This window comes from Scyliorhinus torazame, chromosome 6, assembly GCF_047496885.1.
Source record: "Scyliorhinus torazame isolate Kashiwa2021f chromosome 6, sScyTor2.1, whole genome shotgun sequence".
In the NCBI taxonomy this organism is placed as follows: domain Eukaryota; kingdom Metazoa; phylum Chordata; class Chondrichthyes; order Carcharhiniformes; family Scyliorhinidae; genus Scyliorhinus; species Scyliorhinus torazame.
Window position 1 is genome coordinate 278042333 of NC_092712.1, and position 72089 is coordinate 278114421.

The 72089-nt window shown below is 50.1% G+C and overlaps 1 non-coding gene across 1 annotated transcript; it reads left to right on the forward strand.

Annotated features, from left to right (window-relative positions):
• The first annotated feature begins 34973 nt into the window (after nucleotides 1–34973).
• trnae-cuc (transfer RNA glutamic acid (anticodon CUC)) lies at nucleotides 34974–35045 on the forward strand. Its single transcript has one exon. It is a non-coding gene; the product is annotated as a tRNA-Glu (tRNA).
• Nucleotides 35046–72089: the final 37044 nt, after the last annotated feature.

Sequence of the window (72089 nt, forward strand, 5' to 3'; positions counted from 1 at the left end):
ATACCACATGCCACCGACGCCATCGGGGACTCGGCCGGTCGGGGGTGCAGCATCGGGGGTGGGCTTGAGGCAACACCCTAAGGCCGCTGATAAGCCGCTTTGGAGAGGGCGCTGCATCACGAATGCGGCGCCGCCCCAGATTTGGTCGTAAACATGTATTCTCTGGCAGATTGCCAAACGCGATTTTAGTGTCGGCGATAGGAGAATCCCGTCCAGGGTGTCAGGCCCGCTAATGATATGCCTACTGTTCTTATCCGCTGCGCGGCGTGTAACACATTCACTCCATTTTCGGGGTGCTGGAACTTCCCGATTTGGCGTAGAACCGATGCCTACAACAATTTTGGCGTCAGAGGCTGTTCTCCACCCAATCGCGTTTTACGATTTTGGCACTGGCAAGCAGAGAATGCCACCCTAAGTGTTGATGCCAACGCTTTGTAGAATTTGTGGACTTTCAAAGCAGAAAAATTAGCCCCACACTTGGACTGATTCTGCTACTGCTAAAGGGCTAGAACCGGCGCCATGTGGAGCACAATCGATTCCAACGAGAAATGGTGCCAACGAGAAATCGCTGGTTTCGCGATTCACTCAAAGGCTGCCAAGCTGCAGCTGCATATACATACTTCACTCCCCACACACACCATCCCAGCCAACAAGATGGCAGTTAGGAGAGCAGCCCCAAGATTTCTCTCTTGGACGTTGTGGAGGAGCGGCGGATTACCTTTTACCCCGGCCCGGGCAGAAGACTGCCAGCTGTCACCGTTCGCTGTGCCTGGGCGCAGGTGGCAGGGGCTGTGAGCGCCCATGGGCAACATCGTCTGGGCGGGCCAGCAGTGGCGGAAAACAATTTGCAACCTCCTCAGGGTGGCCAGGGTGAATCGGCAGCACTGTGCCCGACAGTCCCACACCCCCGTAACCCTTCCCCATCAGGAGGACGGCCAAGCCTCCGCCCTGCACCACATGCCAGTACCCATACCAGCCGCCATGGCTGGGTAACCTGTCTACTGAGGCCACCACCCCCTGGGCTGCATGCGTTGGACTGTCTATCACTGTCGTTTTCTGTCCGTCCGTTCCCCCGCCCCTCCCCCCCCCCACACCAGGAGAAGGCCGCGCACAACTACTGGAAGCAGGAGAAGACAAGAGGGGGACTGCCAGATCTGTGGCCTCTCACCGTGGCCGAGCAGAGGGTCCTGGACATGGTCGGCAGCCCGGAGGAAAGGGAGGACGCAGATGTGGAGCTTTGCCGTGGGCGAGGAAGTGAGACCCTGCTTTGTTGTGGTTCCAAGTTATATGTGTACCATTTCCCCTCCCAACTCCTCCAACACTCGCACCCCCACACCAATACCACCAGGCCCCACCTCCATTCTCACGCCCACCCGCCCCAGCCGGCGGTCTAATCACGCCTTGTCGTGTCTTGCAGGAGGTGATAGGGCGGGTCCATCTGGCATCCCCCCCCACCTCCAGCAAGTGCCACAGCTGGGGATCCCCGTGAGCTGAGCAGCGATGGGAACAGCTCGGATGCCAACCCTCTACCCGAGACTCAGGTGACCCCGGAGCCCGGGTTGGAGAATGACACGGATTTCCCATCACAGCTGTCTCCAACATCCCAGAGACACTCACCTCATTGGGCATTTCAGTGCAGAGGCTCCTGGGACACTATCTGGTGCGCACCACACAGTTGACCCGGTACAGCAGTTGGATGTAGGGGCACCCGAAAGGGAGAACAGTCGGAGGGCAGGCCGATCCCAGGGACTAGCTGTTGTCCAGATGGGCCTCGAGCTTCTGAAACTAACAGTCCCATCCATAATGGAGATGTAGTTACAGAACCAGGGACTGCACGATGGCGAGCATCCAGCACCTGCAGTTGGAGGAGTCCAACCACTTGCAGGAGGTGGTGCTGACAATGCATGCCACCCAGGCCAAATCTACACGGGTGCGGTCCACCGTGGAGCATTGGGGGCAATGGTTTTGGCTGTAGATTAGCATGTCCAACGCCTGGGACATTCTGTGCAGGCGCCGGCCGAGGCCCAGGACAGAGTTACCGCCACACAGGCAACCATGACACAGAGCCACATGGACATCGCAGCAGCGTTGGGCGTGGCCCAGTCACACCTGGCCATGGCTGGGAACGTCGGTAGCATTACCTAGGCATTGGGCAATGTGCCGCAGACACAGAGGGAGGTGGCCAAATCCCAAAGGGAGATGGCGCATTCACTGGTTGATGTGACAGAAACCCAGAAAGTGGTGGCACAGTCACAGCCCATGCTGGTGACTCCCGCAGGGTAGGTGCCGGATCATCGCAGCATCACAGACTCCCCTCCCCCCATCCCTAGGCGCATCTGGCGGGCAGCGGGCAGAATGCACTGGCACCACACCACTGTGGCCACCACCCGAGCAGCAGCCGGGCCCATCCAGGCCCGGTCGCCTGCAGAATACCCCCGCCAAACTGGGCCCCAGGTTGCAGGGCGGGAATCACAGAGGGCAGCCTCCACTCCTGCTGTACCGTCTGGGGATCCACCTAGATGTAGCGTTAAGGGCCGTAAGGCCAGGACGTTAGAAACTAGTTCAGTTGGCACGGGTGCAGGGTACTGTTTAGTTATACGGGCTAGGCACAAATCTGTATTTATTTGTTCACATTAAACACCTGTTGCCACCGTTATAACCTGCTTTGGTGCCCTGTCTGATGGGTGTGAGGGATGGGCTGGTCTGGGCTGGCTTGGTGGTGGGGGAGAACAGACAAGACGGGGAAGGGGGGGAAATGGGCTACCCTTTGGGTGGCCCGGGCTCCCCAGTTCCCACTCCCAACCATCCCACCACCGCAACCCCAAGGATCCGATGGGACCATGTGATGGAATGGCCAGCTCGCATGCAGAGATCACCCAGGTGGACGGTGGAAAGTGCGACCATGGCAGGGGTCAGACGTCATCATACGATGCAGAGCAACAGAGCTCATTGGAAAGCGGGTTGTCATCATCCTCCATCCCATGGACCAGACCTGGTGATACTGTCAACCCAGGGCCCCCACCCATAGTGCGACAGGTATGTATCATGGAGGGGTGTGGGGATCATAGCATTTACAGTGCAGAAGGGGGTCATTCGGCCCATAGAGTCTGCACTACCCCTTGCAAAGAGCACCCTACTTAAGCCCACGCATCCACCCTAACCTCATAACCCAGTCACCCCATCTCACCACTAAGGGCGATTTATCATGGCCAATCCACCTAACCTGCACATCTTTGGACTGTGGGAGGAAACCGAGCACCCGGAGGAAACCCACATAGACATGGGGAGAACCTGGGACCCTGGCGCTGTGAAGCAACTGTGCTAACCACTGTCCATGCCGCTGGCCCCTCCAACACCCCTGTAGTCGGAGAACCTGGAGGCGATCAGAGCATCCCGTGTGCATTGGACCTAGTGCACGCGTCATGCTGCATGGGCTTCGGTGTAGCGGGTCTCCGTGTCGGTCTGTGGCCTCCGGAAACGCAGTGGATAACCGCTGCCACCAACAAACCAACCCCCCTGCTGGGGGATGGCATCTCGAACATGTCAGGAATCGTCGAGTGTGCAAGGATGAAGGCATCGTGCACACTGCCCTGATACTGGGCACAGATGTGCATGATGCGCATCTGATGGTCACATATTAGCTGCACGTTCATCGAGTGAAACCCCTTTTGGATTGTGTAGAGCGGCCTGCTATCTGCAGGTGTCCGTAGGGGGACATGCATCTCGTTGATCACCCCCTGGATCCGAGGCATCCAGTCGATGGTGGCGAACCCTGCTGTCCGGGCATCCTGATGGGCTCAGTCCACATTGAAGTGGTGTACAGAGGCGCCTGGGCATATAGGGTCTCCGTGATGGCACTGATGCCTGTGAGGACCCCGACAGGTCCCCACTCGGCGCCTGGGAGAACACTGTTGCATAAAGGTTCAGGGCGACCGTCACCTTGACAGACACTGGGAGCAGGTGTCCTCCCACATACCCCCGCGATGCCAGGTGTGCCATCATCTGCCAGATATGTTGCACTGTCCCCTGCTCAGCCGGAGCCTTCAAAGGCATGCCCAGTCCGGCAGGTCCTCGAATGACAGGCAGTGCCGGTACACACGAGGCCTCATGCGGCGCCTCCTCCTCCTCAGCTGTTTGTTGGATCGATCTCCATCCTGAGTGGCTGCCACCTGTTCCTCTGAGGCACGCTACAGGAACAGCTGCATACTCCTCCTCGAACAGATGCAGCTCGTATTGCCACAGGGCAAGCTCCAGGGCTGCGGCAACGAGCAGGAAGGCTACCTTTGCTGATTGAATTCCAATATCCATTGTCTGCAAGGGGTAAAAGGCCTTCATGTTAGCATGGTGCATACCCCCCCCCCCTGTATCCAACCAGGTCTGCCAAGCTGCATGGCGGGCCAGGTTCGCACTGCGGCCTCTGCACGCCCCCCCCCCCCCCCCACAGTGGCCGGCACCGTGGGAGCCTCTGGTCCTGCTGCCCATCCTTGATGCCAGGAGTATCACAGAATCATAGAATTTACAGAGCAGAAGGAGGCCATTCAGTCCATTGTCTCTGCACCGGCCCTTGGAAAGAGCACCCTACTTAAACCCATGCCTCCACCGTATCCCCCTTAACCCCACCTATCCTTTTTGGACACTAAGGGCAATTTCTCATGGCCAATCCACCTAACCTGCACATCTTTGGACTGTGGGAGGAAACCAGAGAACACAAGTGCAGCCACAGGGAGAATGTGCAGACTCCACACAGTGACCCAAGTCGGGAATCGAACCTGGGACCTAGGAGCCGTGAAGCAACTGTGCTAACCACTGTGCTACTGTTGGCTGGCATTGCCCCTGCCAGCGGTAGGCACTGCAACCCTTTAAGAGGCTACTGTGGGTGTTGCCCTGGATGGGCCACCGGCAGGTGGGGGGGCAGGCCCATTCAGTCGGTGTTGCTGTGCAGAACCAGGGTGGGTGGTTAGTGGGGTGGGCAGCAAGATGGCTTCCTTGCAGGCCACAGTAATGGTAGTCCAGCCCGGACACCGCCCCAATCCTGTGGAGAGTCACTCCGGCCACTCGGCCTGTTCACCCCCCACCCCTGGCATGGGGCCCCCCACCCCAGCCAGTGTCCAGCTTGGCAGCCCACAGTCACTCTTCTCCATGTTCTGCCTCCTCCCTCTCTCCCTCAGCTGCCACCACGCTGGTTTCACGATTTCCAAAAGCACAAGTGAACCGTTCCGTCAGGAGCTCGGCCCATCGAAGGCGGAGAATCGCGGAGGTACTGGAGAATACCGGGTCGGGCACCCTTAATGATATGCAAAAGGTGTTTACTGTACATGCGTTCTATAACGCATTGATGCCGCTGTCATGGTGATGGAGAACTGCAATTTTGGCGTCGGAACCGACTCTCTGCCCCACCGTGTTTCCCAATTCCATGTCGGCTAACGGAGAATCCCATCTCCAATCTTTTGTATTTAATTCCCCTCACAATAAACAATAACATTCTCATCGCTTTCCTAATTATTTGCAATATCTGCATGCACGCTAGCCTCTTGTGATTCATGCACTCGGGTCACCCAGATCCCTTTGCACCTCAGAGACTGCAATATTTCACCTTAAAAATAAGCTTCTTTTATAATCTTGCTGCCAAAATGGACAAGTTCACATTTGCCCACATACTTCATTTGCCAGTTTTGTTCCCACTCAACCTACCTACACCCCTTTCCTCAATCTGTCCCCACTCCCTCTATCCACTCCCTTCCTTTACCTTTCCTTCCTCCCTCTCCCACCCTTGGTCGAGATCTCCACCTTTCACTGATTCACTTGCCTTCTCTTTCCTTTCCTCACCTCCTTTCATCTCCATGTTATCCTCCTCCGCCCTCTTTCCTCACACACCCTCTCTCCTACGTTCCTTTACTTCCTCCTCTTTCGCATTCCCACTCTCACCATGACTGATCCAGGACAGACCGAAGAACATTTCTAGCCACATGCTCCTCTCTTCAAGCCTTCCAGTCTTCAACATAACGCCGCGAGCTCCCACGGCTTCCCGCCCAAACTGTCGCGCTCGCGCCGCAGAGAGAACACGGTGCATGGTTCTACTGACGTGAAGGTGCGCGGTCTCGTGCAGAGGCGAGGTAACGTGTTCAGCGTCGCATTGGGATTGGTCCAATTGATCAGGGTGGGCGGGGGATATGGGCGCCGGGCGGGGTCTCCGATATGGGCGGGGCCGGTGTGTCCTCGCGGAGCGGGGTCTTGCCCCGCCCAGCGAGAGCGCGATGTTGTCCCCATGGCGACCAGAGTGAGGGGCGGGGCTGGAATTTAAAACTCGGCAGTTGGCAACAAAAAGGATCAATGCCGAAGATGAATGTGTTAAAAGCTGTTTCCAGCTGGGTCTTGACTGGTAATTGGAGAATTGATTTGGAATTGTTAATTCGAAAATGCTAGGATGCTGCATGAATTCGTGCTCCCAGGACTGAGACTGTTAGAAAAACAGAAATTGATGGTAAATGTCAGCATCTGTGGAGAGAGAAAAACAATTAATGTTTCAATTCCATATGACTCTTCAGGCGAGAGAGGCAGAAATGTGATGCCGTTTGTATTGGTGTCGAAGGAAGGAGCAACATCGGGCAGGGACAGGTGGGGAGCTCAGGAGAGATTTGACAGAAATGTCATGGGCAAAAGACAAAATTAAATGTGAATGGTGGTAATTGTGGGAATGAGGGTTTCCTTTTCATTGGACACTGGCATCAGTTTTGGGACGGGGGGACCTATACCGTTGGGATGGTCTCCACCTGAACCGAGCTGGGACCAGTGTTCTGGCGAAAAGAGTAAATAGGGTGGTCAGTAGGACTTTAAACTAAAGATTGGGGGGGGAAGGGAAAGTCAGGGAACCAAGAGGTGAAGTAATCAGTGGGAAGCGTAGCTGCTTAGGAATACAAAAAAGCACGAAAAGACAGAACTCAGGAGAGGTTACAATAGTCCCCATCCCACAAAATATGACACAGTGTATGGAAAGGCTCAGTAAACCAAGGTCCATCACACTAAGAAAACAAAAAGGGACGGTCAATAGAGAATTAAAGGTGCTATATTTAAATGCGCGCAGTGTACGGAACAAGGTGGATGAGCTTGTGGCCCAGATTGTGACTGGCAGGTATGATGTGGTAGGCATCACAGAGACATGGTTGCAGGGGGTTCAGGACTGGCATTTAAACATCCAGGGATTCACAACCTATCGAAAAGACAGAGGTGGGCAGAGGGGGCGGGGTTGCCTTGTTAATTAGGAATGAAATTAAATCAATAGCACTAAACGACATGGGGTCGGATGATGTGGAGTCTGTGTGGGTAGAGTTGAGGAACCACAAAGGCAAAAAAACCATAATGGGAGTTATGTACAGGCCTCCTAACAGTGGTCAGGACCAGGGGCACAAGATGCACCACAAAATAGAAAGTGCATGTCAGAAAGGCAAGGTCGCAGTGATCATGGGGGACTTTAATATGCAGGTGGACTGGGTAAATAATACTGCCAGTGGGCCCAAGGAAAGGGAATTCATTGAATGTTTACAGGAGGGCTTTTTGGAACAGCTTGTGATGGAGCCCACGAGGGAACAGGCCATTCTGGACTTAGTGTTATGTAATGAGCCAGACTTGATTAAAGATCTTAAAGTAAGGGCGCACTTAGGAGGCAGTGATCATAATATGGTTGAATTCAATCTCCAATTTGAAAGAAAGAAGGTAGAATCAGATGTAAAGGTGTTACAGTTAAATAAAGGTAACTACAGGGGCATGAGGGAGGAACTGACGAAAATCGACTGGGAGCAGACCCTAGTGGGAAAGACAGTAGAACAGCAATGGCAGGAGTTTCTGGGAGTAATTGAGGACACAGTACAGAGGTTCATCCCAAAGAAAAGAAAGGTTATCAGAGGGGGGATTAGGCAGCCATGGCTGACAAAGAAAGTTAGGGAATGCATCAAAGCAAAAGAGAAAGCCTATAATGTGGCAAAGAGTAGTGGGAAGTCAGAAGATTGGGAAGGCTACAAAAACAAACAGAGGATAACAAAGAGAGAGATAAGGAAAGAGAGGATCAAATTTGAAGGTAGGCTAGCTAGTAACATTAGGAATGATAGTAGAAGTTTATTTAAATACATTAAAAACAAACGGGAGGCAAAAGTTGACATTGGGCCGCTCCAAAATGACGCTAGTAATTTTGTGATGGGAGACAAGGAAATAGCCAAGGAACTGAATAAGTACTTTGCGTCAGTCTTCACAGTAGAAGACATGAGTAATATCCCAACAATTCCGGAGAGTCAGGGGACAGAGTTGAATATGGTAGCCATCACAAAGAAGAAAGTGCTAGAGAAACTAAGAGGTCTAAAAATTGACAAATCTCCAGGCCCAGATGGGCTACATCCTAGAGTTCTAAAGGAGATAGCTGAAGAAATAGTGGAGGCGTTGGTGATGATGTTTCAACAGTCACTGGAGTCAGGGAAAGTACCAGAGGATTGGAAAATCGCTGTTGTAGCCCACCTGTTCAAGAAGGGAACAAGGAAAAAGATGGAAAATTATAGGCCAATTAGCCTAACCTCGGTTGTTGGCAAGATTCTAGAATCCATTGTTAAGGATGAGATTTCTGAATTCTTGGAAGTGCAGGGTCGGATTAGGACAAGTCAGCATGGATTTAGTAAGGGGAGGTCGTGCCTGACAAACCTGTTAGAGTTCTTTGAAGAGATAACAAATAGGTTAGACCAAGGAGAGCCAATGGGTGTTATCTATCTTGACTTCCAAAAGGCCTTTGATAAGGTGCCTCATGGGGGACTGCTGAGTAAAATAAGGGCCCATGGTATTCGAGGCAATGTACTAACATGGATTGACGATTGGCTGTCAGGCAGAAGGCAGAGAGTTGGGATAAAAGGTTATTTTTCGGAATGGCAACCGGTGACGAGTGGTGTCCCGCAGGGTTCAGTGTTGGGGCCACAGCTGTTCTCTTTATATATTAACGATCTAGATGACGGGACTGAGGGCATTCTGGCTAAGTTTGCCGATGATACGAAGATAGGTGGAGGGGCTGGTGGTATGGAGGAGGTGGGGAGGCTTCAGAAAGATTTAGGAGAGTTGTCCAAGAAATGGCTGATGAAATTCAATATGGGCAAGTGCGAGGTCTTGCACTTTGGAAAAAAGAATAGAGGCGTGGACTATTTTCTAAACGGTGACAAAATTCATAATGCTGAAGTGCAAAGGGACTTGGGAGTCCTAGTCCAGGATTCTCTAAAGGTAAACTTGCAGGTTGAGTCCGTAATTAAGAAAGCAAATGCAATGTTGTCATTCATCTCAAGAGGCTTGGAATATAAAAGCAGGGATGTACTTCTGAAGCTTTATAAAGCATTAGTTAGGCCCCATTTAGAATACTGTGAGCAATTTTGGGCCCCACACCTCAGGAAGGATATACTGGCACTGGAGCGGGTCCAGCGGAGATTTACACGGATGATCCCAGGAATGGTAGGCCTAACATACGATGAACGTCTGAGGATCCTGGGATTATATTCATTGGAGTTTAGGAGGTTGAGGGGAGATCTAATAGAAACTTACAAGATAATGAATGGCTTAGATAGGGTGGATGTAGGGAAGTTGTTTCCATTAGCAGGGGAGACTAGGACCCGGGGGCACAGCCTTAGAATAAAAGGGAGTCACTTTAGAACAGAGATGAGGAGAAATTTCTTCAGCCAGAGAGTGGTGGGTCTGTGGAATTCATTGCCACAGAGGGCGGTGGAGGCCGGGACGTTGAGTGTCTTTAAGACAGAGGTTGATAAATTCTTGATTTCTCGAGGAATTAAGGGCTATGGAGAGAGAGCGGGTAAATGGAGTTGAAATCAGCCATGATTGAATGGTGGAGTGGACTTGATGGGCCGAATGGCCTTACTTCCACTCCTATGTCTTATGGTAAAGACTAAAGAATAATGATAATAATCACTTATTGTCACAAGTAGGCTTCAATTAAGTTACTGTGCAAAGCCCCTAGTCGCCACATTCCGGTGCCTGTTCAGGGAGGCCGGTATGCTCATAGTGACATAAAAGAAAGATAGCAGAATGCGCTAATAGGAGAACCAGGATCAAGCAGTCTGTGAAAAGATAACTTAAGAACAAGTGACAGATGACCCTGTGAGGGAGGGTGGGTGGAGTGTGTTACGTTCCTTGTTTTGTTCTTCAAGATAGCTAAAGATGTAGCATTGACAAAGAACATAAAACGATATGTTTAAATCAAAACTAATTTATTTTACACTACTTAACTTGATTTGGTTCGCACACTCTACTGAGTAAAAGTTAACAAAATAATAGTACTGAATGTACACTCTAACTCAACCTCACACTATCCTTCTACATTGAGTTCTCCATCAGCTTCTCCCAGCATGTCTAGAGATGCAGCCTTTTATAAGACTACTCAGTGATGCCATCTGGTGTTGATATAAATGAACATCATTTTGTTAACCCTTTACTATACTTGGACCATACATATCATTACAGGGTGTGAATGGGAAAACTTGCACTGACAAAAAAGGGTCAAGATGGAGGATAGAGTTCATGATCTCAAGTTTTTGATCTCAATGTTAAACCCAGAGGGCTGTAGAGTGCTTAATGGGAGGATGAGGTTCTGTTACTGCCGTTGTGTTGGGCTTTTCTGGAACATTGCAGCAGGTCAAGGATGAACAAGTGGACATGAGAGCAAGATGGTGAGTTGAAATAGCAAGTGACAGGAAGGTAGAGGTCATGCTTCCAGACTGAACAAAGTGTTCCGCAAAGCGATCACCCAATCTTCATTTAGTCTTCCCAATGTAGAGGACACCGCATTGAGAGCAGCAAATAACAGTAGATCAAATTGAAGGAGGTGCAAGTGGAACACTGATTCACCTGAAAGGTGTGCTTGGGGCTTTGGACGATGAGGAGGTAAAATGGCAGATGCTGCACCTTCTGCAATTGCTGGGAAAAAGGGATGAGGAGTTGTGAGCTATGGAGTGGACTACGAGGTCACAGAGGAAACAGTCTGTATTTGACATGGGGGTGAGAGGATCACCAAATCTCTAACTAACAAGCATTTCATGTCACTTGAAGAAAGTTTTACAGTTTTTTATGAGTGACAGAGACAAACCGGAATTGTTACAGAATGCGTCTGCTTTAACTCACTTGACTGATTTCATTCGTCTCACCATTTATAAACAGTGTGAACATATGTTGCTAAATATTCAGTGATCTGAAAGATTCAGTCAAAACAGGAAAGGAAACTGTTCTAATGTACTATGCTCATTGATTCTTGCAATTTGACAAAGAGGCCTTATACATAGCGCCGATACTCAGAAAGCTGGTCGGCAAAAAGGGCTTTGCCAAGGCCCTGGAGGTGGACCGTACCCACAGGTCACTTCAGCAGTGGCCCAGAGCTGGGAATCCTCAACAGGTGATAATTGTGAAGTTCCATAAATACCAAGATAAAGAGCGGACCCTGAGGTAGGCGAAAGGTGCGAGAGGGTGCAAGTGTGAAGGACATTGCATCCGCTTGTTCTGAGACATTGGGGCAGACCTGGCCAAGTGCCGGGCTGAATTTAACAGTGCCAACTCCACCCTATACAAAAGTAAGGTGTGGTTTGGCATGCTTTACACTGTCATGTTATGGGTCACACACCAGGGAAAGGGTATTATATCAACACCCCGGAGGAGGCCAATAAATTCAGCCAGAATAATGGTCTGGGCAAGCAGTGTAGCACACAAGGATTATAACGGAGTTATGAGAGCCGAGAGGGGCAGTAACAAACGTGGACAGAGATGCAAAGTGGTGAGGGCAGGGGTGGAGAGACACAGACAGGGGTTAAATAGGAGAACCTGACCAGGAGGAGAGCAGACACACTAGCAAGTAAGCTGGTGTACAGTAGTAGTGAAGGAGGGGCTGCAGAGCCTGGGGATGGGAAAGACAGAAATTCAGGGGTAACTGCAAACAAAAGGAGGGCCGGGGTTGGGGGAGCGATAAGGCCAAAGGGGAACTAGGAGGGGGAAGCAAAAGGGTAAGGGGGTACAGGAGGAGAAACATGGGGGGGGGGGGGGGTAGAGCACGCTGGCTGCAACAGACAACATGTGATGATATTGAAAAAGAGGATAAGTCAGTGGCCATTTTGAATGGACCGTGAGCAAGGGCCACCCCAATCAGACAGGGCCGAGCCCACAAGGTGAGTGTGGTTAACCCCATGGGGGGGAGGAACCCCAACCCCAACCCCCTCTCCTCTCTCCCCTCATCCAGATAGTTACATGGAACATGAGGGGCCTCAACATGCCGCTGAAGAGAAGAGATTCAGAGTCCTTGCCCATCTCGAACTTTCCTACAGGAAACACACCTGAGAGAGAGGGAACGACAGCGACTGAGGAAGGGGTAAGTGGGACAAACGTTTTGCTCATGTTTTGACATTAGGACAAAGGGGTGGCCATATTAGTTTGCACAATGATGGACCCGGGCGATGGTATGTGATGGTCAGCAGGACTCTGGAAGGGGCCCAGTCGCTATGGTAAATATATACACCCCAAAATTGGGACGATGCAGAGTTCGAGAAAACAATGGCCAAAATCCCGGACTTGGATACCCACTGACTCATCATTGGGGGCCACTTTAACTTATGCAGGACCCAACACAGGACAGATCCAACCCCAGGACAGGAAACATGTCAGACATGGCACGCCAATTGAACGCCTTTATGGAGCAGATGGAGCCATGCAGGTTTCACCACCCAAGAGAAAAATTATTCTCCTTCTCTCCCGTGCATAAGGCCTACTCACAGATAGACATTTTTAAGGAAGGGAAGAGGGTGTTTCCAGGGGTAACAAAGGTGGAATACTCCGTGATTGTAATCTCTGACCACGCACCACAATACATTGATGGGTGGTTGGAAAAGAGATGGGCCCAACGCCCCTCCTCCCCCCTGCCTCCCCGCCCTAAGCTTTGTCTCTACTTCATGTAAACTTTTTTAAAACAATATTTTTTATTCTTCTCCTTTTTCACATGTTCTCCCAAATTTACACCCACCAACAATTAACATTAATCAGTAACAAATATGTCAATCCCCATATCAATAACAACAATCCCATCCTCCCACCAAACCCCAAACATTAGCCTGCATGTTCACATAAACAAATGGCAAAAATGAATCAGGAATCACCCATAGTCACCATTAACACACACCGCGCCCCTCCCCCCAACCCTCCCACCCACCTCCCCCAATGTTATCCAGTTCTTGAAAGTGCATAATGAATAATGCCCCTGAATTGTAGAACCCCTTCATCCTTCCCCTCAGTTCAAACTTAACCTTCTCAAGAGTCAAGAATTCCAACAGGTCCCCCGCCTCGCCAGGGCACCATCACGATCCACCTTCAGGCGATCAACGAGGCAAAGGCTACAACATCTGCCTCCGCACCCGTTTCCAACCCTGGCTGGTCCGACACCCCGAATATGGCCACCCGGGAGCCCGGGTCCAGTTTCACGTGCACCACTTTAGAAATTACCCTAAAAACCTCCTTCCAGTAATCCTCTAGTTTTGGACAGGACCAAAACATATGAACGTGATTAGCGGGGGCCCCCTTGCAACGTTCACACACATCTTCTACCCCCTCAAAGAATCGGCTCATCCTCGCCCTCGTGAGGTGTGCTCTGTATACCACCTTCAACTGTATCAGCCCCATCCTCGAGCCCGAGGTGGAGGCATTCACTCTCTGGGGCACCTCACACCAGAAACCCTCCTCCATATCCTGTCCCAACTCTTCCTCCCACTTTGCTTTGATCCCTTCAAGTGGTGCCTTCTCCTCTTCCAAAATAGCCCCGTAAACCGCTGACACTACCCCCTTCTCCAGTCCCCTTGTCGTCAGCACCTCCTCCAGCAATGTGAAGGCCGACTCCCCCGGGAAGCTCTGTATCTCCTTTCTGACAAAATCTCGAACCTGCATGTATCTAAACATTTCCCCCTGCTCCAGCCCATACTTTGCTTCCAGCTCCTTCAGTCCTGCAAATCGACCCCTAAGAAACAAATCTTTTTGTGCCTTAATCCCCTTCTCCTCCCATTTCCGAAAATTTCCATCCCACCTCCCTGGCTCAAATGAAAATGAAATGAAAATCGCTTATTGTCACGAGTAAGCTTCAATGAAGTTACTGTGAAAAGCCCCTAGTCGCCACATTCCAGCGCCTGTTCGGGAAACTGTGGTTCCCCCAAATCGGCATGTCCCTTGACCCTGCCCCCAACCCAAAGTCTTGGCGAAACTGCCTCCAAATTCTCAATGAAGCTATTATTACCGGACTCCCTGAGTATTTCCCCGGGGCTATCGGGAGCGGCGCTGTTGGTAGTGCTTTACTTCACGTAAACTTTGAGTGAGGATTGAAACTTGGTAATTTGGAGCAGTGTGGTAATTAAAGAGGTAAGTGGTGAATTTAATTTTCCTGTTTTTCAGTTAAACATTTAGCAGTTTAGTTAGCTGGAGCTGTCCCCACCCTAATTGCTGAGTGGCAGTAATCTGTCAATCACCTAAAGCTGATTAGAGGCAAAGGTGTAAATTACATTCTTCTGTTTGAAGCTTAACCAATGTGAGTCATCTCAGTTTAGTTGGGCTCTATATAAGAGAGAGGTATAAAGCGCACTCGGAAGCTTTGCGCACGTGTAGTTAGAGACAGCCTGAGTGAGGATTGAAACTTGATAATTTGGAGCAATGTGGTAATTAAAGACGTAAGTGGTGAATTTAATTTTCCTGTTTTTCATTTAAAAGTTTAGTGGTCTGGTTAGCTGGAGCTGCCCCTACCCTAATTGCTGAGTGGCAGTTATCTATCAGTCACCTGAAGCCTTAGAGGCAAAGGTGTCAATTGCATTCTTCTGTTTGAAGCTTAATTAGTGTAAGTCATTTCAGTTTAGCTGGGCTCTATATAAGAGAGAAGCATAAAGCACACACAGTAAGCTTTGCGCATGTGAAATTAGAGAAAACCTGAGTGAGAGAGCCCAGCTCTTGGTCATTTGGAACAGTGTGTGGTAATTTGGTGCAGAGTGGGAGGAGGTGCTTTATCTCTTTCATTTTGGTTTCTTCTGGCTTTGGAACTGTTAATCTGCAGGGAGAGATCCAGAGAGCATTCCTCTGGCTGCATCACAGCCTGGTTTGGCAACTGCTCGGCCCAAGACTGCAAGAAAATTCAGAGAGTCGCGAACACAGCCCAGTCCATCACACAAACCTGCCTCCCATCCATTGACTCCATGTACACCTCCCGCTGCCTGGGGAAAGCGGGCAGCATAATCAAAGACCCCTCCCATCCACCTTACTCACTCTTCCAACTTCTCCCATCGGGCTGGAGATACAAAAGCCTGAGAGCACGCACAAACTGACTCAAAAACAGCTTCTTCCCCACTGTTACGAGACTCCTAGACTGACCTCAATAACACTACACCCCTGTATGCTTCATCCGATGCCGGTGTTATATAGTTACATTTTGTACCTTGTGTTGCCCTATTATGTATTTTCTTTTATTTCCTTTTCATTTCATGTACTTAATGATCTGTTGAGCTGCTCACAGAAAAATACTTTTTACTGTACCTAGGTACACGTGACAATAAACAACAAAATCCAATGATAGAACATAGAACGATACAGTGCAGTACAGGCCCTTCGGCCCACGATGTTGCACCGAAACAAAAGCCATCTAACCTACACTATGCCATTATCAATGTTTATTTATGAAACTAGTTAACACTTTATAAACCCACAGTAAACATCTCAACAACTATCAACACCAACAATCCCCTCAGATACAATATTCTATAAGTAACCCTTCATCTTTCCTTGGAACATCCATAAGACAAAAGACCCTTTTGTCAGAAAGACATCAGGTTTAACTTCTCTATAGAAACAAGTATTATTTTTAAATCACCAAAGGATTTGGAGACAGTCTTTAGGTTGCAGAGAGAGACTAATACACCTGGCTGTGACTGCAGCTATCCAGCTCTCAAAACAAAACTAAACACACCCTGTAGCAGACAGCCCAAAGCGAAAGTAAAAGCAGACAGACAGCCCAGCTCTACCCCCACTCTGACATCACTGATAAACATCCATTTCTTAAAGGTACATCCACTAGTTATTTTATAAACACCCATTTCTTAATGGTACTCTCACCTCCCCCCCCCCCCACAAAAAAAACCCATCAACTTCAAGATGGTTTCATTTTTCACCTTTTCACTTTTCTTTAAGAAATACTAACAGTGAATATACGTTTTATTTTAACAAAACAAAACACGCAAACATTTATAATAACATAGGCAATTTTAGTTCTTATTCCTCCACCGAACCTTCTTGATTGACAGTCTCTTTGGACAAGAAGGTCTCTGCACGATCCATCCATTTCTCGACGGCTCAGCATTCCTCTTTAAAGTCAGATACTTCAGTTCAATCTGATCACAGAGCCCCTTGTAATTCTCCAACACAGGAGCATTGGCTAACATCGCCTTTAGTCCTTCAAATGCCTGTTGAAACTCTGCTGTCTACTTAAATTTGCTATGTTTCTTTCGCAAGTCTGTCAGTGGAGTAACCACACTGCTAAACTTTGGCACAGATTTCCGGTAGAATCTACTCATGCCAAGAAATCACATTTTTTCCTTTGTGTCGAGGGTATAGGTAACTCCCCAATAACTTTTGTTTTCACATCCCGTGGGACCATTCGACCTTGTCTGATTGTATGGCCAAAGAAAGTGACTTGGGATTTTCCAAATTCAATTTTGGCTAGGTTTACCACCAAACCCGCCTTCTGAAGTCGATCGAAGAACTCCATCAGATGTTTTAAATGTTCTTTCCATGTCTGGCTGAAAATTACCAGATCGTTGATGTATACCACACAATTGGATAATCCTGAAATGACTTTGTTAGTTAACCATTGAAATGCGGCTGGGGCGTTTTTCATGCCAAATGGCATAACTTTGAATTGGTATATACCATCTGGAGTCACAAAAGATGAAATCTCCTTCACCCTTTCGGATAAAGGTACATGCCAGTAACCTTTAAGTAAATCCAGTTTAGAAATAAAAGCTGATTGTCCCACCTTCAAATGTGGGCTAGGATAAGAGTCCATTCTTGTAACTGCATTCACCTTTCTATAGTCCACACACAACCGTTAGGTACCATCCGGTTTAGGTACCATCACTATGGGTGAGCTCCATTGGCTCCAACCCACTTCAATTATGCCATTTTTAAGCATGCTTCCAATCTCTTTGTTAACCTGTGCCAATTTTAAAGGGTTAAGTCTATATGGATGTTGTTTGATTGGAACAGCATTTCCCACATCTACATCATGTATAGCCATTTTAGTACTTCCCAATTTATTTCCACAAACTTGCCCAAGTGATATCAATAACTCTTTCAGGTCAGTCTGTTTTTCTTCTGAAAGGTAACTCAACAATTTATCCCAATTTTTAAGAACATCCTCATTTTCCAATTTAATTTGAGGTGTGTCAAATTCAAAGTTATCTGGATTTGGTTCTTCACTTTGAGTTAGAATCATTAAAATCTCCTCCTTTTCCTCTCCTTCCCTTTCAAAGTACCTTTTAAGCATATTCACATGACACACTTGTTGAGTTTTCCTTCTATCTGGCGTTCTTACCACATAATTCACCTGACTTGATTTTCTTTCGATCTGATAAGTCCACAAAACCTTGCTTTTAAAGGTTCATTTACCACTGGTAACAATACTAAAACTTTATCTCCACTGGCAAAACTACGAACTTTGGATTTCTTGTCAGCTCCCCATTTCATTACATGTTGTGCAATTTTTTAATGTTGTCTAGCCAATTCCCCTGCTCTATTTAATCGTTCCCTAAAATTTGACGCGTAATCCAATAATGTAAGTTCCGATTTCTCACTCGCCTATTTTTCCTTAATCAATTTAAGTGGTCCTCTTACCTCATGACCAAAAATTAAGTTCAAAAGGACTGAATTTGGTGACTCATTAGGGGCATCCCTAATTGCAAACAGTACAAATGGAATTCCTTTATCTCAATCCTCTGGATAATCTTGACAATAAGCCCTCAACATTGACTTTAATGTCTGATGCCACCTTTCTAATGCTCCCTGCGATTCTGGATGGTACGCATTTGATTTAAATTGTTTTATTCCTAAGCTATCCATAACTTCTTTGAATAACTTTGAGGTAAAATTTGATCCTTGATTCGATTGTATTTCTGTGAGTAGTCCATATCTAGTAAAGAATTTAAGTAACTCCTCCACAATCTTTTTAGCTGTAACAATGCGTACTGGAATGGCCTCTGGAAAACTAGTAGACACATCCATTATAGTCAAAAGATATTGATTCCCACTTTTTGTTTTAGGAAGCGGTCCTAAGCAATCAATTAAGACCCTTGTAAAAGGTTCCTCAAATGCTGGAATGGGTATTAAGGGTGCTGGTTTTATCACTCCTTGAGGTTTCCCTATCACTTGACATATGTGACATGATCGACAAAATTTAACTACATCTTTATGTAGTCCAGGCAATACAAATGTTTTGGGATTTTTGCTTGAGGTTTCCTTACTCCCAAATGACCTCCCACTGGTACCTCATGTGCGACTCGCAACACCTCCTTTCTATACCCTACCGGCAGTACCACTTGATGAACTTCTGCCCACTTTTCATCTGCCTGCATATGTAAGGTCTCCATTTTCACATTTTTACGGTAATAACACTCCGGTGGACAAGGCATGCCGTCGAAGACTCCGGATGAGGGAGACAGTACAACATATCTGCCAGATCATGGTGTACCTGGCACTGCAAGGGTATGGAGGAGGACATCCGCTCCAGGTGGCTGTCAAGGTGACGGTTGCCCTAAACGTTTATGCCATGGGCTCCTTCAAGGTGCTGAGTGGGACAGCACGGTAGCATAGTGGATAGCACAATTGCTTCACAGCTCCAGGGTCCCAGGTTTGATTCCCGGCTTGGGTCACTGTCTGTGCGGAGTCTGCACGTTCTTCCCGTGTCTGCGTGGGGTTCCTCCGGGTGCTCTGGTCTCCTCCCACAGTCCAAAGATGTTCAGGTTAGGTGGATTGGCCATGCTAAATTGCCCTTAGTGTCCAAAATTGCTCTTAGTGTTGGTTGGGGTTACTGGGTTATGGGGATAGGGTGGAGGTGTGGGCTTGGGTAGGGTGCTCTTTCCAAGAGCCGGTGCAGACTTGATGGGCCGAATGGCCTCCGTCTGCACTGTAAATTCTATGATTCTATGACCTGTCTGGGATCTCACAGACCTCGGTGCACACGTGCATCTATGCCATCACGGAGGCCCTATATGCCCAGGCGGCTTAATTCACGAGGATAATCCCAGAGTTGAGGGGTTGGATTACGAGGAGAGGTTGAGTAATCTGGGCCTGTACTCCTTGGAATTTAGAAGGCTGCGGGGGGATCTTATAGAAACATGTAAAATTATGAAGGAATAGATATGATAGATGCGGGGTGGTTGTTTCCACTGGCGGCTGAAAGCAGAACTAGGAGGCCTGGGTTCCCCCCTACCCTGGTGATGGAATGGCCAGCTCGCATGCAGGGCTCACCCACGTGGATGATGTGGAGCACCAGAACTCGTCACAGAGAGGGTTGCCATCATCCTCCAGCCCATGGACCGCACCCGTGGTGTTACTGCCAACCCAGGGCCTACACCCCGTAGTGAGGCAGGTATGTATCACAGAGGGGGTGCAGGCAGATGGGGTGGCCGGGCGGGGGAGGGTTTGCGGATAGGGTGAGGTGTGTGGGGGTGAGATGCGGTGTCCGTGCCCCCAATCATGATCCTCTTCTAGTTGGTGAACCTGGAGGCGATCAGAGTGTCCCATGCGCATTGGCCCTGTTGCACATGTCGTGCAGCCTCCCTTGCCTGCCTCGGCGCCATGTCCTGCCCATTCTCCCCTCCCCCCGTAGCCTCCTCCTTGGGCAGGGCCTGGTGTTCCTCCTCCAGCGCATTGCCCCTCTGCTGCGCGATATTCTGGAGGACGCAGCAGGCTGCCACGATGTGGGCGACCCTCGGCGATTTTCAGGAGGCCGAAGCACCGCTTGATCATGCTCCTGGCTGCTGTATGGGCAACCTTGTAGAAGGTCTCCGTGTCGGTGGCTTCCAGATAGGTGTCATGTGCCATGACCACAGTGGATAACCCCTGTCGTCCAGGAGCCAACCACCCAGTCTCAAACATGTCAGGAATCGTCGAGTGTGCCAGGATGAAGGCATCATGCAGACTACCTGGGTATCGGGCACAGAGGTGAATAATGCGTAGCTGATGGTCACATATCAGCTGCACCTTCATTGAGTGGAACCCCTTTTGGGTGGTGTAGAGTGGCCTGTCATCTCAGGTGCACATAGAGGGACATGCATCCCGTCGTTCGCCCCCTTGGACCTGGGGCATCCCGTCGATGGCAGTGAATCCTGCTGCTCCGGCATCCTGGTGGGCTCGAGTTCTCACGGAAATGGATGTATTAAGAACATAAGAACTAGGCGCAGGAGTAGGCCACCTGGCCCTTCGAGCCTGCTCCGCCATTGATTGAGATCATGGCTGACCTTTTCTGGATTCAGTTCCACTTTCCTGCCCGAACACCATAACCCTTTATTCTTCAAAAAACTATCTATCTTTATCTTGAAAACATTTAATGAAGGAGCCTCAACTGCTGCACTGGGCAGGGAAGAATTCCACAGATTCACAACCCTTTGGGTGAAGAAGTTCCTCCTAAACTCAGTCCTAAATTGTCTTCTCCTTATTTTGAGGCTATGACCCCTAGTTCTGCTTTCAGCCGCCAGTGGAAACAACCACCCCGAATCTGTCCTATCCCCTTCATAATTTTATATGTTTCTATAAGATACACATGCAGCCTTCTAAATTCCAATGAGTACAGTCCCAGTTCACTCAACCTCTCCTTGTAATCCAACCCCCTCAACTCTGGGATTATCCTAGTGAATTGAGCCGCCTGGGAATATAGGGCCTCTGTGATAGCCCAGATGCACGTGTGCACCGAGGTCTGTGAGATCCCAGACAGATCCCCACTCAGCACCTTGAAGGAGCTCGTGGCATAAATGTTCAGGGCAACCGTCACCTTGACAGCCACCTGGAGCGGATGTCCTCCTCCATAGTGCCAGGTACACCATGATCTGGCAGATACGTTGTACTGTACCTGCTCATCCGGCGGCATGCATTGTCCAGCAGGTCCTTGAATGACAGGAACTGCCGGTACACCCGAGGCCTCATGCGGTGCCTCCTTTGCACCTCCTCCTCCTCAGCTTGTTGAGCGGCTTCAGACGATGCCTCCTTGTCACCTCCTCCTCCTCAGCTCTCCATTCTGGGCGGCTGCCACCTATTTCTCTGCTGCATGCTCCGCTGCTGCAGCTTCTTCCTCTTTGATCAGCTCTAGCTTGTACAGCCACAGGGCATTCCCCCAGGGCTACGCCGACTAACAGCAAGGCCACCATTGCTGGTTGAATTCCAATATCCATTGTCTGCAGGAGGTGAATGATCGACATGTTAGCATGGTGCTTACCCCTGTGCCCAACCAGGTCCACCGGGCTACATGGTGTTCCTGGTTGGCACTGGGGACCCAGCCTGTGCAAATCCCCCCTCCCCCACCATCTCCGCACCCCTGGCCCCGTTGTTGCCAGGCACTGTGGGGGGCCTCTAGCCCTGGCGCCTGGTAGTGTCGGCTGGCACTGCCCTTGCCAGCAGTATGTTTTGCAGTCCCCATCGGTGCCCCTGTAGGGGCTACAGCAGGTGTTGCCTCTGGTGGGGCGCCGGCCAGGTGGGGGGGGGGGTGTTTGGAAGAGGGTTGGGTGCAGGGTGGTGGCACCTAAATTGCCGGTGCCACTCTGCAAAACCTGGGGTCAAGGTGGCTAGTCAGTGGGGTGCGTAGCAAGATGACTGCCTTGTAGGCCGCAGTAATGGAGGTCTGTGCCTGGACACCAACCCAATCCCGTGGAGCATCGCCCCGGCCACTCAGCCTGTTCCCCTGTCAACCCCCCTCCCCTGACAGGGCCCCCCTCACTCCAGCCTGGCAGCCCTCTGTGTCCTACTTCCTCGCTCTCTCCCTCATCAGCACAATGCCGGTTTTACGATTTTTAAAAGCACAAGTGAACTGCACCATCGTTGTCATGTGAGAGTACCTTTAAGAAATGGGTGTTTAAGAAATTTACCTTTAAGAAATGGGTGTTTATCAGTGATGTCAGAGCGTGGGTGGAGCTGGGCTGTCTGTCAGCTTTTTGCTTTTGTTTTAGGCTGTTTGCTGCAGGGTGTGTTTTAGTTTCGTTTTCAGAGCTGGATAGCTGCAGTCACTGCCAGAAGGGGTATTAGTCTCGCTCTCTGTAATCTAATGACTGTAAATCGATCCTTTGGTGATTTAAAACTAATAACTGCTCTCAGTAGTGACTTTAACCTGATATGATTCTGTTTCAAGTTTTTTTTTTAAGTACTTAGTATTGTATTCTTTGGGGGTTGTATTTGAATTAATGGTTGCTAAGATGTTCACTGTATGTTTTAAAAAGGTTAACTTGAGTTCATCGAATAAACATTGTTTTGCTTTAAAAAATACTTTTCCATTTCTGCTGTACCACACCTGTAGAGTGGACCGTGTGCTCCCCATACCACAATCTATTAAATGTTGTGGGTCAGGTGAACTCCATGATACACTTTGGGGTTCTCTAAACCCTGCCCCATAACAGTCGGGAATTCGGCCCATCGGAGACGGAGAATCGCGGAGACCCCGGAGAATACCAGGTCGGGCCCACGAATGACATGCAAACAGTGTTTACGTGCATTCTGGACCTCATGATACCTTTGTCGAGGTGACGGAGAATTGCAATTTGCTGTCAAAACGCCGCCCGCCGCGATTTTGGAGTTGGAACCTATTTTCCACCCAATTACATTTCACGATTTTGCCGTCAGCCAACGAAGAATCCCACCCAGAGATTTTCAGATAGTCTCAGAGAGGGAAGATAGTCTGCAGGGACAGGAGATTTCAATACATTATTTATTACCACAAATAACAAGAATTAGGAAACAACGGATATAAGTGTTGTAATGTATCACAAGTAACAAATGCTATAAAGTATCAGACTTAACAAGTGTTGTAATGTACAAAATGTAATAAAGGCTGTAATGAACTAAACTAAACGGCTGTAATGTACCCCACATAACAAGAACTGTAAAAATACTGCAAATAATGTACTGAAAGTTAACAAACTGAGCTTAGTTGGTTGGTTCATGTAAAGGAGTGATGCCAACGCAGCGGGGTTCAATTCCCGTATCAGTTAAGGCTATTCATGAAGGTCCTTCTCAATCTTGCACCTTGCCTGATGTGTGGTGACCCTCAGGTTAAATCACCACCAGTCAGCTCTCTCTCAAAAATGGGCAGAGCAGCAGAAGGTCCTCTGGGACCGTGGTGATATTTACATTATATAACAGTTGTCACCACACACAGTGATTTTTTAAAAAAAAAAGATGTCACTTGTAAGAGCATGAATTACTTTCAAACAATTTCAGACCAAAATAAATTCATATATAAATTTAAGGCCACTGACTTGCTTGATTGGGATTTGATCAATCAATGAGTTATGTTGGCACATGGTGATATGGCAGAATCCATTCAGTCTGGTTTTAAATAGGGCTGTGGCATCACTGTTTCAAAAGAGTCCCTGTGTGGGTCAACGGAGGACCAACACTTGACAGCTTACTCCTCTTAGAAAGTGTGCAGAGCGTTTTACATATTTAGAAAAGGAGGGAGATATGCATATGTTTTCAAACGTTGAAAGTTCTACTGTTGGTGCATTGAATTGAGTTCAAAATCTGTATGGAGCTTTGTGCAACTACTTAAGACTCCCCTAGTGTGTTTAGGACAGCAGTCTCCAATATCACCATGCTGATCCAATGGGTTACTGATTCTGGGTTCATTCGGAGTGCAGTGGACTGGCTCTGTTGCCTGTGATATCTGGCTTGCTTGTTCACCTCAGAATCCCACCCTTGGCTGATGTGCTCACACTGCTGTGGCATGTGCCATGCCTCTGGCTCTTGCTTTGTCTTTACTATCTCTGTATTTGAAAGCCTGGCATGGTGGATATCCTTGATCACATTGGCACCGTGGCTGGCTGTAGCTGCCCAATGGACCTGACTCATTGTAACACTTTTTTTTTCTTTTTTTATAAATTTAGTGTACCCAATTAATTTTTTCCAATTAAGCATGGCCAATCCACCTACCCTGCATATCTTTTGGGTTGTGGGGGCGAAACCCACGCAAACACGGGGAGAATGTGCAAACTCCACACAGACAGTGACCCAGAGCCAGGATCGAACCTGGGACCTCGGCGCCATGAGGCAGCAATGCTAACCACTGTGCTGCCCATTGTAGCACATTTAATTGAAATGCATGATTTTGAAAGCTGGTTTGTGTGAGTTGGTGTTAATCACAATGAAAATATAAACATTACTGGTTGATTTTGATTGCAACAATGCCTTAACCTTAAACTCAATGTGAGGAATAATTGTCTTGAAATGACTGACGGTACATGCAAAATACTTCAGATGATGGAAATCTGAAACAAACAGAAAATTCTAGAAATACTCAGCCAGTCAGGTTGCAACCATGGAGAAATTAAAATGGTTAACAGTATCATCAATAGGTCACTAACTGACTCTAAAAATGCTGCCTGATCTGCTGAGTATTTCCAGCAATGATTTTTGATATTATTTGCAGTGTTTTTTCCGTCTATTGAAATGAGGATGTTTTTCAGATGGATCATCTCCTCTGCTAAAATAACAGAGGAATGTTGTACAAACTGATCAAATGTCTGTCCAATGGTGTCATCACCAATCAATCCCAAGCTAAATGGAGTTGCAGATAGCGAGGAGGACTGTCAGAGAATACAGCAAAATATAGATAGATTGGAGAGTTGGGCAGATGGAGTTCAATCCAGGCGAGGTGATGCATTTTGGAAGATCTAATTCAAGAGCGGACTATACGGTAAATGGAAGAGTCCTGGGGAAAATTGATGTACAGAGAGATCTGGGAGTTCAGGTCCATTGGACCCTGAAGGTGGCAACGCAGGTCGATAGAGTGGTCAAGAAGGCATACAGCATGCTTGTCTTCATTGGAAGGGGTATTGAGTTCAAGAGTCGGCAGGTCATGTTACAGTTGTATAGGACTTTGGTTCGACCACATTTGGAATACTGCGTGCAGTTCTGGTGGCCACATTACCAGAAGGATGTGGATGCTTTAGAGAGGGTGCAGAGGAGGTTCACCAGGATGTTGCCTGGTATGGAGGGTGTTAGCTATGGAGGTTGAGTAGATTAGGATTGTTTTCGTTGAAAAGACGGAGGTTGAGGGGGGGCCTGATTGAGGTCTACAAAATTATGAGATATGGGCAGGGTGGATAGCAACAAGCTTTTTCCAAGAGTGGGGGTGTCAATTACAAGGGGTCACGATTTCAAGGTGAGAGGGGGAAGGTTTAAGGGAGATGTGCGTGGAAAGTTTTTTACGCAGAGGGTGGTGCTTGCCTGGAATGCTTTGCCAGCGGAGGTGGTAGAGGCGGGCACGATAGCATCATTTAAGATGCATCTCGACAGATATATGAACGGGCGGGGAACAGAGGGAAGTAGATCCTTGGAAAATAGAAGACAGGTTTAGATAAAGGATCTGGATCGGCGCAGGCTGGGAGGGCCGAATTGCCTGTTCCTGTGCTGTAATTTTCTTTGTTCTTAATCAGTAAACTATTCAGATTTGCTGAGTAAGGGGATATGCTCAGGTGGGACTAAATGTTGCTTAATATTCATAGGGAGAGCAAATGTCATTCAGGATATAAAATAGCTCAAGGAAGATTATTAGAATGGTGAGCAGATACAATGATCTAAAGTTTATGTGGCTGGATGTTTCTTTGTCTTAATTGGTCGGGAAAATGTTTCAAAGCTGAACAAGGGAGCTGTAAATTTCATCAACTTGTTAAACCGCCCGACAGCTCCTTAGCTATCACTCTTCTCGTATAGATTGGATGTAAAGGGTTTCCATTTTCACAAGTGGGACTGCATGGTTTCCAATTTTCATCAGTCATTGTGTCAGCAGCTAGATGGAGTAAAATTGAAGATTTTTGTTGAAAAACTAAAGCGGTTACAATTGCCTGACCAGAAACAATAAGGGAATCAGAATTCATAACATTTTAAAGTGGAGAAATGTTTACAAAAACAAACAAAAAAAAGAACATGGGTGAGAAAAGGACGGGGGAATGGGACCGTGAATACAGTAGCTCAGTCAGAGCTAGTACAGACACAGTGGGCTGAATGACTTTCTTTGCATTGAGGAACTCTGGTAATTACAGAGAAAATAGGTGCAGGAGTAGGCTATTCGGCACTTCGAGCCTGCACCACCATTCAATATATTCATGGTTGATCATGCAAATTAATATCCCATTCCTGCTTTCTCTCAATACCCTTTGATCCCTTTAGCCGCAAGTGCGAGGAACAGCTCCCTCTTGAATATATCCAATGAACTGGCCCCAACCGTTTTCTGTGGTGGAGAATTTCACAAGTTCACAACTCTGTGAGAAGTTCTTCCTCATCTCAGTACTGAATGGCTTACCCCTTACTCTTAGGCTGTGACCCCTAGTTCTGGACATCCCCAACATCGGAATCATTCTTCCCGCATCTATCCTGTCCAGTCCTATCAGGATTTTATATGTTTTGATTAGATCCCCTCTCATTCTTCTAAACTCCAGTGAGTACAAGCAAAGTCGATCCAGTCTTTCTTCATATGTCAGTCCTGCCATCCCACAAATTAATCTGGTGAACCTTCGCTGCACACCCTCAATAGCAAGAATGTCCATGCTCAAACTAGGAGACCAAAACTGCACACAATACTCAAGGTGTGGCATCACCAAGGCCCCGTATAACTGCAGCAAGGCATCCCTACTCCTGTACTCTCATCCTCTCGTTATTAAGGCCAGCATGCCATTAGCTTTCCTCACCGCCTGTTGTACCTGCATGCCAACCTTCAGTGACTGTCCCACCATGGCATCCAGGTCTCGTTGCACTTCCCCTTTTCCTAAACTGCCACCATTCAGTTAAGAATTTGCCTTCCGATTTTCGCCACCAAAGTGGATAACCTTATATTTACCCACATTATATTGTATTTGCTAAGTATTTGCCCACTCAGCCAGCCTGTCCAAGTCATCCTGCAACCTCTTTGCATCCTCCTCACAGCACACACTGCCACCCAGTTTAGTGCTGTCTACAAATTTAGAGATATTACATGCAATGTTTTCGTCCAAATCATTAATGTATATTATGAACAGCTGGAGTCCCAGCACTGAAGCTGCGGTACCCCACTATTCACCACCTGCCACTCTGAAAAGAACCTGTTTATTCCCACTCTGCTTCCTGTCTGCCAACCAGTTCTCTATCCACGTCAATACATTATCCCAATACCATGAGCTTTAGTTTTGCTCACTAATCTCTTGTGTGGGACCTTGTCAAAAGCCTATTGAAAGTCCAGATACGCAATAACCCTGGCTCACCCTTGTCCACTCTACTGGTCACATCCTCAAAAATTCCAGAAGATTTGTCAAGCATGATTTCCCTTTAGTGAATCCATGCTGACTTGGACCAATCCTGTCTCTGCTTTCCAAATGGTTAGTTATTTCATCCTTAATAATTGACTCCAGCATTTTCCCCACCACCCTATTTTAGGCTAACTGGTCTATAATTCCCCATTTTCTCTCTCCCTCCTTTTTTAAAAGTGGGGTTATATTAACTACCCTACCCTCCATTGCTAGTGCTGTTGGGGAAGGTTTAAACTAATGTGGCAGGGGATGGGAACCGATGCAGGAAGTCGGACGGAAGAAACAGAAGGCAGGAAGGGGGAAAGTGTAAGGCAGAGAAGCCAGAGTCAACAATCAAAAAGGGCCACTGTACAGGGTACAGTGACTTGAGGAGCGCTCAGTGAATAGGCCCAGTAATACTAAAAGGAATAAAACGGGAAGTAAAAACATAAATGGAAAGCGACGCAGCAGGTTATTATATGAAGATCAGTACCGGGATTCTCCCCTACCCGGCAGGGCGGGGGAATCCGTCGTAATGGAGTGGCGGGAACCACTCCGGCGTTGGGCCGCCCCAAAGGTGCGGAATTCTACGCACGTTTAGGGGCCAAGCCCTCACCTTGAGGGGCTAGGCCCGCGCCGGAGTGATTTCCGCCCTGCCGGCTGGCGGGAAAGGCCTTTGGCGCCACGCCAGCTGGTGCTTCGCCGGGCACGCATGCGCGGGAGCGTCAGCAGACGCTCACGGCATCCCCGCGCATGCGCAGTGGAGGGGGTCTCTTCCGCCTCCGCCATAGTGGAGACCATGGCGAAGGCGGAAGAAAAAGAGTGCCCCATGGCACAGGCCCGCCCGCCGATCGGTGGGCCCCGATCGCGGGCCAGGCCACCATGGGGGCACCCCCCGGGGCCAGATCGCCGCACGCCCCCCCCCCCCCCAGGACCCCGGAGCCCACCTGCGCCGTCTGCCCCCGCCGGTAAGGTAGGTGGTTCAATCCACGCCGGCTGGCGAGGGTTGATAGAGGCGGGACTTCGGCCCATCGCGAGCCGGAGAATCGCCGGTGGGAGGCCGCCGATCTGCGCGGCGCGATTCCCGCTGCAGACAATTCTCAGGTGGCGGAGAATTCAGGACACAGCGGGGGCGAGATTGACACCAGCCCCTGGCGATTCATCCGACCTGGCCGGGGGGTCGGAGAATCGCGCCCATGGGTTCAACGATAAGGAAAATTGAAAATTTAAAAGGAATAATAACTTCGGAGAGGTTACTGATAGAGGTGTTAAGATTCAAAATGGAGGTATAAAAGCCAACATTAGGGTACTTTACCTGAATGCTCGCAGTATTCGGAATAAGATAAATGAGTTGATGCCGCAAATCATCGTGAATGACTATGATTTTGTGGCCATTACTGAAACATGGTTAAAGGATGGTCACGACTGGGAGTTAAATATCCAAGGGTATCAAACTATTCGGAAGGATAGAGTGGCTGGTAAGGGAGGTTGTGTAGCTCTGTTATTTAAGGATGACATCCAGGCAGTAGTGAGGGATGACATCGGTGCTATGGAGGATAAGGTTGAATACATTTGGGTGAGGCGGACAATAAACAAAGAAATAACTGATGCATGTAGAAATGGTGCAGCAGTTATCATGGGGGATTTCAATCTACATATCGATTGGTTAAACCAGGTCGGTCAAGGCAGCCTTGAGGAGGAGCTTATAGAATGTATCAGCGATAGTGTGGTAGTATGTATTGGGGGTCATGTGGGACTGGAAGCCCTAATGTCATTGGCTGACAGATCCCGGGTCCTGGTTGGCCGTTGACCTCATACTCCGCCCTGAAGGCGAAGTATAAGAAGCCGGTGCCTTCCCCCGCATGCCAGTTTACTATCGGGCTGCTGGGGAACAGACACGCTTAATAAAGCCTCATCGACTTCACTCTGTTTGTCTCACGGAGTCTTTGTGCGCCACAATTTATTAAGCGTGCCTAAAAAGGACTATGGAGCTCAGGATCATTCCAGAATGCCTGAGGATCAGCCCCCACGCAGTGAATGCAGCAGCAGCCTTCAAACACTGGCAGACTTGCTTTGAGGCCTACATCACATCAACCACAGGCCGAGTCTCAGATGAACAAAAACTGCAGGTCCTCCACTCGAGGGTGAGCACGGAGATTTTCACCCTCATTGAAGACACCCGCGATTTCCAGACGGCGTTCGCAGCACTGAGAAGTCTCTACGTTCGCCCAGTTAACCAAATCTACGCTCGCTACCAGCTCGCGACGAGACGGCAAGCTCCCGGAGAATCGATGGACGAGTTCTACGCCGCGCTGCTGATTTTGGGACGAGCCTGCAGCTGCCCGTCGGTGAACGCAAACGAACACACGGACATGTTAATGCGCGATGCTTTTGTTGCAGGTATACAATCCTCCCAAATCCGCCAAAGACTTCTAGAAAAAGAGTCACTAGGACTCTCAGAGGCACGGGCCCTGGCAGCCTCGCTGGACGTAGCCGCGCGTAATACCTGCGCCTACGGCCCCGACCGCGCGGCAGGCCATTGGGCCCCGTACGTACCCGCCGCGGCAAACCCCCTACCCCCCCCCCGGACACCCCACAGGCTTGCGCAGTCCAAACGCCGAGTCGCACCGGGGGCGCCCGCTGTTATTTCTGCGGCCAGGCGAAGCACCCCCGACAACGCTGTCCGGCCCGCACAGCCATCTGCAAAAGCTGCGGGAAAAAGGGCCATTATGCGGTGGTGTGCCGGTCCCGCGTGGTCGCCGCCGTCCCGGGAGAACAGGGAGCCTTACAGGCAGTCTATGCCTCCCAACCCCCCCAGCACGCCATGTGCGACCCTCAGGCGCCGCCATTTTGGGTCCCGACCACCGCGGCCCCGGGAGAACTGGGAGCCCTGCACGCCGCCTACGCTCCCCAACCCCCCTCCCCGCAGCCCATGTATGACCCGCCGCCGGCGCTCCCGATTTGGGTGCCGGCCAACACTCTCCACGGAGAGGAAGGGGTTTTCCGTATCCTGAACGCCACCCTCACCCCCGTCCCGCGCCCCACGCCTGACCCGCCGGCGCCACCTACCTTGACCCCGACCACCGCTGTCCCCGGCGAGGGAGCTCCTCGCGGTGCCAGCGCTCGCGGCCCCACGACTGACCCGCCGGAGCCGCCGACCTGGGCCCTCACCCCCGTCCCGCGCCCCACGCCTGACCCGCCAGCGCCGCCGACCTGGGCCCTCGCCCCCGTCCCGCGCCCCACGCCTGACCCGCCAACGCCGCCGACCTGGTCCCTCACCCCCGTCCCGCGCCCCACGCCTGACCCGCCGGCAATACAACTTACCTGGACCCCGATCTCCGTCCCAGCGCTCGCACTACTGACCTGCCGGCCCCCAGCGAGGGAGCTCCGCGCGGTCCTAGCGCCCGCGGCCCTGGCGCTCGCACCAAAGGAACTCCGCGCGGTGCTAGCGCCCGCGGCCCGGGAACTCCGCGCGGTCCTAGCGCCCCCCAGACCCCCCAGCACTCAATGTGCGACCCGCAGACGCCGCCATTTTGGGTCCCGACCACCACGAGGGGAGGAGGGGCCCCGCCATCTTGGACCGCCCCCGACCTGTCCGACGCATGGGGGCGGCCATTTTGTCCACCCCCGACGCCATCTTGTGACCCCTCATCTACGGGCGAGGTATGGGGGCGGCCATTTTATCCATCCCCGACGTCCTCTTGGACGGCAACAACGGACCCCACCCCACTACTACAACCACGGCTCGCTTCGGTTACGCTCGATCAGGCTCGGCCCCGGACTCTCCAGACGACGACGACAACGGTCCTAATTAACGGCCACGAGACGCCATGCCTAGTCGACTCCGGGAGCACGGAAAGTTTTATACATCCCGACACGGTAAGACGCTGTTCCTTAACTACCTACCCCAGCGCACAAAAGATTTGCCTAGCCGCAGGATCCCACTCCGTACAGATCCAGGGATTCTGCATAGTTACCCTAACGGTACAGGGGAGGGAATTCAAAAACTACAAACTTAACGTCCTTCCCCAACTCTGTGCCCCCACCTTGCTGGGCTTAGATTTTCAATGTAACCTACAGAGCCTTACGTTTAAATTCGGCGGCCCCATACCCCCACTCACTATCTGCGGCCTCGCCACCCTCAAGGTGCAACCCCCGTCCTTGTTTGCGAACCTCACCCCGGATTGCAAACCCGTCGCCACTAGGAGCAGACGGTACAGCGCCCAGGACCGGACCTTCATTCGCTCCGAAGTCCAGCGGCTACTAAAGGAGGGCATAATCCAGGCCAGCAATAGTCCCTGGAGAGCGCAGGTGGTAGTAGTGAAGACAGGGGAGAAACAAAGGATGGTCATTGACTATAGCCAGACCATCAACAGGTACACACAACTAGACGCGTACCCTCTCCCCCGCATATCCGACATGGTCAATCGGATTGCCCAGTATAAAGTCTTCTCCACCGTGGACCTCAAGTCCGCCTACCATCAGCTCCCCATCCGCCCAAGTGACCGCAAGTACACAGCCTTCGAGGCAGACGGGCGATTATACCACTTCCTAAGGGTCCCTTTTGGCGTCACAAACGGCGTCTCGGTCTTCCAACGGGAAATGGACCGAATGGTTGATCAACATGGGTTACGGGCCACGTTCCCGTACCTCGACAATGTAACCATCTGCGGCCACGATCAGCAGGACCACGACGCCAACCTCCAAAAATTCCTCCAGACTGCCAAAGCCTTGAACCTCACGTACAATGAGGACAAGTGCGTTTTTAGCACCGATCGGCTAGCCATTCTGGGCTACATAGTGCGCAATGGGATAATAGGCCCCGACCCCGAACGTATGCGCGCACTCATGGAATTTCCCCTCCCGCACTGCCCAAAAGCCCTGAAACGCTGCCTGGGGTTCTTTTCATACTACGCCCAGTGGGTCCCCCAGTACGCAGACAAGGCCCGCCCCCTAATACAGACCACGACTTTCCCGCTGTCGACAGAGGCTTGCCAGGCTTTCAGCCGCATCAAAGCGGACATCGCAAAGGCCACGATGCGCGCCATCGACGAGTCCCTCCCCTTCCAGGTCGAGAGCGACGCCTCTGACGTAGCTCTCGCGGCTACCCTTAACCAAGCGGGCAGACCCGTGGCCTTTTTCTCCCGAACCCTCCACGCCTCAGAAATCCGCCACTCCTCAGTGGAAAAGGAAGCCCAAGCCATAGTGGAGGCTGTGCGACATTGGAGGCATTACCTGGCCGGCAGGAGATTCACTCTCCTCACTGACCAACGGTCGGTTGCCTTCATGTTCGATAATGCACAGCGGGGCAAGATCAAGAACGACAAGATCTTGCGGTGGAGGATCGAACTCTCCACCTTCAACTATGAGATCTTGTACCGGCCCGGAAAGCTGAACGAGCCGTCTGATGCCCTATCCCGCGGGACATGTGCCAACGCACAAATTGACCGCCTCCAAGCCCTCCACGAGGACCTCTGCCACCCGGGGGTCACTCGGTTTTACCACTTCATCAAGTCCCGCAATCTCCCCTACTCCTTAGAGGAGGTCCGTACAGTCACAAGAGACTGCCACATCTGCGCAGAATGCAAACCGCATTTTTTCAGGCCAGATGGAGCGCACCTGATTAAGGCTTCCCGTCCCTTTGAACGCCTCAGTCTCGATTTCAAAGGGCCCCTCCCCTCCACCGACCGCAACGCGTATTTCCTTAATGTAGTGGACGAATACTCCCGCTTCCCTTTTGCCATTCCCTGCTCCGACATGACCGCGGCCACAGTCATTAAAGCCCTGAACAGCATATTCACACTGTTCGGTTACCCCGCATACGTCCACAGCGACAGGGGGTCCTCTTTCATGAGTGACGAGCTGCGCCAGTTCCTGCTCAGCAAGGGTATAGCTTCAAGCAGGACGACCAGCTACAACCCCCGGGGGAACGGGCAAGTAGAAAGGGAGAACGGCACGGTCTGGAAGGCCGTCCTACTGGCCCTACGGTCCAGGGACCTCCCAGTTTCACGGTGGCAGGAGGTCCTCCCGGACGCTCTCCATTCCATCCGGTCGTTATTATGTACGAGCACTAATCAAACGCCTCACGAGCGTCTCCTTGTCTTCCCTAGGAGGTCCTCCTCTGGAACGTCGCTGCCGACCTGGCTGGCGGCCCCAGGACCCATCCTGCTCCGAAAGCACGTGCGGGCACATAAGGCGGACCCGTTGGTCGAAAGGGTTCACCTCCTCCACGCAAACCCCCAGTACGCCTACGTGGAGTACCCCGACGGCCGACAGGACACGGTCTCCCTGCGGGATCTGGCGCCCGCCGGCACCACGCACACCCCCCCGGCACCATCAACCCAACCGCCCCCCTTCCTGCCACCGCCGCACCCCGCGACCGCCCCCTTCCCAGGAGGATCAGTCCCCCTCCCCTTTGCACCGACAGCTAAAACCGTGCGGTTCCCGGAGGCGACAACGCTGGTACAAGCACTACCACCACCGCCGGGGCCGAGGCGATCGACACGGACGACCAGACCGCCCGACCGACTCGTGGCGTCGATGTAAAACAAAGATGGACTGTCCAATGAACATTTTGTTTTCCTACATCCTCTGTAAATAGTTGTAACAGGACGATACTGTCCAATACGGTCCTACCATGTAACTGTTCTCTCCTCCCAGGACCAGTACTGTAAACCCTTACCACCATACGAAGCATCACCCCGCCGGGTTCATTTTTGACAAGGGGTGAATGTGGTAGTATGTATTGGGGGTCATGTGGGACTGGAAGCCCTAATGTCATTGGCTGACAGATCCCGGGTCCTGGTTGGCCGTTGACCTCATACTCCGCCCTGAAGGCGAAGTATAAGAAGCCGGTGCCTTCCCCCGCATGCCAGTTTACTATCGGGCTGCTGGGGAACAGACACGCTTAATAAAGCCTCATCGACTTCACTCTGTTTGTCTCACGGAGTCTTTGTGCGCCACAGATAGTTTCTTTGACCAGTATGTAATGGGACCTACTAGGGAACAAGCAATCCTAGATCTTGTCCTGTGTAATGAGACAGGATTGATTAATGATCTCATAGTTAGGGATCCTCTCGGAAGGAGTGATCACAATGTGGTGGAATTTAAAATACAGATGGAAGGTGAGAAGGTAAAAACAAACACTAGTGTTTTATGCTTAAACAAAGGAGATTACATTGGGATGAGAGAAGAGCTGGCTAAGGTAGACTGGGAACAAAGACTTTATGGTGAAACAGTTGAGGACCAGTAGTAAACTGGTGCTGGTTTAGCACACTGGGCTAAATCGCTGGCTTTTAAAGCAGACTAAGGCAGGCCAGCAGCACGGTTCAATTCCCGTACCAGGCACCGGAATGTGGCGACTAGGGGCTTTTCACAGTAACTTCATTGAAGCCTACTCGTGACAATAAGCGATTTTCATTTTAGCTTTCCCTGGTGGTCTAGTGGTTAGGATTCGGCGCTCTCACCGCCGCGGCCCGGGTTCGATTCCCGGTCAGGGAACAACGATTTTGGGCAGCACGGTAGCCTTGTGGATAGCACAATTGCTTCACAGCTCCAGGGTCCCAGGTTCGATTCCGGCTTGGGTCACTGTCTGTGCGGAGTCTGCACATCCTCCCCGTGTGTGCGTGGGTTTCCTCTGGGTGCTCCGGTTTTCTCCCACAGTCCAAAGATGTGCAGGTTAGGTGGATTGGCCATGATAAATTGCCCTTAGTGTCCAAAATTGCCCTTAGTGTTGGGTGGGGTTACTGGGTTATGGGGATAGGGTGGCGGTGTTGACCTTGGGTAGGGTGCTCTTTCCAAGAGCCGGTGCAGACTCGACGGGCCGAAAGGCCTCCTTCTGCACTGTAAATTCTATGATAATCTATGACCAGTGGAGAACCTTCCAAGCAATTTTTCACAGTGCTCAGCAAAGGTTTATACCAACAAAAAGGAAGGACGGTAAAAAGAAGGAAAATCAAACGTGGATATCTAAGGAAATAAGGGAGGGTATCAAATTGAGGGAAAAAGTATAAAATGTGGCAAAGATTTGTGAGAGACTAGATGATTGGGAAACCTTTAGGGAGCAACAGAAAGCTACTAAAAAAGCTATAAAGAAGAGTAAGATAGATTACGAGAGTAAACTTGCTCAGAATATAAAAACAAATAGTAAAGGTTTCTACAAATATGTAAAACAAAAAAGAGTGGCTAAGGTCCTTTAGAGGATGGGAAGGGAGATTTAATAATGGGAGATGAGGAAATGGCTGAGGAATTGAACAGTTTTTTGGGTCGGTCTTCACAGTAGAAGACACAAATAACATGCCAGTGACTGATGGAAATGAGGCTATGGCAAGTGAGGACCTTGAGACGATTGTTATCACTAAGGAGGTAGTGATGTGCAAGCTAATGGGGCTAAAGGCTCTTGGCCCTGATGGAATGCATCCCAGGGTACTAAAAGAGATGGCTAGGGAAATTGCAAATGCACTCGTGATAATTGACCAAAATCCACTAGACTTTGGGCTGGTCCCGCCGGATTGGAAATTAATAAACATGACTCCACTGTCTAAAAAAGGAGATAGGCAGAAAGCGGTAATTATAGGCCAGTTAGCTTAACTTCGGTTGTAGGGAAGATGTTGGAACCTATCATCAAGGAAGAAATAGCGAGGCATCTGGATGGAAATTGTCCCATTGGACAGACGCAGCATGGGTTCATAAAGGGCAGGTCATGCCTAACTAATTTCGTGGAATGTTTTGAGGACATTACCAGTGCGGGAGACAACGGGGAGCCAATGGATGTGGTATATCTGGATTTCCAGAAAGCTTTTGACAAGATGCCACACAAAAGGTTGCTGCATAAGATAATGATGCATGGCGTTAAGGGTAAAGTAGTAGCATGGATAGAGGATTGGTTAATTAATAGAAAGCAAAGAGTAGGGATTAATGGGTGTTTCTCTGGTTGGCAATCAGTACCTAGTGGTATCCCTCAGGGATCAGTGTTGGGCCCACAATTGTTCACATTTTACACAGATTATTTGGAGTTGGGGACCAAGTGCAAAGTGTCCAAGTTTGCAGATGACACTAAGATGTGTGGTAAAGCAAAAAGTACAGGGGATACTGGAAGTCTGCAGAGCGATTTGGATAGTTTAAGTGAATGGGCTAGGGTCTGGCAGATGGAATACAATGTTGATAAATGTGAGGTTATCCATTTTGGTAGGAATAACAGCAAAAGGGATTATTATTTAAATGATAAAATATTAAAACATGCTGCTGTGCAGAGGGACCTGGGTGTCCTGGTGCATGAGTTGCAAAAAGTTGGTTTACAGGTGCAACAGGTGATTAAGAAGGTGAATGGAGTTTTGACCTTCATTGCTAGAGGGATGGAGTTTAAGACTAGGGAGGTTTTGCTGCAACTCTATAAGGTGTTAGTGAGGCCACACCTGGAGTATTGTGTTCAGTTTTGGTCTCCTTACCTGAGAAAGGACGTACTGGCGCTAGAGGGCGTGCAGAGGAGAGTCCCTTGGTTAATACCAGAGTTGAGGGGGTTGGATTACGAGGCGAGGTTGAGTAGACTAGGACTGTGCTCTTTGTAATTTAGAAGGATGCAGGGGGGTCTTATAGAAACATATAAAATTATGAAGTGAATAGATCGGATAGATGCGGGGAGGTTGTTTCCACTGGCAGGTGAAGCAGAAAGAGGGGGTATAGCCTCAAAATAAGGGGAAGTATATTTAGGACGAGCTTAGGAGGAACATCTTCACCCAAAGGGTTATGAATTCCCTGCGCAGTGAAGCAGTTGAGGCTCCTTCATTAAATGTTTTCAAGATAAAGATAGATTGTTTTTTGAAGAATAAAGGAATAAAGGGTTATGGTGTTCAGGCGGGAAAATGGAGCTGAGTCCACAAAAGATCAGACATGATCTCATTGAATGGCGGGGCAGGCTCAAAGGGCCAGATGGCCTACTGCTGCTCCTAGTTCTTATGTTCTCCAATACATTGGAACTCTTCCAGAGTTCCTCGTTCATGCTAGACCCCCTTAATTACTCCTTAAAACATTTGCCATAGCTCACACCATTGCTCTGTGGATATATGCTTCATGGGATGTAGCAATGGTTTAAAGGCCTGGATTATCCAGGTTCAACACTGTCTTTATTCTAAGTATCTCTCTCAGCAGGAGCAACAGAAAATGTGTGCTGTGTTTTTTGCTTGTATTTTACCTCATAACAGTTCACAGAGCTTAAATTGTAAACTTTCATCTTGATGAATTGCTGCCACGTTTTTGTACTTTAGGCCACGACATCACTGTAATTAGAATACATAAGTCATTGATTAACATGTATATGAGGCAACACATCATTAGCATATAGACTGGGTAGCTTGGTGAGTTTTAGGGATAGTTTTGTGATTGATGTGACAGAGTTGGTATTTTAAACAGCTGTCGCGATTTGAAAATTTTCCTGTGTTGCAGTAAAGTTCTAAAATGTTTAAAAATGTGCTGAACACACAAGGATTACCAATTAATTTGCATCTGACACGATCTGGTCCAGTTTGAAATGTGCACCTTGATGCAAGGAGCCCAGTATGAAATGTTTACAATTCGGGTAACTATTGATACGGTACTTTTCACTCTGGTCTGTGCAGGTGTAACAGTGCAGAGGTTGGATTATATGTGGCCAAGGGACTGAATCATGGTGGCGATACTTGGGAGAAAGGGAGGTAGGTGTTCCAGACTCATTCAACTGGTCCTAGCTATGGTGAATAGACTATGTTTTGAAAGTTTCAGTGAAAGAGCTGGGCAGGATCATGCATGACACTCCCATCAACAGAACTTTGCCAGAGGGTGGAAGCTATTTGTGAAATTTCCAACTGTTCACTGCTTATAATAAGCTTCTAGCTTGAGGCATATAGGGAACAATTTAATGGAACTGAAACAGAGTCCCATGTCAGTCACATTTAGCCAGAGTCCCGTGTCAGGCACGTTTAGCCAGATGTTTCCCAGTGCTTACTGTGCTAATACCGGCATCGCTATTAAACGGGACTCTGCTTCATTCTGAGCCCCGGCAAGTCTGCACTTAGGCTAACTTCCTGCACTAATGAGCTCAGCTTGCTAGTGCAGGGAGAGATTGGGGCACCATTTTTAAATGGTGGGCTCCAGATCCCCTATTACAGTGGTCCTGGGGGGTGGAGGGCCGTGACTGGCCATGAGGCCTCGTTATTGGGCCGCCCACTCAAGATGGCCCTAGGAATCCCTCGTATTTTATGCCATGCATAAATTTTAATGCTGTAGAACACTGAATTGCATCCCGCTTTACGACCGCAAGGGGGTCGTAAAAGTGGTCCAATTCAGTTCTGACAGGAGAACTTATTTTGTCTCCCAAACGGAGAATCTTGCCCATTAGTGGAGAGGGACATTGGTTGTCCAGTGACCTAAAACAGTCTTGTTTATCCTTCATTCCATTATCCCCACTTTTCATTTTCTGCCAGAAATTGATTGGACACCTAATGGATGGAAGTCAACAGTAGGTATCATAGATTAATTTCAATGACAGAGGTTTAATAGTGGATACAGGCTTATTAGATGGAAATTCAATGGACAGCGAATTAAAGATTGAGTGATGGACATTTAATGTATTGTCATTTCACTGAGTAGAACTGAATCGGCAAATGTTAAAGGATCAAAGCTTAATGTTAATGGTTGAACGAATGGAGGATTATTGATGTAAGTTTACTGATTTGTATTGAATAGATTGAGGTTTAGTAATGGATGTAAAATGGATAAAGATTAAATGGAAATTATAACAGATGGAGGCTTATTGCTTTATTGTTATTCATTCTGGGGGTTTGGGTATGACCAGCATTCATTAGCCATTACTAATCGCTATTGAGAAGACGATGGTGATAATCTTTTATTATTGTCACAAGTAAGCTTACATTAACACTGCAATGAAGTTACTGTGAAAAATCCCTAGTCGCCACATTCCAGCGCAAGTTTAGGTACACAGAGGGAGAATTCAGAATGTCCAATGACCTAACAGCACGTCTTTGTGGGAGGAAACCAAGCACCCGGAGGAAACCCACGCAGACACTGGGAGAACATGCAGACTCCGCACAGACAAATTAGCCATGGTCAGATCGAACCCAGGTCCCTGGCTCTGTGAAGCAACATTGCTAACCACTGTGCTACCTTGCCACCCACTTGAATCACAGCTGTTCACTTGGTGAAACTACTCTCCTCCCACACATATTACTTCCATGTCAGGGTTTGTATGACTTGAAGGGGGACTTGTAGTTAGTGGCGTTCCCACTTGCCAACCATATTCCACTAGCCAATAGAGATCAAGGACAGGGTTCTCCGGCTGAGTCCACCCGGCGATCGGAGGGTGTGACTAGTTAAGGCAGTGGATTGTGTGCCAATCAAGACAGATACTTGTCCAGATGATATGTAACTTCTTAATTGCTTTTGGAAATTAACTTGTTTTTTTGTAGATTATGGGTGGGATTCTCTGGCTGCGTTTGCCCGGCGACTGGAGATTTCTGCCCGAGGTCAATGGATGTTTCCATTCTTCGCGGCTCGCCCGTGGCGTTCCTGTGGCGGACAGGGCGGGAGAATCTGTCTTTAACAGGGGGTGCTTTATTTTATAACCGTGCCACCTTGTTCTAGATTCACCATTGGAAGAAACATCCTCTCAACATTTACCCTCAGAATTTTTTGTTTGAATGTGTACGGTCATCTTTTATTCTTTTGAACCTCAATGGGTATGGGCCCAACCAGCTCTACATTCCTTCATGGCAGGATTGAGCTTAGTGAATGTTCTCAGAAATGCATCCAATGCAAGTATATTCCTCCTTAAGTAAAGAGAACAGGAGCGAGTCTCCATTGGCAGACGGCGAAATCAGGAAACACGATTGGGAGGAGAAATGATTCTGATACCGAAATTGCAGAGGGCGGTAATTTGATGCCAAATCGCAATTCTCTGTCATATCGAAAGCGGTGTCAATGTCACCTGGAACGCACATACAGTAAACACCGATTACATATCATTAGCTGGCCCGATCCAGTATTCTCCAGGGGCCTCCACAATTCTCCCCTTCCAATGGGCCAAGTTCTCAATGGCACAGTTCACTAGTGCTTTTACAAATCGTGAAACTGGCATTGTGGCTCAGGCGGTGAGGCAGGAGAGAGAGAGGGTAGGACACAGGGCTGCCAGGCCAGGCACTGGCCAGGCTGGCTAGGGTGGATGAGGCCAGGGAACTGGCCAGGGTGACCCACCATGGGATTGGAACGGCGTGCAGGCACGGACCGCCATTGCCACAGCCTGCAAAGCCCCACCTTGCTGTGCGCCCCACTGACCAGCCACTTTGGCCCCTGGTTCTGCAGAGTGACAACGTATGGGTGACGCACCCTCGCACCCCACCCTCTGTCATACCCACCCATCCCCCCACCCAGCCACCACCCGCGGGGTATCAGGTGGCCCACTCAAGGGAATGCCCACAGTAGCCCCTACGGGGGAGCAGGTTGGGGGCTGCAGAGCGTACTACTGGCAAAGGCTGCTTGAGGAGGAGGAGGAAGCTGCAGTAGCGTAGCGTGTAGCAGCAGAGCGTGCCACAGAGGAACAAAAGTGAGGTGCCCATGATGGAGAGCCGGCTGCCCAAAAGGACGAGGCGGAAGAGGTGCCAAGGAGGTGCCGCATAAGGCCTCGCATATACCGCCGCGCCTGTCATTAGAGGACCTGCTGAACAGAGCATGATGAAGACTTCGGTTGAGTAGGGAGACAGTGCGACATATCTGCAAGATCATGGCACACCTGCCACTGTGGGGATATGGGGAGGGACACCCGCTCCCAGTGGCCGTCAATGTGACGTTCACCTTGAACCTTTACGCCACAGGCTCCTTCCAGCCGCCAAATGGCGCCCTGTCAGGAATCTCTCAGACCTCGGTGCACTGATGCATCCGTACCGTCATGGAAGTTCTATATGCCCAGTTGGCACAATACATCCACTTTAATGTGGACAGAGCCCACCAGATGCCCAAGCAGCAGGGTTTGCCGCCATCGCCGACGTGCCCGGGTGCAGCGGGTGATTAACGGGGTGCTTGTCCCCCTACGAGCACCTGCAGATGAGAGGCTGCTCTACACAAACCGAAAGGGGTTCCACTCGATGAACGTGCAGCTGATATGTGACCACCAGCTGCGCATCATGCACGTCGTTGCCCGATACCCGGGCAGTGTGCACGACACCTTCTTCCTGGCACACTCGACGATTCCTTACAAGTTCTAGATGGCCCCCCCTCTGGGGTTATTCGCAACGGTCGTCACTGATGCCGCCTATCCAGAGGCCACAGAACGACACTGAGACACACTAGAAGGAAGCCCACGCAGCGACCAGGAGCGTGCTCATGTGGTGCTTCGGCCTCCTGAAGATGCCATTCAGGTGACTGGACCGCTCTGGACGGGCCCTCCAGTATGATGCTGATAGGGTTGCCCGCATCATGGCGGCCCGCTGCATTATCCACAACATCGCACAGCCGAAACGCCAGGCCTCGTCCGACGAGGAGGGATGCGGGGAGGGGGAGGATGGGCAGGTACGGGAGGCCACACAACTCTGCACCAGGGCCAATGCACATGGGACGATCTGATCGACTTCAGGTTCACCGACTTTGGGGGGTGGGGGGTGAGAACTGGCCAGGGGCACGGAACCCCCATCCCCCCCCCCCCCGCCCTTGCCAGCCCATCCCTCACTCCGTTCTGAGAAAGCACCGAGACATGTTGTAACAGTGTGAACTTGTGTTTAATGTGACAACGTATATACAGATTTGTGCCCTAACCCCTATAACAAAACTGTATATACGTTGTCACATGTGCCAACTTCACTCTTGTCCACCTTACTGGCCCTAACACTAAGTCTTGGCGGATCACCAGACGGTACAGGAGTGGTGGCAGCCTGCTGTGATTCCCGCCCTGCGACCTGTGTCCAAGTTAGCGGACGTCTTCTGGGGCATCTGGGCCTGGATGGGCCCAGCTGCTGCTCCGGCACCCCAGGTGGCATGGTGCAAATCTGTTATGCCCGCTGCCTACCAGATATGCCAGGGACAGAAGGGGGGAAATCCGAGGTGCTGTGGTCAGACAGGGTTGCGATCGGAGCTATCCCCTGAGGCTTCCCCGACATCTGGCGCTGCCAGTCCTGGAGGTCTGCTCTGGTCTCGACCAGGGTCTGCATGCTCACGGACATGGGGCACAGGGAGTGGACCATCTCCATCTGGTGAATCTAAGGAACTCTTTGCCGCAGAAGGCTGTGGAAGCCAAATCACAGTGTCTTTAAGACAGATATAGATAGGTTCTTGATTAATAAGGGGATCAGGGGTTATGGGGAGAAGGCAGGAGAATGGGGATGAGAAAAATATCAGCCATGATTGAATGGCGGAGCAGGCTCGATGTGCCAAGTGGCCTAATTCTGCTCCTGTCTCTCATGGACTGCGCTACATTACCCATTGACTGTACCACCAACTTCTGGGTCTGTGCCACATCAGCCAGTGACTGTGCCATCTCCCTCTGGGACTGGGCCACCTCCCACTGTTTCTACGCCCTGTCGGCCAGCGCCTGGGCAATACCACCGATGTTCCCAGCCATGGCCTGCTGTGGCTGGGCCATGCTCAGAAGCGCTGCTGCAATTTTCAGGTGGCACATGGCTGCCTGTGAGGCGGTAATCCTGTCCTGGGCCTTGTCCAGTACCCGCATAAAACGCCCCTGGCCTTGGACATGTTGATCCATAGCCAAAACCCACACCCCCAATGCCTCCCCTGCTGACGCCGGTCAGGACATAGAGAGGGGTGGAGTGTTACGACCCTCATGGAGGTCACACAGTATCAGGTTCCCCATGACCTCAGCGAAGTGTGAACTTCCCCGTTAAAGGGGCAGGGCTTCCTCTTAACAAGGGAAGCCTGTCGAGTATAAAACCCCCAGCCCGAATGTGAGCTGGGACGGTAGAACACTTTGGGAGTGGAATAAGATTTGTGCAGATGATTAAATCTTTTTGTTTGCCTCCAAACATTTGTTTCTTTGTGGTGACTGCTCGAATCCAACACTATTGTGCAAACACCTCTCCTTGGTTCGTCCTTCCAATTTTAGGGGTCGAGGAGTCTGGGACATTGGATGAATGATATGATTCCGCGAGTATGATTACAGTCAGCTGTTGTTTGGTATGTCGGTGTTTTAAAAAATATATATTTATATTAAACAGATTTTCACAACACAAAAAACAACCCCAACCAAAAACAACCCCCCCCTCAGCCCCGACACTACCCCTCCCCGCCCCCCCCCACCAACAATCAACGGTAACCAATCCCGAAGTTGCATGATGAACAAATCCCAACAATTGTAGAATCCCTCCATATCCACATGCAAGACCCTCAGATTGTACTGAATACTGGCCTCCAAAACCTTTCCAGCTTTGGGCAGGACCAAAACATATGAACATGATTCGTGGGACCCTTCCCACATCACTCGCAGACACCCTCCAGCCCCTCGAACAGCCGGCTCATCCTTGATTTCGAGAGGTGCGCTCTCTACACTACCTTCAGCTGTATCAGCCCCAACCTCGCACATGAAGTCGAGGCATTCATCCTCTGCAGCACCTCACACCTTAGACCCTCTTCAAGTGACACCCCCCCCCCCCCCCCCCCACTCCACCTCCCACTTGGCCTTAATCCCCTCCATGGACACCCTATCCTCCTCCAGAATCCTCCCGTAGAGCGCCAAAACGACTCCCCTCTCCAACCCCCCCCACTGACAGCACTGCCTCCAGCAACGAGGAGGCCGGCCCTATTGGGAAAGTAAGGAAAACCTTCCTTGCAAGGTCCCGCATCTGCATGTACCTAAGCCCTTCCCCCTGCACCAGCCAACCCATACTTCTCTCCCAGCTCTGCTAAGCTCGCAAATCGCCCCCCAAGAAACAAATCCTTCATTTCCTTAATCCCCCTCTCGTCCCAGCCCCAAAACCTCGCATCCAACCTCCCCTGCTCGAACCCAGGATTCCCCTGATTGGCATCTTCCCTGACCCGGCCCCCAACTTAAAGTGCTGCCTAAACTGCCTCCAAATCTTCAATGTGGCCACCACTACCGTACTCACCGTGTACTTTCCTGGGGTCATCAGGAGCAGCACTGTTGCCAGTGCCCGCAACCCTGACCCCGACTAGAGCCCGCCTCCATCTTTACCCACAGAGCCCCCTCCTTGCTCCAGCCCCACACCTCTGCATTCATCGCCCAATAATAATGCAGCAAGTTTGGGAGGCCCAACCACCCTATCTGCCGTCCCCTCTGCAGTACCACCCTCCTAATCCTGCCCCCCCCCCCCAAATGAACAAGGAGATCAACTTGTCCACCTCCTTGAAGAAGAACTTAGATAAAAAGACCAGTAGATATTGAAATAAAAACAGGAATCGCGACAAAACATTTATTTCAACTGCCTGCACCCGGCCTGCCAATGACTGAGGGAGATTGTCCCACCTCGACATATCGGCCTTCACCCTCCCCACCAAGCGAGTGAAATTAAACTTTCGACGCCCTGCCCAATTTTAGGCCACCTGCACCCCCAATACCTGCTGCCTACCAAGCGGAATGATAGCCCCACATCATTGCTCCCATTCCCTGTGGGGAAACCATAAAATGCTTGCTTTTTCCGAGATTCAATTGAAAGACCGAGAACGTTCTGAATCTCTGGAGCAGCTCCATTACACACCGACGTGCTCGATTCCAAAATATATAGCAGCAGATTATCGTTGTATAGGGATTCCCTGTGTTCTTTCCCCCTGCCTCACTATCCCTTTCTACAACCCCAGCTCTTAGTGCAAGGCCAACAGTGCAATGGCCAACGGTTCTATAGCCAATGCAAACAATAAGGGGTACATAGGGCATCCCTGCCTCGTACCCTGGTACAGTGCGAAATACCCCAAATTGATGCTGTTGTTGCGAACACTCGCTTTGGTTCCTTATGCAGCAACTGCACCCACGCCACAAACTTCGGTTCAATTCCAAATACTACAATCAATTAATCCCAAGTACCACCATCAAATAATCCCACTCTACCCGATCAAACGCCTTCTCTGCATCCAATGCCACCACCACCTCCGTCTCCTTTCCCTTCGCTGGAGAAAGGACCACATTCAGCAACCTTCTCACGTTCGAGGTTAACTGCCTTCCCTTCACAAACCCAGTATGGTCCACCCCAATCACCTTCGGGAGACACCCTTCCAACCCTTTGCCAATATCTTGGCATCTACATTCAGCAGAGATATGGGCCTATACGACCCATACTCCACCGGTTCCTTGTCTTTCGTTTGTAGCAATGAGCTAGAAGCCTGCCCCATTGTTTGTGGTAAGTCGCCCCTTCCTATCGCATCCTCAAATATTCCCACCATTAATAGCGTGTCCTTAAATTTCTTGTAAAATTCAACTGGGAACCCACCGGACCCTGCCGCCTTCCCTACCTGCATCCTCCCAATTTCCTCCTTCACCTGCTGCTCCTCACCAGCCCTTCGTACCCTGCCTCATCTTCCTCTCCCAGTCTCAGATACTCCAGCCCGTACAGAAATTCCCTCATGCCCCACTCCTCCTCCGGTGATCTGACCTAAACAGGTACCTACAAACTCAAATATTTTATTAATCTGCTCCGGAGCCAACACAACTTCCCCAACCTATCCAGTACTCAAAATATCTCCCTCGCCGCTGCCTTCCTCTGGAACTGGTCAGCCAGCAGTGCCCTCCCCATACTCGTAGACAGCTCCCTTCACCCTTCTCAACTGATGCACCACTTTCCCCATGGACAATTGGTGGAATCTTGCCTGCAACTCCTTCCTCTTGACCAGGAGACCCAGTTCCGGGACCCCCACATACCTCTCATCCGCCTCCAAAATATCCTCTATCAGTTTTTGGCGTTCCTCCCTCTCCTTCCTATCCACCTTAGCCTTATACAAAACAAATACTCCCATTCCCTCGGGTGTAAGAACCTCCATGGGTCCATTCCACCCATCTCCCTCAAGAGCCCAGCCAACTCCTTCACCCTCCCGACTGGGCCAGTGAGGGCGGTTGTGACCTGTCCACCTTTGGTTCCAACATCATGTTCCAAACCCCTCTACTATCATTCATGGGTATTCAGATCCGGGATGGCACCCAGCACACTCAAATCGCGCATCATCCCAGTTGGGGGCCATATACGCATGTGTAAAAGCCCTTTTATCTCTTCACCGGTCCCCCTAACCCCTTCACGTTCCGCGTCACTATTCTGACCGGGGGTCTCTCACCCCCCCCCGCCCCCTCCCCACCCCTTCTACCTGACATCATAACCTCATGCCCTGCCCCTCCCGGACCATCCTTTTGTTACTGTTGAACCCTTTCTCCCTGAATCCCTCCATCCACTTCCTCTTTCAAACACCTTTCCCAGTATTGATCCCACCCCCGCCCCCCCACCTTTCACACCTCCCAGGCCCATTGAAACCTGTTCGACCAGGTTCCAAAAGCCGCGGCCACTACCTCCACTACACTCCTTCACACTAGCCAACCTTCACTTTCTGGTGCGGAGGCCCCTGCCAAGGCCCCCCTCCGTCCAAACCCCTCCCCCAGAACCCAGTCCCAGAAAATAAAATAAAACCAGTGCAATACTGTACCCTAGAAGCCCAATATACCTGTAACCAATTATAAACAAAGCTAAACTACCCTCCCCCGTTTAACCAACCCAAAACCTAGATGTTCCCCCCCATCAAATACAAAACAAGAAACAACAAAAAAGAGAGATAAAGACAAAGCACAGTCCCCATCCCCGCAGTCCAAATCTCAGTCCCATCTCTCATTTCAGTCCCAATCCTTTGGCCTTCACGAACTGCTCCACCGTCTCGTCGTAGAAATCCCTCGAATTGTGCGTCACCCTCAACTTCGCCGGGTAGGCCACTCAAAATCTCATGCCGTTGCTGCACAGTGCCGTCTTCACTCGTGCGAAGGCCATCCGCCTTGTTAAGAAAAATGCGAAAGATGCCATTTGAAACATGAAGGTCTGATGATAAAACCCAAGGAACATGAGAGAAAGCAAAGTAACAGAAAAGATCATTGTGGTGGTATGTATTAGGGGTATTACAGTACCCTGTGATGTCGAGAGGCTATTGGTGGACAGATACTGGGCCTGATTGGATCTGCCGCCTACTGGCTCCACCCAGTAAGGCGGAGTATAAGAACTCGGGTTCTCCCAGCAGCCGCATTCTGTAACCGAGCTGCTGGGGAACAAGTCTGCGTAATAAAGCTATCGATTGACTTCATCTCTTCTCGCCTCGTGAGTGATTGATTGTGCTACAATTTATTACCCACACTTTAAAAGACTATGGTGCTCCGGATCGCCCCGGAGTGTCTGCGAATCAGCCCCCACGCGGCAAACTCAGCGGCCATGTTTAAACACTGGCTAGCGTGTTTTGAGGGATACCTCCGAACAGCCACTGGCAGACCTACAGAAGACCAGAAAATGCAGGTCCTGCATTCCAGGGTGAGTCCGGAAATCTACACGCTCATAGAAGACGCGGAGGATTTCCCGACGGTGCTCACCATGCTGAGAGGGATCTACATTTGGCCCGTCAATCAGGTCTACGCACGCCACCAACTCGCGATGAGACGGCAAATCCCCGGGGAATCGCTGGACGAGTTCCACAGCGCGCTGCTAATACTGGGAAGGAACTGCAACTGCCCACCGGTTACGGCTAACGAACATACGGATCTCCTAATCCGGGATGCTTTAGAAGCAGGTATGACCTCATTCCAAATTCGCCAGCGACTGCTGGAAAGACTCACTGGGGCTCACGGAGGCATGGGCCCTTGCTGCCTCGCTCGATGTGGCATCGCAGAACGCCCGCGCTTACGCCCCTGACCGCACGGCAGCCCCTTGGGCTCCGTGGACCCCCGCCGCGACCGACTCACCGGCACCCTCCATCCCCCCGCAAGCCTGCGTGGCCAGAGCACCAGACCACCCGGGGGGGCCCCGCTGCCACTTTTGGGGGCAATCTAAACACCCGCAGTAGCGCTGCCCAGCCCGCTCTGCCATCTGTAAAAGTTGTGGTAAGAAGGGGCACTATTCAGCGGTGTGCCAGTCCCGGGGGCTCGCCGTAATCTCCGGGGGAGAACTGGGACCTCAGACTCAACCCCCCCAACGATCCATGTGCGGCCAACGGGCGCCGCCATTTTGGGTCCAAGATTCCATGCAGGGGGGATGTGCCCCATCTTGTGCCCCTCCGGCCACATATGATTCATGGGCGCCGCCATTTTGTCCGCCCCCGACCACGTGCGATCCGTGGACGCCACCATCTTGGCTGCCAGCCAAGGACCCCAGCATGGACGGCTCCACGTGGCCTGAAGAAAACGTCCCGATTCAGTAACCACGACTGGCTTCGGTGACCCTGGACCAGCCGCGGCCCCGGACGCTCCAAACGGCAACGACAACGGTGCTGGTTAACGGGTATGAAACGCCATGCCTGATCCACTCTGGGAGCACAGAAGGTTTTATCCATCCGGATACGGTAAAACGCTGTTTTCTTTCGATCCACCCGAGTACCCAAAAGATTTTTCTGGCAGCGGGATCCCATTCCGTAGAAATGAAAGGGTTCTGCATCGCGAACCTCACGGTGCAGGGGAGGGAGTTTAAGAATTACCAACTTTATGTCCTCCCCCCACCTCTGCGCTCCCACACTCCTGGGGTTAGATTTCCAGTGGCGATCCGGGGGTACTGCATTGCCACCCTCACCATCCGGGGCGTAGAGTTCAGCGGCTTCCGGCTCTACGTCCTCCCCAACCTCTGCACTGCCTTGCTACTCGGCCTGGACTTCCAGTGAACCTTACCCTGAAATTTGGTGGGCCCCTACCACCCCTTACTGTTTGCGGCCACACGACCCTTCAGGTCGACCCGCCTTCCCTGTTTGCAAACCTCACCCCAGATTGCAAACCCGTCGCCACCAGGAACAGACGGTACAGCGCCCAGGACAGGACCTTCATCAGGTCTGAGGTTCAGCGGCTGCTGCAGGATGGCATCATCGAGGCCAGCAACAGCCCCTGGAGAGCCCAAGTGATAGTGGTGAAAATTGGGGAGAAAAACAGGATGGTCGTTGACTACAGTCAGACCATCATTCTGTACATGCAGCTCAACGCGTACCCCCTCCCACGCATATCTGATATGGTCAATCAGATTGCACAGTACCGGGTCTTCTCGACAGTGGACCTGAAATCTGCTTACCGCCAGCTCCCCATTCGCAAGGCGGATCGCCCATACACTGCGTTTGAAGCAGACGGCCGCCTTTACCATTTCCTTAGGGTTCCCTTCGGCGTCACCAACGGGGTCTCGGTCTTCCAATGGGAGATGGACTAAATGGTTGACCGGTATGGACTGCGGGCCACCTTCCCATACCTGGACAACATCACCATCTGCGGCCACGACCAGCAGGACCACGATGCTAACCTTTCCAAATTTCTCCACACCGCCAAACTCCTCCACCTAACTTACAACAAGCAGAAGTGTGTGTTCAGCACGAACCGATTAGCCACCCTCGGCTATGTGGGGCAGAACGGAGTTCCAGGGCCCGACCCCGATCACATGCGCCCCCTCATGGAACTCCCCCTTCCCCACTGCCCCAAGGCCCTCAAACGATGCCTGGGGTTCTTTTCGTACTACGCCCAGTGGGTCCCTAACTATGCGGACAAGGCCCGCCCACTCATCCACTCCACCGGTTTCCCACTGATGGCCGAGGCTCACCAGGCCTTCAACTGGATCAAGGCCGACATCGCCAAGGCCGCGATGCACGCGGTCGACGAGACGTTCCCCTTCCAAGTCGAGAGCGATGCATCAGACGTCGCTCTGGCTGCCACCCTCAACCAGGCAGGCAGGCCCGTGGCATTCTTTTCCCGCACCCTCCATGCCTCCGAAATTCGGCACTCCTCCGTCGAAAAGGAGGCCCAAGCGATCGTTGAAGCTGTGCAGCACTGGAGGCATTACCTGGCCGGCAGGAGATTCACTCTCCTCACTGACCAACGGTCGGTTGCCTTCATGTTTAACAACACACAGCGGTGGAAGATCAAAAATGATAAGATCTTGCGCTGGAGGATCGAGCTCTCCACCTTTAATTACGAGATTTTGTATCGCCCCGGTAAGCTCAAAGAGCCCCCCCGATGCCCTGTCCCGAGGTACATTGGCCAGCGCACAAGCGGACCGACTCCGGACCCTGCACGACGATCTCTGTCACCCAGGAGACACCCGCTTTTACCACTTCATTAAGGCCCGCAATCCGCCCTGCTCCATCAAGGAAGTCAGGGCTATCATCAGAGACTGCCAGGTCTGCGTGGAGTGCAAACCGCACTTCTACCGGCCAGATCTGGCGCGCCTGGTGAAGGCCTCCCGCCCCATTTGAAAGCTTCAGCATGGACTTCATAGGGCCCCTCCCCTACACCGACCATAACACGTATTTCCTCAATGTGGTCGACGAGTATTCCCGATTCCCCTTCGCCGTCCCATGCCCCGATATGACGTCTGCCACCGTCATCAAAGCCCTCAACACCATCTTCGCTCTGTTCGGTTTCCCCACCTACGTCCACAGCGACCGGGAATCCTCATTTATGAGCGATGAGCTGCACCAGTACCTGCTCAACAGCCTCGAGCAGGACGACCAGCTACAACCCCGGGGGAAACGGGCAGGTGGAGCGGGAGAATGGGACGGTCTGGAAGGCCGTCCAGCTGGCCCTACGGTCCAGAAATCTCCCGGCCTCCTGCTGGCAGGAGGTCCTCCCCGACGCACTTCACTCCATTCCGTCACTCCTGTGCACTGCGACTAACGAAATCCCCCATGAACGTCTCTTTGCCTTCCCCAGGAAGTCTTCCTCCGGGGTTTCGCTCTCAACGTGGCTGGCAGCTCCAGGACCCATTCTCCTCCGCAAGCACGTGCGGCTCCACAAGACGGACCCGTTGGTTGAGAGGGTACAGCTACACCACGCAAACCCGCAGTATGCCTATGTAGCGTACCCCGACGGCCACCAAGACAGTCTCCCTCAGGGACCTGGCACCAGCTGGTCGTCCCCGCCCCCGCCCTGGCGCCACCCTCCCTCCCCCCAGCGCACCCCACCACAGCCCCCGCTCCAGGCCAATCCGTCCTCCTCTTGGCCTCACCCGGGGATGAAGAGGATGTCGACATGCTCCCGGAGTCACCGAAGACCAAGCCGACGCCTAAGTCGCCACCAGCACTGCGGCGCTCTCAACGACAGATCAAGGCGCCCGATCGTCTAAATTTGTAACCTTCTCTGTAATTTTAAAGCCAATCTGTATGTAAATAGTTTTTCCATCACCCCCGCTGGGTTCATTTTTAACAGGGGTTGAATGTGGTAGTCACCACTGTTGTATTATATTGTATTTACTGGTATTACGGTAAGGCCCCAGTACTACAGGTACGGGGGTAGATCCCTGCCTGCTGGCTCCGCCCAGTAGGCAGAGTATAAACGTGTGTGCTCTCCGAACAGCAGCCATTTCGCCAGCTGCTGTAGGAGGCCACACATCTCTGTGTAATAAAGCCTCGATTACATTCTACTCTCGTCTCGTCATAATTGATAGTGCATCACTAAGGTCAAGCTTAACATGAAGGCATTCTCATGTTAGACATTAAGGAAACTAGATGTAGAATCAAGTGGACAAAAAAAGTATTAAGAAGCAGAAGACAATACTTTAAAATAATGTCATGTAATCAGCAAGGCTGTTAGAAGGGTGATATATATCCTGAATCGCTCTCAGCCAGGCACTCACTCTGACTTTCAGCTAGCAGAGTGATCTCGGTCATGGGAAGGACTGAACACGAAAATTGAGCAGAACCGCAAAACAACCGGGAGAAAACCAACAGATAAAGAAGAGAGATTGTCAAGGAGGTCCAGGAAGGTCTGATCAGCCAACGAGGAGAATCCAGAATCCAGAAGATCTTTTTACTTTTCTGTAAAGACAGTGATTTTATCTTTTAAAAGAAAAAATAATAATAAAATAACATAAAGTTTTAACCTGAAACAGTGGTTATTACAAAGTCTACTTTACTTACTTAGCAACACGGGACCCAGGATCGATGCTACTAATGGCAAGTAGATAAAATTCTTCTATGAAGATATGCGTTATGCCGGGGGATAACTTGAAACACTAGTTTGACCCGAATAGCACCCACCTAAGTCTGCATAGGAGTCAGCAAGTAAGAATCCCTGTTCACCATTTAGAATATCTTGACCCTTTTTTGGTGTAGGGGGAATTCTAAGAATAGAGGTGAGTTTTTTACTTCAGCCTTCTTGCCAGTTCCACCATCAAATCTTGGTCTCGTCGAATGCCAACACTTTCCCACTTCACCTCTCGTCCTTGCTTCGCCCAATCAGGACCTTATCCTTAACATGAAACATATGGAAGCATGTTATAACTGCCCTTGGTGGCTCATTTCGGCCTGAGTGACCGATGTGCCCTGTCCAGCTTGTATCAGGAGGATTCGGCACTGTAAATTCTATAATTCTATGAAGATTCTTCTCCATCCCCAACAGCTCTGCCGGCATCTTTGCAAAGTACTCGGTTGGCTTCAGGCCCTCCACAGCCTCAGGTAGGCCCATGATCCATAGATTTTGCCACCTTCACCTGTTCTCCAGGTCCTCCACCTTGACTCTGAACCCTTTGTTGGCCTCCACCACACTCCGCAGCTCCTCACCCATTGAGGTGAACTGGTCACTGTGCTGTGACAGAGTCTCCTCCACCCCCTTCAACTTCGCTCCTTGCTCCCACACCTCGACCGACGTCTTCGATACTTTCACCCTCACCGGAGCAATCGGCCCCTCCACCTACTCCGTCATCGCAGCCATCATCTCCCTCCGCAGCACCTCCATGTGCTTGGCGAACTGCCTCTCAAATTCTCTGGCCATCAGCTCGGTCAGAGTTTCCACTGTGAGGGGATTGCCCCATCCAGTGATCCAGCCTCCACCATCTTTCTTCCTGCCGTATTCACCCGCTCACTCGATGGCGGAGTTTCGCTCACTCCCTTCTTTCCAGTCCATTTCTTCTGGGTCTTTGACATCTCCCACCATCCTTATACCTTCCTGCACCAGCTCATTCAAAAACTGCCCCTGAAACTGAGCATTAAAGTCCAAAAAACAGAGGCTCGAGCAGGAGTCACCTAATGTGTGACCTCCACCTACATGCCGTCACCGGAAGTCCACTAAGTCCCTTATTGTCAGTGGGAAGGACTTTAAAAAGATGACTGGGCTGGGTAAGCTTTTATCATGCCGAGGTTGATCCATTTATTCTTACAATGGGGGGATTTTCCATTTCAATTCCGCTGCTGCCGTAGTTAGATTTGAATCATTAGTCTTGGCCTCTGCATCACCAGATAAGTTCAATAACAACTATGCTAATTAATCACATAATATTGATGGAAGTGTGATCGATGGAGTTTCTTGATGTCAGTTTAATGGGTGGAGATTTAATTAATGGAAGACTAACAGGAAATTGTTTAATAGATGGAGGTTTAATAGAGGTGGTTTCAGGGACAGAGACCGAATGGATGTTTAATAGTCAAGTTTTTAACTGATGGAGGTTTATTGATGGTGTTTTAATAGAGAATTAATTATGAAGTATTAACTGGAATGATAATGGACTGATGTTTATTGGGGCAAGGTTCGTTTTTAAAGTTTATTCTTGGGAGGTTAATGTATGGAAATTTAATATTGGTGGTTTAAAAAAAAGAAAGTTGGCCTTCCGGTGGCAGTCATGGGGGAGCAGTCACACATTTGGCAGCTCCTGCACAAGGTGGATTTTTTTGGACCTTCCCCCGTTCGCAGGGTGGAAGTTTGGATGGGAAAAGGTGTAGTTGGAGTGCCAGGAGAAAGTGAGACTCAACTGATGTGGCTGCTGAATGGATCCACAGATCAGAAGTGGATCGAGAAGAAGGGAGCTGGTGAGCAGGCAAAACTTTGTGCACCACAGGCGGAGGGTAAACGTCCTGTCCTACCCGCCCAGTGGTCAACGGAGCAGGTGGTGGACTTCTTAAATGAGAAGTTCAGCCAGCAGAGAAGGGAAACCCAGGAGGACCTAGCCACGATGGTAGAGCCGCTTAAAGCGGGGATTGACCAAGTGGAGCAGGGGCAGGAGTCCCAGGGCCAGGCAATTCAGAAAATGGAGGAGATGGTGGGGGAGCAGCTCGCCTCATTGGTGGCCGAGATGGGAGTGATGCGGGAGGCCCAAAAGCGGCTGAAGGAGAAGGTGGAGGAACTGGAGAACCCGCCAGAAGACAAAACCTGCGGGTCGTGGGGATGCCCGAAAGCATTGAAGGAGCGAATGCCGGCACATAAGTGGCCATGGTGTTGGAAAAGCTGATGAGAGAGGGGGCCATTGGCCAGTCCTGGAGGTCAACTGAGCGCAGAGGATGCTGATGAGGAAGACACAGGTGGACGAGCCACCAAGGGCGATGGTGGTGCGGTTGCACTATTCCCTGGAAAAGGAGAAGATTCTGCGATGGGCGAGGCAGACGAGGAGTTGCACCTGGGAAGGGAAAGAGCTGCAGGTGTACCAGGACCTGGGCGCAGAACTGGCAAAGAGGAGGGCGAGGTTCAACCAGACCAAGGCTGCCCTCTCAAAAACAGAGTGAAGCTTGGGGTGCTGTAAAAGGCATGCCTCTGGGTGACTTTCCAGAATCGGGAATATTATTTTGGTATGCCAGAGGAGGAGATGGAAATGTTGAGAGACAATGGATTGTCAGGAGAAGGAGGACAATGAACTTTTGAGAAGGTGCTTTCTTGAGAGCTTTTTCTCCTTTGCAATGTTTTGTTGGGCTTGGTGGTGGGGTTATTGGGGAGCATCAAGGATGAGTGCACCTTTTTTCTGTTTCTCTGTTACTTGAGGGAGTGTGAATGGAGGAGGGAATCTGTGGGACGTAAGGCTTGGAGGCCTTGGGCGGGAGCTGCCAGGCTATCTGGGCGGGCTAGTTAATGAGAGCACAGTGAAGGGCGGTCAGGTGGTTGGTAGGGGAGGGTGATGGGGTTGTTGTTTTGCTTGTGGGGGTGTTGCTGACAAGAGTGTGGTTGTTATGGCGCAGCGGGAAAGGGAGTGATGTTGGTGGAATTTATTCTTGGGAGGTTAATGTATGGAAATTTAATATTGGTGGTTTAAAAAAAAGAAAGTTGGCCTTCCGGTGGCAGTCATGGGGGAGCAGTCATGGAGGGTCGCGTGACATGGGCCAGGTGCTGGCCCAAAAAGGGATATGGTTGATCGGCGGGGGGGGGGGGGGGGGGGGGGCGGGGGCGGGGGAGCCCCCCCAACAAGGCTGGTCACGTGGGAAGTGAGGAGGCTGAATGGGCCGGTCAAACGGTCACGTGTGTTTGTGCATCTGAAAAGTCTGAAGACGAACGTGGCTTTTTTTGCAAGAGACACATTTAAAGATAGGGGATCAGACAAGGTTGAGGAAAAGAAGGGTAGGGTAGGTGTTCCATTCAGGACTAGACATGAAGTCGAAGGGGGTGGCGGTGTTGGTGAATAAGCGGGTGGCGCTCGAGGTGGAGAACATTGTGACAGATTCGTGGGAAGAGGTTTGTGATGGTGAATGGGAAGCTGGAGGGGATGCCGGTGGTTTTGGTAAATGTTTATGTCCTAAACTGGGACGATGTGGGTTTTATGAGGTGGGTGCTGGGGAGGATTCCTAACCTGGACTTGCGCCTGTTGATTATGGGGGGGCGGGGGGGATTTTAACATGGTCATTGAGCCAAGAGCCAAGTTTGGACAGGTCAAGCCCGAGATCGGGGAAAGTATCGGCTGTGGCGAAGGAGCTGAAGGGGTTCATGGAATGGATTTGGGAAGGGGGGGTAGACCCATGGAGGATTGGGAGGCCGAGGGCGAAGGAGTTTTCGTACTTTTCCCATGTGCACCCGGTGTACTCCCGGGTGGACTTTTTTCTGCTGGACAAGGTGTTGCTGGTCGACTCGGAATATTCAGCGATTGTGGTTTCAGACCACGCACCCACTGGGTGGATTTGCAAGTGGACCAAGGTGGGGTCGGGGGGCAGTGCCCGCAGTGGAGGCTGGATGTGGGAGGTGTGTGAGCGGGTGAGGGCTGCCATCCAGGGGTATGTGGAACTCAAACTATATGGGGGAGGTCACAGCCGCCACTGTGTGGGCGGCACTCAAGGCAGTGGTTGGGGGGAGCTTATTTCAATTCCGGTGCACAGGGAAAAGGTGGAACGTGGAGTAGAGATAGCAAGGTTGGTGGAAGAGATTCTGAGGGTGGACAGGCGGTCCTCTGAGGCCCCGGAAGCAGGAAGCAGGGTTGCTTAAGGAGAGGCAGAGGCTTCGGTTGGAGGGTGGCATGTTAGCACGGTGGTTAGCACAGTTGCTTCACAGCTCCAGGGTCCCAGGTTCGATTCCCGGCTTGGGTCACTTTCTGTGTGGAGCCTGCACGTTCACCCCGTGTCTGCGTGGGTTTCCTCCGGATGCTCCCGTTTCCTCCCACAGTCCAAAGATGTGCAGGTTAGGTGGATTGGCTATGCCAAATTGCCCTTAGTGCCCAAAGAAGGTTAGTTGAGGTTACGGGGATAGGTGGAAGTGTGGGGATAGCGTGGAGGTATGGGTTTGGGTAGGGTGCTCTTTCCAAGGGCCAGTGCAGACTCGATGGGCTGAATGGTCTCCTTCTGCACTGTAAATTCTATGATTCTGTGATGATGGAGTTTGGGCTGGTGTCTGCGGGGAAGGCGGTAGGGCAGTTGCGGAGGGCTAGGGGGACAATGTACGAGTACAGGGAGAAGCCGAGCAGGATGCTGGCCCACCAATTTAGGAAGCAGGAGGGGGTGAAGGAGATTAGAAGAGCGAAGGATGGGACGGGAGGGGTGGTACTGGACCCGGTGCAGGCGAATGGGGTGTTCGAGGACCAGGCGGAGTGGGAATATCTGTGGTAGGTGTTGGGATGGTTTGGGCAGGGGTTTGTGGATTGGGTCCGGTTGTTGTATATGGCGGCAGTAGCAAGTGTGCAGCCGAACCTGATGAGTACGGGATATTTTAGGTTGCACCGTGGGACAAGGCAGGGGTGACTGCTCTCCCCATTGCTTTTTGCCTTGGCGATAGAGCCATTGGCAATTGCACTTAGAGCATTGAGGGGTTGGAAAGGGACTGTGTGTCTGTGAGGGGGTGGGTGGGGGGAGAGGGATCGAGTTGTATGCAGACGAATTGTTGCTATATATTTCGGACCCATTGGCAGAATTACAGGGATTTTGGAGGACTTTGGTCAGTTGTCCGGATGCAAGGTGAACATGGGAAAGAGTGAGGTGTTCCCAATTGAGACCGAAGGGCAGGAGAGAAAGTTGGGGGAGCTGCCATTCAAGGTGGTGGGAGCTAGTTTCAGGTACTTGGGCATTCGGGTGGTGCGGGGCTGGGTGCAGTTGCATAAGTTGAATTTGGCTCGGTTGGTGGAGCAGACGAAGGGGGATTTTAAGAGGTGGGGATTTTAAGTGGAGGGACAGGTGCAGACAGTGAAGATGACAGTGCTGCCAAGGTTCTTGTTTGTATTTCAGAACCACCCGATCTTCGTTCCAAAGTCATTTTTTAAAAAGTCAACGCGTTGATCTTGGGGTTTGTGTGGGCAGAGAAGAGGGCGTTTTTGGAACGGGGGCGAGGTGGGGGAGGGCTGGTGTTGCCAAACATAATGGGTGGGATTCTCCGTCGGCAGGATGCTCCGTTTTGCCGGTGCCCAGGGGTTTCCCGACGCCATGGGGCTGCCCTACAATGGGAAACCTTGGTTTGGGCACCGATTTGTGATAACCATAGATTTGCACCGGGGGGCTGGAGGACGCAAGGTTTCAGGGGTGGGGGCAGGCGGGGATTGAGCAGTTTGGGAATCTGTTGTAGGGCAGCTTTGCAAGCTTAGAGGACCTGGAGGAAGAATATGAGCTGCCCAGTGGGAATGGTTTTAGGTACTTACAGGTCTGGGATTTTGTGAGGAGGGAAGTGTCGTCCTTGGAGCTGCAGGATAAGGTGCTGGCGAGGGAGGGAATGGTTTCCGAGGCTTATAAGGAGCTGATGGACTGTGAGGGAGCCCTGATTGGAGATGTTAAACGGAAGTGGGACGAGGAGCTGGGTGGGGGCGGGGAGTCTGGGACGTGGGAAGAGGCCCTGTGGAGGGTGTGATGAATGATATCTGTATACATATGTACCTTTAATGCGTCGGCCCCTTTAAGACCGGGTTTGGAACCCTGGGGGACTCCGCCTCCGGCACCGCCCCCAGGAAGCTGTACATAAGGTTACGTTCAGGAGGCAGCATGCAATGAGCACACTTCTCGGCAGCTGTCTGGTTTTCTGGTTACTAAAGCCATTATTAAAGTTATTATCGAACTCCTCTCCTGAGTCGTAATTGAGGGTATCTCAGAGGGTGAATGCATCCTCGTCGTGTGCAAGGGTACAAATGATGGTGGCAAGGATAAGTAGGTTCTTTGAGGGAGTAAAGGATAGGTGTGGATGGTGCGCGGGAGGCCTGCGAACCATGTCCACATGTTTTGGGCGTGTCCGAAACTGAAGGGGTGCTGGCAGGCGTTTGCGGACATAATGTCCGAGGTGTCGGGGGTAAAGGTGGCCCCGAGCCCAGAGTTACTGATATTTGGAAGACCCGGGAGTCCAGGGGGTGAGAGAGGCCGATGTTTTGGCCTTTGCCTGCCCGATAGCCCAGGGATGGATTTTGCTTGGGTGAGGGACTCGGAGCCGCCGTAAGTGGGAATATGGGTGAACGGGTGGAATTCCTGAGGTTGGAAAAGGTCACGTTTGTCTTGAGAGGGCCAGTTGAAGGAGGATTGAAATGTCAACAGAGGGGCAAGGGGGTGGTGTGGGTGCTGGTTATTTATTATGTTGTACAATTTTGCTTCTTCTCTTAGTTGTGTTTGTTGTTTATATAAATGCCTTCATAAAATATTTTTAAAATAAGAAAAAAGTTGTATTATTTAATGGATGAACGTTCATTGAATGCAATGCTTGATTCGATGAAGATTTGATTGATGGATGTTCAATGGATAAAGGTTTAGTAGACGAAGAAATGAGCACAAATCATTTTTGTTATTGACAACATTTGAACTTAATGATATATAGGGAAAATGGAAAGAGTGTATAACTTGAATGGAACAATCAAAGTATTAAAGTAATTCATACATTCAATAAAATTAATCATTCTATTATTGATAATTTATCAAGAAATTAGCACTTACTGTATTTCAGAAATAAAACAAATGATAGCCCCATGATAAACACATAAATCACCACTCCAGGTGCGATAGTTCCTAAAATGTGTTTCACAGGAAACTGGCAGTTTGTGACTGTCGGTAAAAAAATAATAATTGTTCATTTTCTGATTAAAATTCCTACTCAAATTTAAACAATTATTGCTCTAAAAAAATGAACATATTGGGGAAACTTACAAATACTTTAATACCCTTACCAGATACCCTTAGACATTGTGTGCCAGTTGGTCATCACAGTGGTAATTGGTTGGCACATTGGTTGACACATAATTTACATGCTGGAGCCTAAGACTCTGCTGAGCCCAAGGCCAGTTACATGCCCCTGGGTACAGGGGCAAAGACTGCAAGGGTGGCATCCACAGTGGAGACCTTAGCGCAGGACATGGACTCCATAATGGGGATGTCTGCTCCATGGTTCAGCTCATGACCTCCATGGCTGAGAGCACGAGCTCCATAGTGCAGGGATTTAAGTGCATAGTGTAGGCACGATTGGGAATCAACGAGTGTCAGCGCCAGTGGACGGTGTTTTTTTTAAATCTCACTCCAGCTGTTCCCCCATTCCATGGAGGAGCCCAAGGGCTTCCGAGTACCCAAATGGAAGAGGATCGGCAGGAGTGAAGTCCAGGGTCATCCAACCAGGAGACCCTCGGGGTATCCAGCCCATCTGACAAACCCATCCCTGTGAGTAACACATCTAAAGTCCCGAACACCGAAGAGGGCAGAACTGCAACACCTGTGCAGCCCGAAGGTAGGCCTGAAACCTCAAGGTTCAGGCTCCCCAAGGCGCCCGTCAAAGTCATCTCAGGCAAAAGGGCATGGAAGTCAGCAGGCCGCCTCAATCTCAGCTGTTGATACCTGGACATAGCTGAGGGTGAGGAAAAGTAAGGAAAGTTGTCACCTAGTGGGCATGAGTGAAGCTGGGCACTAGTAGAGATAAGTCACCATTGTAATCATGCACTTGTATTAAAAATCACTTTGTTCAACCATAACGATCCTCCACGATGTCACGGGGCCATGCTCTGCAAATCCCCGTGCAAATTCAGCTCTTCATTCCTGTGCAGTTGTGAGAATGGCAGCATTATGACTCTCACAACTTCCACACTGACAATGCAGCAAAGTTATCCCCAATCGCTCTATCCATGGAAGCTTCACCTTCCCCATCCAGCAACACTCAGTCATAGAGTCAAAGAGGTCTACAGCAAAGAAATTGCCCTTTGGCCCATCACGTCGGCGCCGGTAAAAAACAACCACCTAAATATTCTAATCCCATTTCCAGCACTTGGCGCATAACCTTGTATGCATTGGCATCGCAAGTACACATTTAAATACTTCTTAAATGGTATGAGGGTCTCTACCTCCATCACCCTTTCAGGCAGTGAGTTCTCGACTCCCGCCACCTTCTGGGTGAAACAGCTTATCCTCACACCTCCTCTAAATCTCCTGTCCCTTACTTTGAATCTGTGCCCCCGGTCATGGATTCCTCCACCAAGGGGAAAGGTTTCTTCCTGTCTACTCTATCTATGCCCCTCATAATTTTATACACCTCAATCATGTCCCCCCGTCAGTTTCTTCTGCTCCAAGGAAAACATCTCCAATCTTTCCAATCTTTCTTCATAACTAAAACTCTCCAGCCCAGACAATGTCCAGGTAAATCTCCTCTGCACCCTTTCACATCCCTCCGAAAATTTAAGATTCCACAATAGTCTAGCTTTGGCCTAACCACCGTTTTATGCAGTTCTAGCATAACCTCCCTGTTTTAAACGCTATCCTTGGCTAATAAGGGCAAATATACCATATTCCTTCTTAACTATTGTATTTACCTGCTCTGCTACCTTCAGGGACCAGTGTACTTGCACATCAAGGTCCCTCTGATCCTCGGTGTTTCCCAGGGTCCTGCCAATTATCATGTATTCCCTTGCCTGGTTTGTCCTGTCCAAGTGCATCACCTCACGCTTATCTGGATTAAATTCCATTTGTCACTTATCCCATCTGACCAGCTCATAGTATCGTCCTGTAATCTCAGGCTATCCTCACTATCTACCACACCACCAATTTTCATATCATCCGCAAATCTACTGATCAACCGTCCTACATTCATATCTAAATCATTTATATAAACCATGGGTCCCAATACTGATCCTGCGGGACCACTGGACACAGACTTCCAGACAGAAAAAAACACCCTTTGACTATCACCTTCTGCTTCCTGCCACTCAGCCAATTCACCAAATTTCTTTGGATCCTATGTACTCTTACCTTTGTTATCAGTCTCCCACGTGAGACATTATCAAAAGCCTTGCTGAAGTCCAAGTACACCATGTCAAATGCTTTACCCTCATTTACACACCTGGTCAATTCTTCGAAGTTTGCCAGACATGATCTCCCCTTAACAAAACCATGCTGACTGTTCTTGATTAATCCCTGCCTCTCCAAATGCAAACTAATTTGGCCTCTCAGAATTGCTTTCAGTAGTTCCCCAGCACTGAAGTTAGACTGTAGTTTTCTGGTTTATCCCTCATTGGCTATTCTGCAATCCTCTGGCACCTATCCCGTGGCCAGAGGGGAATTGAACATTTTTGCCAGTGCCCCTGCAATTTCCTCCTATGTCTCACTCAACAGCCTGGGATACATTTCATTTGGCTCTGGATATTTGTCTACTTTAAAGCAAGACAGACCACTCAGAAACTCCTCTCTGTCTATATTAATTTCTTTAATTTATCACAGTCCTCCTCTGATTTCTATACCCACACTGGCCCTTTCACTAGTACACACCGACACAAAGTATTAATTTAGAACCCTACCTGCGTCCTCTGATTCCGCACACAAATTCCCAATGTGATCCTTAATGAGCCCTACTCTTTCCCTAGTTATCCTTTTACCATTAATGTACTTGTAAAACAACTTAGGATTTTCCTTTATTTTATCTGTCAGTATTCTTCCGGCTCTCCTAATTTCCTTTTTAAGTTCCTTTTGCACATTCTACACACTTCTCAGACTTCTGCTGTTTTGAGCCCTCAATATCTGCCATAGGCTTCCCTTCTTCTTCTTATCATAGAATCCCTACAATGCAGAAGGAGGCCATTCAACCCATTAAGTCTGCATCGGCCTTTGGAAAGAGTACCCTACTTAAGCCCACACATCCACCCTATCCCCATAACCCAGGAACTCTGCCTAATCTTCTGGACACTAACGGACAAATCCACCTAAGTTTGGACTGTGGGAGGAAACCAGAGCACCTGGAAGAAACCCATGCAGGCATGGGGAAAAAGTGCAAACTTTACAAAGACAGTCACCCTAGACCGGAATTGAACCCGGGTCCCTGGAGCTATGGGGCAGCAGTACTAATCACTGTGCCACCATGCAGCTCCAGCATTATCCAAAGCTGCATATCTTTATATTCCTCGATATCCAGAGTTCATTGGATTTGTTGGTCCCCCACATTTTCTTAATTGGAGCTTGTTGACGCTGTACTCTCCCTATTTCCTTCTTGAAGTCACAGATTTACCTAAAGTGTCTGCTCCCGGTCCAATCAAGTCTGATCTTATTAAAAGCGGCGGTCCCCTTTTCAGAACTTCGATTTCAGGTCTAACCTTGTCCTTTTCCATAACACTCTTGCACCTCTAACGGAATTATGATCACTACCTGAAAAATGCTCACCCGCAAATACATCAACCACTTGCTCAGCTTCATTACCTGAAATAAAGTCCAGGACTGCCCCTCGGGTCTTCTCATTTCTGCCAGTATTTTCTTGTTATGAGGATGCCAAGGGCTGAAAACGTGTGAAAGTCTATCCACCTCGTCAGGAAGTGGAGAAAAACACCAAAACACCAGTATCCCTGATGTCGGAAGAGACAGGAGCAGCTGAGATGTGTCATTTGGCCTCTTTGGCCACAGATCGCCCCGTTCAGTGGCGTTCATCTCTCCGTCAGGTAGGAGTCAGACATTTTGCAGAGGATAAGAGAAGCATCACTCTGTGCTCACTGTAAGTCATCATCATTCTCCTGCAGTGTCTGGCCAATCATTTCAGTGCCTTGCCCACGAATGTAGCCACCATCACGATGACCTGTAGCAGGCACCACAGTAGTTGAGACGATGTCAGACCCCATGGTGAGAGAGGTCTTCACACCCTAGTTCTGGTTGTCACCAAACTGAGAGGCTATGAGGACATCCCTAGCCCTGCACCCATACCATCCATAGCCATCGCCCAAGGTCCTTCCTCTGCTTCCTCCACAGGTTTCCCTGCGCCGCCCTTGTCCTCATCCGAGGATGTGGTGCTCCTCCATTTCCTTCTGCTGCAACCGCTCACCCCCCTGCAATGCCAGGTGTAAAGCGCAGCAGACCACTATGATGTGTGACACCCTCTGCGGCTGTTTTGGAGGGCTTATCCCGATCTGTCCAGGCACTGGAACTGCATCTTGAGCAGGCCAACTGCCTGTTCAACCAGAGCCTCATTGTGGCTAGTCTCAGCGGATGTTTGCGGCCCCTACACTGGCATCATCAACCACATCCTGAGTGGGTACCCTTTGTCTCAGAAGAGCCATTCCTCCAGCCTCTGCTCTCCTGGACATTGAGGAAGTGGTACCCCTTGTAGTTTACAAATGGCACCCAATGCCGCCATGAGGAGCGCAGAGCCAAGAGGGTGCAGTCGATGACATCCTGCACCTTGGGCATGCCTGTTATGTGGGCAAAGCCCATGGCCCAGGCTCACCTGGTCCTGTCCATGTGGGCCCTCACAAATAGGGTATGTGTGACGTCCCTTTTGTACTTGTGCTGCAGACTGGGAGATATCGCACAGGTCACTGCAGCCCAGAAACGAACCACGGCAGTAACTTTCATGGCCACAGGCAATGGGTGACCTCACAGTCCATGTGGTGTGAATTCTTGCATCACCTAGCACAGGTGGTCCGCAATCCCCTGGGACAGACGCAGTCTTCTCTGGCACTGGATCTCTGTCATCTGGAAGACGGAAGTGTTTTGTTATGCCCTTGACATAGCATAAGCTGCTTCCTTGATGTGCACTCTGACAAAGGAAGGTTCAGACTTGGAGATAGCTTTAACACATTTATTAAACTATTAACAATTCTCTTACTTGGATTCGACTCTACTATTAATCCTTCTATCGCTACTCAGACTGACGAACCAGTCTGCTACAATCCACGTGGTGGGTGTGATGTTCAATCAACCCTGTGTCTGTACTCACTGAGTGTCTCCACTGGAAAGAGACTGAGCATGTGTGATGTGTCCTTTTATATGGGTTGGTGTAATGCCCTCCTGTGGTAGTGTCACCTCCGTGTGTATCGTGAATGCCCATTGGTCGTGTCCTATCTTACTGATCTATTGGTTGACTGTCTGTGTGTCATGTCTTTGGTGCTCCCTCTAGTGTCTAGCTAGGTGTAGTGTATATACATTAACCCTTTGTGTACTTACAGTGATGTATATCACCACATCCTCCCTTTTTTGTGTTACATATTTTCTGTACCGTGTTAAAGAAAATTGAACAAACTAGGTAGATGAGTGATACTCTGTACAAGTTATGATAACAGTGATCATTAAACAATAAGTCAAAATCATATGCCTGAGTCCAAAGTTCATTAATTATTATGGTCGAGTGTCTTTCTTGTTTGGTTGGTGAGTTGGTGATGTTGATGGTGGCATTGCATTGTAAACGCCATCAGTGTCCCTGTGCTGAAGGAACCAAGAAGTGGTCAAATCACTTCGTTGTCGGATTTGGACCTTTTTTTTTTTGATGCTTGTGGTGGTAATTCTTGATGGCATCTGTCCTGAAAGCCAGGTTGCCTGTTGGTAGTGCAGCAAACGTGAATTGGTAAGATGCATCGTCCTGCCATGGCATGTCATTGTACTGAGCTGAGCAGTAACAGTGTCCCTCATTTGCTGAATTGTACCATGTCGTACCAGTCGTAGTTCCATTGGTGTTGTTTTTGTCGTGCTTGTTGTCGACGTTGTTGCCTTTGGTACGCTTCTTGCTATTGCCTTTGATGTTGTTGTTGTGGTGGTTGGTTTTGTTGCCGTGTTTGCTGCGCTCAAGGACCACACTCTGTGGATAATACGAGTCCTTCACACAGTTACTCGTGTTAGCGTGCTTTGTGGCATCTGCTGTCTCCTTGAGCATGCCGTCACTGAGTTTGCAGCGCTCCCCGTCTGCAGTCATGTCCGGCTTACTTGAATCAGCTTTGGCTTGTCGATGCTCCCCGTCTGGAGTCTGGTCTATTTCACCTGAGTCAGTTTTGGTTTGTCGATGCTCCCCGTCTGGAGCCCTTTCTGGTTCACGTGAATCAGCTTTGGTTTCTTGATGCTCCCCCACCGGAGTCATTGCAGGTTCACTTGAGTCAGCTGAGATTTCTTGATGCTCCCTGTCCGGAGTCATTTCAGGTGCACTTGCATCTTCTGAGGTTTCTTGATGCTCCACGTCCGGAGTCAAAACATTCAGGAATGCATTTGCTTGTGGGGAGGCTCGAGCGAATGAGGTTTGAAGTAACGTGGTGTCACCAGTAGTCTCACTGTGATTGTCGAGTGCCTCTGTACATTCTAGCTGTGGTCTGTCACGTTACACATCTGGTATGGGAAGTGGGATGCCGTCGTCACTTGTCTCACATACAGTGGGTAGAGCCTCAGTGTCTTCTTGTCTTTCATGTGAGCTGGGTAGACTGTCAAGAGTCTTCTTCTGGTGGCTCAAACTATCTGGGTGGACTGCCATAGTCGCTTTTCTGTTCACGTGAGCGTGGTAGACTGTCATAGTCTTCTTGCTGTACACTTGAGCATGGCAGACTGTCATAGTCTTTCTGTTGTTCACTTGAGCATGGCAGACTTGCATCGTCTGCTACTGGTTGCTCAGAGGAGGTTGCTAGACCCCCATGGTCTTGTTCATGCAAGGACTGCGCTCTGAAATCTTGCGTTGCTTCTAACGTGGAGGCTGTCCACGGGCTCGCTGTGGAGGCTTGTGTCACTCCCTCTGTGGAGTCTTGCAGCGTTCCCTGTGTAGAATCGTGCACTGGTCTCGCTGTGGAGACTGTCATCACTTCCTGTGTGGAGACTGGGACCCTTTGTGGTGTGTGGACCACTCTCTGTGTGGAGTCGGGGACCCTTTGCGGTGCGCGGACCAATCTGTGTGGCAGCAGGCAGCTCTCTGTGAGCTTGTACCGCTCTCTGTCTCTTGGTGTCAGGCCGCAGCATAATCCTGCACTCGGGATGTCGTATATGCTGGGCTGAAGATCCTCAAGTCCGAAGAACACATCCGCGTCTGTGTCGGATTCTTCATTGTAGAACACATCTCGTTGCGGTTTGGATTTGGTACTGGGGTCGCCATCTCCAATGATGAAATCATCGTCTGAGTCGTAGTCTTCTAGGACCATATCATCACCTTTTGTGTCGGAGCTGGCATTGGGCTCGCGATGTCCAAAGAAGAATTCAAGGTCTGAGTCATGGTCTTCAAGGACTGTATCATCTCTTTGGGCGGTGCTAACTGCTTGTTGCAAGGTTCTGCGGAGGTTACTTTCAGCTACTGGTCGAATTTCAGGCATTGTGCTGTCGTTCGAGGTGAAAGAATCTGGTTTTGAGGCTTTAATTTTTTTTTTGTGTTTTGGGACATTTCCCCTTTAAGTGGGCGTGGTCCGGGGGCCTCTGACGTCATGAAGCATGTGACGTAGGTCGTAGGAAGCGATTGCGCATATCGCTGTTCCTTTACGTGGGGCCTTTTTCGCAAGTTCGCATGTGTGGCTTCTCGCGCATGCGCAAGCGGACCTTCCCGTTCTGTGCGCTCTTCGCTCAACTGTGCATGTGCAGCACCTTTTCCAGGATGGCTGCAATTCAAAACTGCCGTTCGTTGCTGCAAGCCTACCTCGCGGTGAGTTTTGGCTCTTTTACCTTTTCTTCTTGTATGTTTCTCGCAGAATTCTTGGAATTTGTTCAGGACTGCCTGGAACTTGCTGTTGTTTTGCCCCTTTGAGTATTTGAAGGTTTGGAAGATTTCAGCTGCTTCTAGACCCGCGATGGTAAGTAGAGGCTTTATTTTTTCTGCATCCGCCACGCCATCTGGGTCGGACGCTACCAGGTAGATCTCGAATCTCTGCCTGAACCAATGCCAGTTTTCACTGAGATTGCCTTGGTACCTGAGCTGCTGTGGAACCGGAATCTTGAACATCATCTTGCCTGGGTGCTGTTGCTGGTTATCACTGTTTGCTGAGTTTTAACTTTATGGATTTAACAGTCACTCCTGGGTACCATGTTTTGTTAGCCTCTTGACATAGCATAAGCTGCTTCCTTGATGTGCACTCTGACAAAGGAAGGTTCAGACTTGGAGATAGCTTTAACACGTTTATCAAACTATTAACAATTTTACTACTTGGATTCAACTCTACTGTTAATCCTTCATCGCTACTCAGACTGACGAACCAGTCTGCTACAATCCACGTGGTGGGTGTGATGTTCAATCAACCCTGTGTCTGTACTCACTGAGTGTCTCCACTGGAAAGAGACTGAGCATGTGTGATGTGTCCTTTTATATGGGTTGGTGTAATGCCCTCCTGTGGTAGTGTCACCTCTGTGTGTATCGTGAATGCCTATTGGTCGTGTCCTATCTTACTGATCTACTGGTTGACTGTCTGTGTGTCATGTCTCTGGTGCTCCCTCTAGTGTCTAGCTAGGTGTAGTGTATATACATTAACCCTTTGTGTACTTACAGTGATGTATATCACCACAGGAAGTTCTAAGGTGGTTGGCCCATGGTGTTTTCTCTGAGCCTCCACCAACTGTGGCCCTGCTCCTGGAAGATCAACAGGCCCTGCCTCCCCCTCCTTCGCAGGTGGCACGTTGATGTCACTGCTAATGCTCGATAGCAATCAAAAGAATTGTCATCCGACTGACTCCATGATTCTCCCAAATCAAAAACTGAAAGTAAGAGAACATCAAAGTGAACGTGAGGAATCCTGACAATGCCATGACCCACAGCCCTCTCAGGATCTGGGGCATCCACCCATGTGCATCATCCGATGTGAGCACCTTTCCACTGAACTTCTCTCTCTCGCCTGTCACACATTAGCCACTTTCCACAGTTGCCCTTCTAAACTCTACCTGAATGAAGCGCTTCGACCCTTGAGAGCCTCAGCGGGCCGCAAGCCACTCTAAGAGTGAGGAGTGAGGACAATTGAGTGCATTCAATGGACCTGCATTTTAACTTCACAAAGGAAGACATCCTGCCACCCGTCATCTGAATGGGGTGACTGATGGGCGCCTTTACAATTATGCCTTGCATTGGGGCACATTGAAATGAAGACGTGAGTATTAGCCTTGAAGTTCAATGCTTCAGGGCTCGGCTTCCAACTATTACCATTGGGCACCAATCAGTGGCCCACTCATGCATTGCAATTGGCAGAATAGATTTGTCAATGAAGGGTCAGGGAGCTGACTAGGCAGCTGGCTTGTCCTTGTGGCAGACAAGACCACCTGCTATGAGTGAAGACTGCAATTTTCAGTCAACTTCATCCTTCGATAACCCCCCATTCCCCCAGATCTCATGGATTGAAGATTAAAGAAGCCTTCCAACTTCCAGGGGCTGGTTTAGCACAGGGCTAAATCGCTGGCTTTGAAAGCAGACCAAGGCAGGCCAGCAGCATGGTTCAATTCCTGTACCAGCCTCCCTGCACAGGCGCCGGAATGTGGCGACTAGGGGCTTTTCACAGTAACTTCATTTGAAGCCTACTTGTGACATTAAGCGATTTTCATTTCATTTCAACTTGAACAGCCAGCAATCCATATACAATCCCTGAAAGCCTGACATCCATAACCAGTGGCTTTGCTTATGCCCTCAAGACGTGAAAGTGCCGCCTGAGTGTGGTGGTTCATTCTGACTGCGCTCATTCTCCCCTCTGTGTGAGGGTCTTCAGCCTCACACATAAGATTGGGAACCACCCTTCGTCAGGTTCCCCACTCTGCCCACGCAGCCTGGCATTTCATGGGATCCCACCCTGGGACCTCACAGTTGTCTGTGTTGTCTTTGTGGATTCACCTGCTTTCACCCACTTTCCAGCTGCCACTCTAGAAGGGCAATCGCTCAGCGGTGATATCCGCAAGGCCAGCAAAGAGGATATCGGAAGTGATGCCTGCAAACCAGCCACCTTCTGCCTGGAGACTCATAGCGATGAAAAGCCCTCTCGACACCCGCCCGCAACCCACCCACAGGCCGTGACCCCGTGTTTGAAAATGACTGTCATAGTCTTTGTTGTGCGTTTTTCTTTTAAGTTAATACATCTTCTTTATTAATTGATCACAAAATGACTGAACTATTCTTCCCTGGTTTGCATATCTTTTCTCACAGTATAGCAAACTGAACCGGTGTTCCAAGGTACCCTTCTGGGTTTTAGTATACCCTCGCATTTAACATCAACGGGGTTCTTGACACACCCACATCCCATGAAAGAATTATAAAACTCTGAAATCATCCCCAATATCATTGTAATTCATATTATCATCAATACTCACTGTTTCTCTGTCCTCTGTAAATTGGTAGAGCTGAAAGGATCATAGAAAAGATTCCATACATCAGAAAGAAATTATGATGATCTATAAATCAAAATTGAAGATTTAACATACATATTGGGAGGCAGTGACATAGTGATATTGCTGCTGGATGAGTAATCCAGAGACCCAGAGTCATGCTCTGGGGACCCGGGTTCAAATCTCGCCATGGCAGATCATGAACTTTGAATTCAATAATAAAAAAAAACTGGAATTAAAAAATGACCATTAAACAATTGTCGTAAAAACCCACCTGGTTCACTAATGTCCTTTAGGGAAGGAAATCTGTCGTCTTTACCTGGTCTGGCCTACATGTGACTCCAGATCCACAGCTTAAATGCCCTCAGGGATGGGCAATAAAGGCTGGCCCAGCCAGCGACGCTCACATCCCATGAACGAATAAAAATAAAAAAATTGGGTGAGTGCATACAAACTGATGTCTGTCTTGAGTAGGACAATTTATTTTCTATTCGAGTCTAATACTGGGAAATGTCAGAATTCCTATGAGTTGACTGTTCCCTTTTCCCATTACATCAGTTTGCACTGTTATTAATGAGAAGGAATAAAACATTGGTGCCACTGGATTCTTTGGTGCACTGGCTGAAGCACAAACACAGGCTAGTGGAAATCAGGCAGCCTCTTTTGTTGAGTTCTCAGCTTAAGATGTTTAACAATCACTAACCATTTCCCAGCCTCAACATTAATCGCAATATTGTTTTTTTAAAAATATTTAGAGCACCCAATCATTTGTTTGTCCAATTAAGGGGCAATTTTCGTGTGGACAATCTTCCAAACCTGCACATCTTTGGGTAGCCACCTGGGTTGGCCAACTCCCGATGTAAAATGGAGAACAGCAAAGGCTGCAGGGAAATTCAGCCAACACAGGCAGAAACTAGCAGGTGCAAGTTTACTGTGTATTAAACTCTGCAAAAGCCCAGACAGCATCGATACAAGCAGCCATCTGCATAATAATGTAGCATCCATCTACATACTAATGAGCGATCCCCAGGTACAATCAACACATTTGGGATAAGCAAAGCCAAGCCAGACTCCCCGGCGCCAACAGGAGCCAACACAAAAGAGGTTAACGGACACCTCAAGACCGCCCATCGATCAGGGAACCGCTCCAGTATTGGAGAAATCAAACCAAGCGATTGGAACAAAGTCCAATCACCTGGAACCAGGTACAGGGTCCTCCCCAAAAGGCAGGAAGCCCCTGGGGACTATAAAGTTAAGCCCCCAAGTTCAAATCGTTCTTCTTGACCGGGTCACTCAGCAATGCAAATCAACCCTTGACAGTGACCGGTGCAGCTGCCGCTGAAATCCAGTAAGTCTTAAGTCAACGCTCGCTACGAGATAGGCGCTCCTAGCTACCAGTCTGTACCAACTTCGAATCCCGCAGACTCAGAACCCGAACGAAAGGCCATTTGTTCCCCTGACCTGGTGGGCCAGTCCGAAGCTAAGTATAGGCCTGTTAGTTGTAGAAGTAGCTTAGAAGTGGAATTTGTGCATGAGTAGCGATTACTGTGTATAATAAATGTGCTTTGATTTGAATCTTACTAATCGGTGTATTGAGTTTTTGATCATTACTTGAACTTGAACCTCGTGGCGGTATCATAAAGATACCTGGCGACTCGAGAGCAAAGGTTATAAAACAGAGCCAATTGAACCAACCAAAAGTTAGCAACAAGGGAAACCCACGCAGACACGAGGAGAATGTGCAAACTCCACTCGGACAGTGACCCAGGGCCGTATCGGGTTGTTGAT